At 39.7% G+C, this 71,227-nt stretch overlaps 5 protein-coding genes across 8 annotated transcripts in view; 1 reads left to right on the forward strand and 4 right to left on the reverse strand.

Moving 5' to 3' along the window:
* Window positions 1-3,329: 3,329 nt before the first annotated feature.
* On the reverse strand, window positions 3,330-10,404 carry adrb1 (adrenoceptor beta 1). Its single transcript, XM_040039021.1, has one exon. The coding sequence runs from the start codon at window positions 9,493-9,495 to the stop codon at window positions 8,302-8,304; it is 1,194 nt and encodes a 397-aa protein (XP_039894955.1). The 5' UTR covers window positions 9,496-10,404; the 3' UTR covers window positions 3,330-8,301.
* Window positions 10,405-15,130: 4,726 nt separating this feature from the next.
* Window positions 15,131-36,071, reverse strand: nhlrc2 (NHL repeat containing 2). Its single transcript, XM_040039020.1, has 12 exons — window positions 35,771-36,071; window positions 33,309-33,461; window positions 29,759-29,808; window positions 27,310-27,715; window positions 26,549-26,670; window positions 26,308-26,437; window positions 24,133-24,226; window positions 23,586-23,817; window positions 20,995-21,117; window positions 20,570-20,779; window positions 20,125-20,338; window positions 15,131-17,346 (listed from the first exon to the last, which is right to left on the reverse strand). Exons 1-12 carry the CDS (start codon window positions 35,931-35,933, stop codon window positions 17,084-17,086), a joined length of 2,160 nt encoding a protein of 719 aa, XP_039894954.1. The 5' UTR covers window positions 35,934-36,071; the 3' UTR covers window positions 15,131-17,083.
* A 168-nt stretch (window positions 36,072-36,239) lies between these two features.
* On the forward strand, window positions 36,240-45,375 carry dclre1a (DNA cross-link repair 1A (PSO2 homolog, S. cerevisiae)). The gene is made up of 9 exons (XM_040039019.1): window positions 36,240-36,876; window positions 37,696-39,057; window positions 39,151-39,284; window positions 40,619-40,737; window positions 41,395-41,538; window positions 41,694-41,839; window positions 42,707-42,861; window positions 43,635-43,776; window positions 44,842-45,375. The coding sequence occupies exons 1-9, from the start codon at window positions 36,450-36,452 to the stop codon at window positions 45,006-45,008; spliced, it is 2,796 nt and encodes a 931-aa protein (XP_039894953.1). The 5' UTR covers window positions 36,240-36,449; the 3' UTR covers window positions 45,009-45,375.
* Window positions 45,376-47,313: 1,938 nt separating this feature from the next.
* LOC120738136 (pleckstrin homology domain-containing family S member 1-like) lies at window positions 47,314-56,870 on the reverse strand. Of its 2 annotated transcripts, none has more exons than XM_040039216.1 (17): window positions 56,761-56,870; window positions 56,371-56,393; window positions 55,918-56,015; window positions 55,708-55,823; window positions 55,330-55,464; window positions 54,590-54,665; window positions 54,458-54,487; window positions 53,951-54,004; window positions 53,663-53,734; window positions 53,504-53,554; window positions 53,163-53,218; window positions 53,039-53,089; window positions 52,817-52,945; window positions 51,117-51,218; window positions 50,038-50,130; window positions 49,091-49,226; window positions 47,314-48,969 (listed from the first exon to the last, which is right to left on the reverse strand). In XM_040039216.1, exons 2-17 carry the CDS (start codon window positions 56,378-56,380, stop codon window positions 48,883-48,885), a joined length of 1,296 nt encoding a protein of 431 aa, XP_039895150.1. In that variant the 5' UTR covers window positions 56,381-56,393; window positions 56,761-56,870; the 3' UTR covers window positions 47,314-48,882. The 2 variants fall into 2 exon arrangements, with proteins under 2 accessions (XP_039895150.1, XP_039895149.1); XM_040039215.1 differs by having other exon boundaries at window positions 53,483-53,554.
* Window positions 56,871-64,723: 7,853 nt separating this feature from the next.
* casp7 (caspase 7, apoptosis-related cysteine peptidase) overlaps window positions 64,724-71,227 on the reverse strand; it is a 9,971-nt gene continuing 3,467 nt past the window's right edge. For 2 of the 3 annotated variants that reach the window (XM_040039452.1, XM_040039451.1), the window contains exons 3-7: window positions 70,568-70,719; window positions 70,349-70,477; window positions 68,282-68,457; window positions 67,885-68,023; window positions 64,724-67,733 (exon numbers count right to left, since the gene is read on the reverse strand). In XM_040039452.1, coding sequence (XP_039895386.1) covers window positions 67,507-67,733; window positions 67,885-68,023; window positions 68,282-68,457; window positions 70,349-70,477; window positions 70,568-70,719 — 823 coding nt within the window. In that variant the 3' untranslated portion in view covers window positions 64,724-67,506. The remainder of the gene's footprint in view (window positions 67,734-67,884; window positions 68,024-68,281; window positions 68,458-70,348; window positions 70,478-70,567; window positions 70,720-71,227) is intronic. The other variant, XM_040039453.1, reaches the window with a different exon arrangement.

Here is a 71,227-nt window from a genome sequence, read left to right on the forward strand (position 1 = left end):
GAAAGGTAGCGATAAACCGTGAGTGTGATGAAGGCTTTTTAAACGGCCCGGAGTGTAGTTTCAGTGCTCGGGAGCAGAGAAACCAAGCAGAAACTCTAGCTTTATTAAAGAAACTCTAGCATTAAAGGCAAAGATGCCCTGAGAAAGCCTGAACCCGTGATTCCCACTTGATTTGTGACCCTGCTGGAAAACGCTGGAACTCATCTGTAACAAAACAATACTCTACCATGCACACTTTTCAATGTGGTTAAATAACCATAATTTATTAACAATTTATTAACACTTTAGCTCCGCATGTTTGATCACTCATCTAAATGAGAAGTTCAGATAAACAAGAGACGAGCTGAGTAGGACTGGGAGGAATTGCTGGTGGGACACAGCGACCTTCACTGCGAGGGGTTAAAAACCCCAAAGTCACAAAAGGGCACTTTTCCCCTTTTAGACTCAGCTTGGTCTCTCGGGAGCTTTGAACGCTCTGTGAAGCCACTCATCATGGGAGTGCAAGCCCACCTCTCGAAATACAACGCTGTTGTGAAGGACCAATCCATCTGACCATGAGTGATTCATTATATAAGAAAGGGACTTGGAAGGATTAGAAGGTGCCAAAAAATAAACATCTCCATATAAAATGCCTTGCGGCGCTGACATTTTATATGTGCGGGAAGATGTGGACTCGGTAATAACACTTGCTTCCATCATTGTAGTCGCTGGAAAGAGGAGTTTAAGGTTGGTAACCTAAATATTTTGACACTTTCAGATGACATCACTCCGTTTTATTATGAAACTGGAGCCAGCAGTTCATCACAAGTCTAGAAACAAGGAAAACTGCTAGATTATTTTTGTCCACTACATGCAGTACTGCAAAACTGTTTTGAGTCACACTTGATTTCTTTACATTTTTTGAAGTAAGAAATAGGTACAGCAAGTAATTGAAACATATGCAAACATACATGAGGATGCTATCTACGTATAAGGCAATATCAAGCCTAAAAGTCAATATTTGGTATGACCACTTTCGTTCTTTAGGTAGTCTTCAGGAATAGTTAAAAGACATTTTAAAACTCCCCTTTGGATGTTGTCTGCCTTTTTTTTTTCCTGTTCTCTGTCACGATGATCCCACACGGCTTCAATGATGTGCAGGTCTGGGCTCTAGGGACACCAATCCATGACTGATGGTGTTCCACTGTGTGCTTTTCTATCCAGGTATGTATTTACCTTAATGGCAGTGTGTTTGAGATCACTTTATAGATATTATTGCATAGTAGAGCAAAATATGATGGTACTTTTCTTTATTCTGTTCCCCGTCAACAGCACTTCAGCCCTACTCAGCCCTAAGCTATGACAGAGCTTCCTCCATGTCTAAAGCCATTACAGATGACTATAGATGTTCTTCTGCTCTAGATGGCTTTTCATCCTTCACTTGTCCAGTTTCCTCAGTTTTTTTTAAGGACACACTGCACAGCGGGCTGAGATTTGCTAAATTTCCAACTAATAGCGCTTTTGAAATCTCATTGTTCATGCAAAAAAATCCAATTTAAATCTGCCAAACTGTGTGAACATTCACATTTTTCATAGATTCAACTAAAGAAATGTGAACAAATTATGTGTTTTTGTGAATTCTGCCTAAAGGTATAATTTAAACGTTGTTCTTTGATTAGTCATCTGTTATGTGTAGACACAACGCTGCCTCCTATCTTGAATTAAGAGCCTTTTTTATACTTGAATGTAAGTGTTAATTGGTTTAACAAATGAAAAACAAAAAGAAAACTTTGAAAGGCTTTCGGGAAGAACTATTGCTGAAGATTCCTTTCAAAATTACATGAAAGTCTTGCTTTTGGAAGCAAAATGTTATTGCCTAATAGAGTAAGCCTGCATGGGTGGAGATGGTTTCTGCTACCTTTGAAGAGAGGCACCTGCTTCCCAGTTGCATCTTATCATAATAACATCTTGTGATCTAACCTTAGTGTCCAAATATTCTTTTAATCATGATCTTTGTTGGTACTGAGTCTCATCCTGGACACTAAATCTCAAGCAGTCAGACAATGAATCATCAGCTTCTTGGGATTCGAGTGTAGGATTTAGAAAAAGGTCAAGACTGAGGCTGGCACGGCAAGGAGCGACTTGGGGAGAAAGTCGGAGAAGGCTTTAAAGAGCCGCAGTGCATCGATGCTTGATATGTTACTCATTTCATGAGAGAAAGAATAAAAATGGAGGAAATGAAGATGAGTACTGCACTGATCAGTGTGTTCATCTATGACTGTCAGATGGACTCTTAAAAGAAACATTTATGCTGATGTACCTTATCTACCCCAAGGCTGTTTGGATAGCTTATTAGTGCCAAGTTCTTTGATTTAAAAGCTGCACTGTTCCCGGACTTGTTTGTTTGGTATGTTTGTTTGTTTGGTATCAATCTGCCCTGAGCTTTGTTCTAAAAGGAACAAAATCAGCTTCACTGATTTTAATGTTCGATATGAAGACGAAATGTACCTCAGTCGTTCCTGTTCCTGTTGCAAATGTTCCAAAAAGCAGTTGTGCTTTCATGAATGTACTACGCGTGGCTTATCATTTCCAAAGTAAGTCAGTTTGCATCACTAAAGTTGAGCATAAACACTGACCATCGCTGACCACCTTCACCCAATCTTCATGCAAGCTACAATCGCAGCAAGCCGAAGCCCAGCAGATGGAGACCGCAACGTGCCAAGTTCACACGGGCAATCCAAACAGATGGACACATGAAGTGTAGCACCTGCTTTTGGCAACGCACCTCAACACGTACAGCTTGAGTTAGAGTGGAAAAAAGTCACAGGGGATTTCAATCTTACAGGGTTGAGAGGTTTTGATTAGCCAATAGAAGTCGAATTTTGATCATCAGAGAGACGTGTGCCAGCTACAGGGTCTGTATGAGTTCACTTTGAAATGGTTTACATTCATAAAAAAAGATAGGCTTTTTTTTTTATCTTTGTGGTGCACTTTTTATGATCCTGTTGCATAAATTTAGCATATCTGTTGTTTGGGTTTGATAAGACTGTAATAATCAGCAATCAGCAATAATTATCTCCAGGTGCTGACATTTGTAGCTAGAAATTTGCGCTTTTGTTTTTCTCGCTCAAAGATTGTAACAGCCTCCCCTGGAACACCACCCGCTGAAGAAAATGATTATTTGCATTAGCATTTTACAGAAACTGTGTTTCTAATCATGTTTCTGTTGGATCTATTTATTATTTAGAGGATGCTTAGTGAAAAACATCATGAAGAAAATGTATGTCAGCAGAGACTCATCAAGATTCACAAAGATTGCTCTAATTGTTGCAGGGTTTTTTTTGTTGTTGTTTTTTTAATCTACTTGATGATTTTGATATTTCTCTCGGTCTTTAATCAAGAGCAGAAGGCTGTAGGAGGTGGTTGGCATTGACAATATTCATAATCTGGACAAGAATCCATGCAATAACTGGATGAAGCTTTGCACCTGTTGCCCGAGAGGATCTGAAAGCACTCCAGACACTCCCTTGAAGTTTCAGCGCAGCGTTGATGAAGTGCTTTTGAAGGTCATGAAAAATGTTCTTACAAAATATCACCATATTTCAGAGACTATAAATAAACAAAAGGTTTAAGAACAGTCAAAGGAAATGAAGTTAAGTAAATATTTTCTGCACCTATGAAACAGGAGAAATCCAGCAAAGACCTGACGCAGCACCTGAGATGAGTGTTTGGCCTTTTTACTTAATCCGTCTACTGGTTACTAAAGATTTATCAGAAATGGTCTCACTGGTAGCTGGCTGTGAAGAAGCCATTCTTAAGGAAGGGAAACAAAAAAAAGGCTGAGGTATGTCAAACTGCTCCAGAACTGGGTTGAAAAATAAGTGGAAAATTTGACATTTTGGGGTTAAACTGTTGTCCCTATGTAAGGGGAGGTTCAAATGTTGTACCAAACATTGACTTTCAATCTTGTTACTGCTTTTTTCTCATACACTGTAATTCCATTCCTGTTTACACATCTGTTAATAGATTGTTGCAGCTATTTTACATTTTTCCTACTAAAATATTAAAACGTTTTGAGTGGCTCAAGGCTTTTGCACAGTTCTAAAGGTCTATAACCTGCCCAGTGCACGCATTCTTTTTAATAATGTACCAGACTGTTGATTGTTGATCTCTAATTTGCTTGGACCTTACTATTGACCTCCTCGAATAAGAGCAATTTCAGTATTTGGAAGCAATTTCAGAACTTTTATCAAGCTATCATGAAACAATGGGAGAACAGATCTCGTCTGACCATTAAACTGATTGGCAATCAAGTGTCCAATGACTTTAGAGCATCTAAAAATGTGGGACTGTGTATAAAAATGGCTGTAATTGCTAAACAGTTGATGCAATACTTGTTAAACCCCTCGAATTGAAGCTGAAAATCTGTATTTTAATTGCATATTGATTGTTTGATTTAAAATTCACTGTTTTGATGTACAGAAGCAAAGATGCAAAAAAAAAAAAGTGTGATTGTCCAGAAATGTATGAACCTAACTGTAGTCGCTTTCTAGTCAAAACATGATAGGAGTTATTATTCTTGCTTGGGCTGTGTTAGGTCTGGATCCCGGATGAGCCCCCAAATGTGTTACATCCCCTAAATTAAAAACTCATGGAAACCAAGTTTAACAACACAAAATAATGACTCAAAAAGCAACAAACACAACATAAAATAAAGCAAAAAAAACCCACCATCAACCAAGCATCCAGTGGGCTGCTGGATTAAAGCCCCAAAACTAATTAACAAGTGACAAACTTGAAAACTGAGGCCTATAAGTTAATAGTTGATCATAAAAAAGTGAAAGAAAAAATTCTAGAATTAAGTATGCTGATAAATGGTGGAGGAGAAACAGCTTGTTCCAACATGTACGTGAGCCTCAGCACCTAATCAGGACAATTAGGACAACCAAAACAAATAATTAATTACCAGAGGGAGAATTTACTGAAACATGGGGGTGTACGTAACAGTAAAAGATCTAAACATCTGTTTTTGAAGCTTATCATAAAACCTGGAAACAATGACTATGTCCAAAGGTCAGAAATTGTGGCTGCTGAAGTCTCTGCCATTCCAACAGCCAACAAATGTAACTCCTCCATCTTTTTTTTTTTTTTTTTTAAAGGTTTTTACCCTTATTTTATATGAGGTTTTAACTGTTGCAATGTATTTGCTGCAAAGATGAGTCTTTATTTAACATTATTTAACCTACAGCAAGAAAGAAACTTATTTACTAAAATATTGAGTACTGCCTTCCTTACACCCATCTTCAGCACCCAGTGATCTTGCAGCGGTAACAAAGGAGTGTTTAGGTGTTGTACGGAGGTGTGGATTGTAGGGATATAGGAATTTTATGAGGGACATTATTCAATTCCTTGTAAATGGTCTCAGATTCCACAAATTATGTACAAGATGTAATGAAGCACAATTCAATTAGGAGTGTTTACTAATACAACCCCGTGTTTAACCCTGATCTTTGCCTATCACAGTTAAATATATTACACTCCAGCCTGGACTGTAAAATACCACAGAGACATGTGGGTGAAACACCAAGGGTAAATCACTGGCGAACATATTTCTGAATGTAAACACCATATGGAGTTATAACCTCTGCTCGCACAGAGGTCATGTTGGTATCGCTTTATCTACTTCGACTTGGAGCAGCCAAAATGTCTGCTGATACACATGCAATTTGAAACAATTACTCTTAAAACCACTGATTAGCTCCTCCATATGTGAGCCCACAGCTAATCTGCCCAAACGCAAACTTCCTGCCAAACAAACAAATGCTAAATAATGAAGCAGGTCTTTGCCAGGAGGCCATCACTGACGCTGGCTGCACTGATGTTGTTATTCGTTTTTCTGAAAGCTGGGTCTCATTCACACTCATTAGTTCACCCAATCATATCTAAACATTGTTCATTAGCCAGAACAGCTGAGCTCAGTTCCATTCAGTTTTTCCGGCCTAATTGAAATGTACAGCTCTGGCTTTTTGGGAGAGCATCATTAGCACAACACGTCATGCTAATGCATTTTAAAGACGTCCAGCTTAAGGGCTGATTAATATTCCCCAGAAAGAACTGCAAATCTCTCCTGTAAGAGCCACTTCAGAACACCAGCTGCCGTGGTGTTTACTCAAATATTTTCTATAGGCTTTCAGAGTATCGCTCGAGGAAAATGGAATCATCAAACAGCATGCTGGAGAGGTGGTTAACCTGAGTGAGAGTGGATGCGGGTGAGAGCTTAAAACATTTGGGGACATCAAAGCAAGACATAAAATCCCCCCTACTGTTATTTTTTTTGTAGTAGTAGCTCCAACCTTTACTTATGTTTTAAAGTGTCACCACATAAATTTTACCACTAAAGCTCAGCTTGCCCATCCTGGGGAGAGCTTCTCTGCCTGTGTAATGCCTCTTTTTCTGTAGCTTTTCAAGGTCTGAAAAAAAGGGAACCTTGCTGTTACAGTCATCACTATTTTCTTGGCTTGGCTTTGAAACTCTGCGTTTTTACCAGTTAAGCTGCATATGTTGGATCGCTTTTTTGACCATGTATGCAAACCACAAATGAAGTGAAGACACAAAATGGCAGGGGCGGAAACGCATAAAACTCCCAACATCAAATTGGCATGTTTAGTAGTGCAATTGGATTAGAATATGATGTGGATTAGGAGAAACAGTGGGCTTTTTTTTCACAGACTGGAGCCATCTTTGTATCCCACAGCAGAGAAGGCCCTGGTTAAAAGGTTACACTTGTAAATGTATAAATAATAAAATGAATACAGGTGAAATCCATTTAGATGCTTTGGTTTCAGGATCCTGTTATTGCGCATACAAGCTCAGGGTCACGGATTAGTTGGAAACTTGAATAGAGCAGAGCCACCTTTAAGCACACTAACACCTGTGCTTTTCCAGTTAGTCAGAGCGTGTGCCGTAAAGTGGGCTCACCTCACCCCCGTGCGCAATTGTTTCCTCTGACAGCTGTGAACTGAGCTTACAATATCGATACACCCACGAGTGGACTTTAATGAAGCATGCAAACAAACCCCTATTTATCCCTGCAACATTAAAGCGCACAAGAAGCATTGTTCAAGAGTCGGATTTCGTGGCTCCCTTCTCCACGGAGGCCAATCAGATTCCTCTTCCTCCCAGCAGCACAACAGCATCTGACATCACGCCAATTCACAAATCCTGCAAAGCGCCGTTTACCTCTCGGTGCCACGCTGTTTAATCACAAAATGCTGCTCTTATTAGTCTCTTAGTACATTGTGAACGAACCGAGGTTGCCGAATGTGATTACATTTCAATCACTTCTCCTCTAGCATTTCAGAATTTCTGCAGTTCCCCGTGGAGTCAAACCTTCCCACAGTAATAATAATAATAACAAGACGAAAAATGGGTTAAACAGCAATAAACAGTAAAACTTTCTTTTATTTTCACAGACATTATAACACACCACCTCACAACAGCATGTAAAGCCAAAGACAAAGGGAGAGGCTCAAATTCCTCTTGGGCACTAAACAGCACATTATGTACAACGGGCATTAGAATCAGCCTCACAATTACTCGTTTAGTTGTAAAAGACAGCGCGGAATAAATAGGCTATTTTACACCAATGTTTAATATAAACAAATACCTGTCGTACAAATTGCACTTGCCGATGGCTGTGAGGTAAAATACTTCGTGAGCTCTACATGACTGCGATACAGTCACTCCGACAAATGCCTTGATCTTATCCAGTGCCTTTAAATAACAGTTCATTGTAGTGCGCCTGAGCGGTGATGAGCGAATTTTTACGCACGAACCTGGAGCGAGGATCGGACTCTCACTTCCCCATTATAACGCATAAATGCAGAAATCAACTGTTTATCGAACAAAATCAGAACTGAAAAGTTGATATTTATATCAGGCATAAATCACAGGAGTGCGACTCCGCTCTTTGGCTGATGCACAGATTTACTGGATTTCAAATTCGGCACCTGACAGGTTTTTAATCACAGAAGCTTTACAGCCACTTCATTTTAGGGTTGATGAGCTATAATTTTGGCAAATTTCATTTTCTCTTTTACACTAAACTCTCTCTCTGAGCCAAAGGGAGATATCGGGAAAATATTTATCCTGATGCTTTAAAATGGCTTTCAAACACGTTTCTAGCATTTTCGCCTGTTGTTTGAACTCAAATGATCCTGTTTGTTGTTGAAAAGGTCCCCATTGAAATGATTAAATATGGCTCTTACGCACTCCGTCTCCAAAAAGAAACTGCCTATTTTGTCATTATCCCCCCCTCCCCTATCACAGCTGTGATTCGGAGTGAGACAACTTTCCGGTCCCCAGGCTACTATCACTGTTGTCCAAGCCGGCGCAGTCTGACCACATCCCCAACGTTCCGGGCTCCAGAGAGGAGACGAACCCGCCGGAGCATCGGGACAGGTCGCAGGAGCTAATGTGTAGCCTGCGGTCGGCTTGCCTCGGGCAGCACAGCAGCCTCTTAAAAGCCTTCCTGAAATCTGGGCTTCGGCAGTAAATTATGGGGTTAAACGCAGAGTTCACGTACCCCAGCCAGTTCAGAAACACGAAAAGGTCCTTGTCCACCACCTCTGCGCAAAAAACCCTCACGACGTTCACTATGAAAAAGGGCAGCCAGCACAGAGTGAACGTTCCCATGATGATGCCAAGCGTTTTGAGCGCTTTCTGCTCCCTGAGTGCCAGGATCTTAGACGGCCTCTTCTTGCACTTGGAGGTCAGTCCGGTTAAGGTGTTGTGAAACCTGCCCTCGCACTTGTCGATCTTCCTCAGCTGCTTTTTCGCCTCTCTGTACACGCGGGCGTAAACAAATATCATGACCAGGAGAGGAATGTAAAAAGATATGATGGATGAGGAGATGGCGTATGCTCTGTTTGTGACAAAGTCGCAACATTCGGGGTCCTCGTAACAGTCTGTGTCCACACTGTCCCGAGACCAGTGCATCAGGATGGGCAAGAAGGAGACCAGCGCAGAGATCGCCCACACCACACACACCACCGCTTTGGCCCGGGCTTTGGTTAACAAGCTTTGGTAGCGGAAAGGTGATGTGATAGCCACATACCTGTCTATGGCGATAACGCACAGGGTCTCGATGCTGGCGGTGACGCAGAGAACGTCCACCGAGATCCAGAACTCACAGAAAAAGGTGCCATACAGCCACGAACCGCGCACCGCGAGCGCCGCGCCAAATGGCACAACCAGGAGCCCCATGATGAGGTCCGCGCTCGCCAGCGACACGATGAACACGTTGGTGAGAGTCTGCAGCCTCTGCGTCCTGGCGATGGCCACGATGACCAGGATATTTCCGAACACGATGGACAGGACGATCAAAGCCATAACCACGCTCATGCCCGCCATCCACTGCTCGGACGCGGCTGCAGCGGAGCCCGGTGAGTCGGACGTCTCGCTCCCTGTGCCATTCTGGAAGTTCACTGGCGAGGACGCGCCACCACCGTCCCCCATGACGGGCTGCTGGGCTGTGAGTGGAACCAGGTCGAGATCATCAAGGCAGCACTAACAACGCCTTCACAGTCTATAGCTCTACTCCCACTGCGCGCCAACTCCATCTGGAGCGCCTCTCAAGTCCTCAGCCTGCGTTGGCTGCTGTAGCGGCCGGGACAGCAAAGCGCGCGGTGACATCATTGCTCCTCACGACCAATCAGGCAGCTCAGCGGGCAAACGATCCCAGCGGTGAAGTTGTGGAAGCAAACAAACACCTGAACCTTAAAATTTCAGTCAGTCTCTTTTTGGTGTCTTCACCAGTTAACGCGCATGGACGAATAAACCAAACTTTTATTAAGCAGGAGAAGCAGATGGTCACTCCCCAAACTGTCCATAACTATCATCGGTCCAAAAAATCTTGTCGGTTATGGAAACACGATTAACCAAATATGGAAGTCCAGCAGGACATGAACTACAGGGATTTCGCTGTTTTCATCACTGGCGAACCACAAACAAAATTTGTTTTTCCACTTGTCTGTTTTATATTTTTATCGCTAAGAATACATTCCGTGGGCATGAGGTCAGGCCCAACCACGGATCTGTGGTCCTTCCTTCACAGCAGCTGTATTATGGTAAACTTCTTATCTCCAATCACAAGTACAGAAGGCTATAAAGCAGGGGTTGACTCACAGCTATTCAGTCCACGCATCACTGCAGAGATAAACATTCCAGGTCAGTTCCAGGTCATTAAAAATGATTTTTCTGACCTACACCTGAACCAGGTTTTAAATTATGGCCGAGATGGAAGAAAGACAAGCCTAGTAGTGAGCTTAGTTTAAAAAAACAGAAGGAAAAGAAAGAAAAAGAAAAGAAAAGAAAAGAAGGCGTTCAAGATAAAGAAACAACAACAAAACAATGAAAGGAAGGTAGATTAAAGGATTTTCTTATGTAACGATGCCATTTTTTTTATTCAACAGACTTGGAAAGAAACAATTCATACTTTGGATGAATATTGTTTCATCTTTTAACTCTATTCATAAATTAATCAAAAATCATTTCAGGAACACTGTCAACCTACTGTCAACACGCAAGACTTGCTAAAAAACACTGGACTGATGGGGCTCTCCATTGCCTCTTACTTTATGGCCTGCTCTCTGAGGCCATAAACTGTTTATTTATATGCAAGTGAGTTTCCAGTATGGAGACATTACAACCTAAATAATTTAGGATTTGAGCAAACTGGCAGGAGTAAGGCTGTTCAACTCATTGTTGGTGCCCACTTTCAAATCTGACCACTACTGTAGGCCAACAAAGGTCTATCAGAGGGGCATTAAACAGAATATCAACTGAAAGTTTGGGGCCTAAAAAAGACATTTTATTCACGTTAGTGTGGGAAATAAAATATATAGTTTCTTTATGGTTTTTGGTTAAAATGAATAAATAAATAAACTCCATTTATCTTCTTTCCACCTCTGTGGTGGCAGAAATTTCCAAGAGCTTGAAATCAAACCCTATAAAACATAAACATGTGCATTAACAGGAGTGGGAAGACTTTTTTTTCCTATTAATGCTTTTAAAAAAATCTATGGTCTGTTTTTAAATAGAAGAAATTCCTTTTCTGAAGCTTTCATCACAGGACAATGACTGTTAAAGGCTTAAAACGATTCCCTGACTTTGCTGATGCATCGGCTCCTCTTCTCGGCCGCATTTAAAGCGTTTATACCTCTTCGGCGTAATTCAGATGTTCAGCAGCTCGTTTACTTTCATAAAAACGTGCTCATGGAAATGCTCTTGACCACTCAACAGCAGCTACCTACCACATAATCTTTGTGCAAGCTTTGAATGTCGGAATGAAGAGAAGTGCTGCTGGTTAAGCTTTGGTTGATCTCATATGTTGACACCAGCGCGGAGTCAAAGGTCAAAGTTGATTTCATTATTTGAAGTGATGGTTTTCCCCGTTTATGGATCGAGTTCGAGAGTCTCTGCAGAGGCAGACAAAGCGATGTGTTCGAGTGAAGCTGCAGAGTGTTTTGTTAGCGGTTCTGCTCATCAGAAAACCTGCGTTTCAAGCAAACGTTCCTCACACGCCGCAGCCTGGAAATACGGCAATGATATTTTATCTCTTACAGTGATATGATCTTAATGGAGCCCACTCAGCCACAGTGAATGGTGAATAAATGTTTCTGCAGGAAAAAAAAAAAGAAACTGTGGAGACTCTGAAATTTTCTCCTTCACCTGGCCCCAAAACACCCCGCCAATATTAAATGAGCCATTTTATTTTGAAATCACCTTTTACGAGCAGTTAATTCAATAACAATAAACCAGTGTCAGTTTCACAAATCCTGTGAGTGTCATAAGAGGCACATGGCTCTCAAGCCCCTGAGAAAGCTTTTTAAAAGCCCTTTTTGTGCTGGTGAAAGGAGCTGTGTGCTGGTGAAGCTCTTATCTGATCACTCACATTCAAACTTCTTACTTGGGGGGTGATCTTGCAGTTATATTAAAATTCATTTTAATGTGTTATAGCACCACAAGTGAGAGAAGAGGTGGCAGCTTCGATGACCCGAGCGCCTTACCCGACTGGGTATTTTATCCATGTACTGTGTTGATGTTTTCAGTTTGCCAAATGTTAACTGAGGCTCTGTGTGTGTGTGTGTTTGTGTGTGTGAGTGGTACAGGGTTAATTGTGCTGCCAGAATGACAGTGAGGAAAGCAGCTGAGGGGACAGAGGGATAAAACAGCAGGAAAAGACTCAGAGTGAGTCAGGAGGCCAATAATAGCTCCCCGTCTTAAGCAACCACGTCGTTGTCATGTTTATCTTTGCATATTAAAAGTATCTGGTTAACGACAGATTCATTTGCTTTTATTTCTGATTTATCCTCAGGTCTGAGACGCAAGAGCTCTTTTTTGTGGCGGTTCTAACTTGTGGAGTTTATCTTCGTGTTAAAAAAATACACATAAAAGAATCACAAGATGACCGTCCACATCGCTGCTACCCACAACACATTCCACCTCAAGTCTGGGATTTTGTAAAACACTAATATTACTCCCCTGGGACAGTTCTGAAAAGACCTTTGAAGCTTTCCAGAGAAAGGACCATTTTTAAATAGCATTTTGCAGCTCATCCCATGCCCAGAGTGCATAAAACAAGAAAGTGCTTTCACAAAGCCCTGAGTGCACCCCGGGGACAAAAGAATTTTCAAGTTGTAGATCTGGAGCTAGGCTCCTGGCATGATAGGATAAAAGGATGGAGATAAAAGCGGGCAGCTTACCTATCAATGTCTTTTTCAATAAACTGTAATTTTTGCTCCTCTGGCAGAGCGAGCAGCAGCCTAAAGATTCCTTTAAAATGCAACGGAGCTCCCAATAATGTCACATATTCCAGTAAATGCAATAAAGTTTTCACCTGGTTTGATAAAAACATGTAATAATCTGACAAAAAGGGGAAGAAAAATCAAATGGCTCTTTGTTTTCAAACTGATTGAAAAGAAAAAAGTAATTTCAAAACTAATTCTGACAGATGATGGAACAAACCTGTTAAAATAAATGTGCTCATTTTGAATTTGTTGCCAGAAACACCTTTGAAAATAGTTGAGTTTTGATCTTCCTTGCAACTGTGTTGCATCACATCTTATTTTCTTACCAACAATCTGTACTCTGGACTTCAGACAGGCCAGTTTGGTACAAAGAATTTTTTTTTACTACCACGCCATTTATTGGAATATGTGCAGAACGTGGTGTGACATTGTCCTGCTGAAATTGGCATCCAAGCATCCAATGGCTGGATTCATATGTTGCTCCAACACCTAGATTTTGATTCAGCATTAATGGTGCCTTCATAGATTTGGATTTCAGTCACTAGTGCAGGAACTGAAAACTATTTTAAATTCTGTGTTTCGCACCAGTCCACCTTATAGGCCTGGAAAAGAAGAAGTGTTTCTGGATCTTGGCACAGTATTGTGCAAAAGAAAAGAACCAACTATGTCCAGAAGAACAGAATCAGCGTTCTGGGATTTCCTTTCCTGGATGATTATATGTTGCTAGGAAAATGGGGGGGGGAAAAGGGAAATAGGTGCAACGATTTATTGAAACATGTGCAAACATAAATGGACAATACAGTAAAATTGTAATTAGAGTTACATATCATAGATAAGAAAACGTAGAATCTGCCCTTTACATTAAATAAGTACATTAGGTCAATTGCTGTCAATAGGAAATGAGCACACCCATATATCCATGATGAGTGGTTATTGTGGGCGTATCAACCATTATACCAGAATAGATTTTAGATTAGACACCAGCAGAAGATGATAAGCACTGCAGAACATGGCCAATGTTAGAGGCAAAAAAGCAAACGGTTCATTCAATTGCCATCAAATTTTCTTTCTCAGGAAATTAGAAAGTAGAAACCTCGCCCAGATATTATCTGAGCTGCAGCAATGAGCTGCAGCAATGAGCTGCAGGAAATTTTGCTATATTTGTATTTTTAAATGGAGAGATATTTGTATTTATTACAGGTATTTTGTTACATTTTGAGTCTGTAATAACTGGCAATGAGTGTTGCATTTAAATCTAGACTTTGACCAGTCAGCAGTGGTTTTAACCTTGGAACTGTCCCGTGGACGCCATTTCTGCCTCTTTCTTATTGTTGAATCATGAACTCTGACCTTAACTGAAGCAAGTGAGGCCTGTATCTCTTTAGATGTTGTTCTGGGTTCTCTTGTGACCTGGATGAGTCGTCGATGCGCTCTACGAGTAGGTTCACCTCTGTTCCAGGTTTTCTCCATGTGTGGATAACGGCTCTCACTGTGGTTCACCGGAGTCCCAAAGTGTTAGAAATGGCTTCATAACCCTTTCCAGACTGATAGAAGTCACTGACTTTGTTTCTCCGCTGTTGCTTTTTGAGATCTTTCATGCTTTCACAAGGGAAGACGATTTAGTTTTCACTAGCTTTCAATAGCTTTTATTTCTTAAATAAATGAAATTATCATGTAAAAGCTGTATTTTGTATTTACTCTGGTTATCTTAGTCTTACATTAAACTTAAAAAACATGTGACAAATATGCAAAAAAGAGAGACAGAAAGTAGGAAGGGGCAAATACCTTTTTTCACAGCACTCAGGGTTCAAAGTTATCAAGATTGACTCCAAGCCCATATATTTTACTGCATTCAGTTACTGCAGTTGCATTTTTGTTGCATGCGAAAGCATTTACACAAAATTAAACTGAGCTTGAACCACTCCAATAATTCTTGTTCCAGGACTCGTTAATTGACTAGGAAATACACACAAAACTGTTTTTCTGTAACTTCATTGTAAACACGAGAGACTGCTTCTGTAAGCTGTCTGTTTATAACTATGTTAATGACCAAAACTAGAGTAAAAAAAAAAAAAAAAAGATGGCTCTTTCTTTGTAACAGGAATGAGAAGAATGAAAGATATTAACCATGCGTCAAACAGGAGGTCTGCGTATGAGGCCAGCTCAGAAATAAACTGGCATTTTTACATTTTTATGTAACGAGTGTGCTCATTAGTGATGCTTTTGATAGCATCTCATATAAAAGAGCTCCAGGACTTCAGCTTATTAATGTATTGGTTGGAATTACGCAAAACAAACTGATTCTCAAATACCAGGAAATGAAAAGAACGGCACACAAACCAGACTAGATAAAATAAGTTTTATTAGTTTTTCCTCACTGTGCTGCATATTGAAGTCCAACACGGAGAAGCTAAAGTATTAACAAGGTGCCCCTGAAGACAAAAGCATGCCAAAATGTGTCTGAGAAGTCAGAAATGAAGAAAAAAACAAAATCAAGTGAGAGTTACAAAACAATATCAGGAGCTTAATGCCCACCGACAGCCACCCAAAGGTTATTAGTGCTCATTAAAAAGTGCCAGAGGGATAAGAGAGCCGAGAAAGTACAACAACTGCAGTTCGCTGGAAATAAATAACTTGTGGGAGTTGAAAAAAAGAGAAAGGAAAAACAAAACAATATTGCTTCTAATACGGTTAAAGTGCCATGAATGTACACCATCCATGCAATCCTTTCCAAGGCACTTGGGCTGAGTGAGCCAAACCAAATAACAGCAGGCTGACGAGCACAATTAGGTTATGAGACATGATGACAGCAACGATAATCAAAACGCTCTCACAACAACTCATAACTTAGTAAACCAATAAAGGCAAAATGGCAAAACAACTTCCACATTATCATATCGCATTACACAACGTGATCGAGCGGATCATTATTAGCATTCCTTTCATATAATGTTCCCTTTGTGAAGCTGAGATGAAGTGTATAAATGCTTGATGGAGAGAATTTAATGAGACTTTGGTTTCAGCGTGCGGGAACAGGCGGCAGTCATGTCGGTGTCCTCGGCTGCTTCCCCCTCCTCGCAAACAGGCACTTTACTCATTACTCAAAATAACAGGTGGTTCGGAATCAAAACAGCTTCTGGTGCGCTGTGAATAATCGCAATCGGAAAGCTTTCGGGCTACGAGAGAACAGTGTAAACGGCTTAAGAAGAATCAGTCTGCTGCCACACGTGTAAACAAATGCACGCGGGGTGGGAGCTCGATCGGCGGGCACCTTTCCAAGCTGATGTGACCAAACCAACCCCGCGCTGATCTGCGGTAATACGACATTTAAAGGAGGAAAGTGAAAACGTTTATACCGCGGCGCTGCACAACTTTAACATTATAATGATAACGAGAAATGAGTCTCTGCATGGACACGTTCAATAAACCCCCAACTGCATAAAGACTTAAGCGTCACACATCTGTCCTCTCCTGCTAACTACCTCCTCTGCTGGGCTGAGATTAAATGAAAGATATAGATTTTTATCCTAACCTAATAATCCCTATGAAAGCCTTACATAATTCAAATATCCTTTTTTTATGAAGACACTGGCTGGAACTCGATATTAGCATTGAAAAGCTGATTCATATAAAGTCTCCATTTAAAGAAATTCTACTTATTTTATTACTTATCGGCTTATAATAATAATATTCATAATAATAATCACTTCAAATCCTCCTTCCTCAATTAAAGTGAAACTATAAAGCTGAAGTTTTAGTTTTTACTTTGTTTTTAACACCTGAAAGAACTTTAGATTTTCCAGAAGATAAGAGAACGGATGAAAATCTCTTTATTTATCTGCCCATCAATCACACCAGCAGTGCTACGATAAATTAGATATTCATAGTTTCTCATTAAATAACTTTAATAAGTTTCCTTATTCTTTTAGTTTTGATAAACAACTTGGCAAAAACCCCACATATTAGCAATGCAACCTGTCGTCATGAGAGCTCACTACATAAATATAATATATAGTATATCTGCGGGTGTCTATCTGCACTCCTTTAATAGCCGTCGCACACAGTCGAGAACATTACCGAGCTAATGTGTTATATGTGAAGAGACATCCGAGTATCTAAGAAAATCAAGTTCACTCAAATCGCCTTTTTTCATCACAGTGAGAGCTCTGTCAGAAACAATCGTTCCTTCCTGCTTTCAGAAGTATGAGCAGGCCACAAGAGCGATTAAGCTGAGGTCTCAACGCAATACAAAGTGTGGACTCGAAGGCTATTTTAACTAAGACATGTAGGCGGCTTCAGAAGGCATGAGTCAACTCCACGATGACCTCTCCCTCTCCAGAACTGGCGTTTATTTGAAGAGGCTGGGAGAATGAAGCCGCTTTCATCATGCAGGCTTTACCTGCTTCCGTACAGTAGTACGCCCATACGGCCAACGTGAGGCTTGGACTGCCGTTTGTTTCCTTCATAACGACTGGAAGTTTGGCTGAGATGCAGAGGGGCTGTGAGAGATCCTTGATGGAACCAGTAAGCACCTGATGGTCTAGCAGCCACTCGTTACCTTTAAAAAAAAACAAAAAACAAAACAGGAAGTGATGTCAAAGGACGTCCAACTTTTATGTACAGTGTACATGCCTTGCTGGTAAACTGGTAAACTCAGGCCAGGCATTAACCTCAATGTTACTTTGAGATGAAGCACCCAGTTAAGCATTGTTGCAGCACTCTGCACATTCTCCCCTAGCGGCTTAGCGCACCCTAGCACTGCTCAGGAACCTTTCCAGATACCAGTCTGATTGGTAGTTCTATCTCAACTCTGTAAGGATATGCTTCCAAAGTCTAGGACACTCTCAGAATTCCAGTATTGTGTCCAGAATTGGCCTGGCAAGGACTAATCTGGACTTTGCTTTGGGAAATATGAAGGAGGCCATAAATTTTGGACTTTTCATCATCAGCGTTTCTTTATCATGTCAAAAAGAAAAACAAGAATTTTTTATACTCTCATACAATCTTTTTCCGGTATAAAGACATATTCAGGATTAAAAGTGTGGTTAAACTCCTGTATAGTGACAGACAGTGAAGTTTACTTGTCAGGCACACTGAATATCGTGGGCTGTCCACGATGAACCCACAGATCCACTTCGAGAATGACATAAACTAAGCTCAATCCCCGGTTTGGTCACGTGTCCGCCTTAGTTCATCCATGTTTTGAAAGAACAGATGGCTTTGAATGAGAATAGCTGGCTGGCATCTCGATTTATTGCTGAACGTAGTGGGGTGCAGCCAGAGTGCTAGGGCTGACTCAAGCCTGCACAGTAAAACAGTCCCTCTGAAATATTAGGCCAAACTCACATACCCTTACTAAATCAAATAAAGAGTGGTTGAAGACATTCATTTTCTGAAACACAGGGAATATTTTTAGACACAAGTACACATCTGAAGCGACACGACCACTGAAAGATAAATGAAAGTCGAAAAGAATCACCGGAGCGTCAGCGGTGAGAAAATATCACGCCACAGAGACCACAGAACCCAAGCCAGCCGAGATTAATGAAGCTGATGTCTAACGCTGGGTCCCAGGGAAGCCATTTCTAAAAAGCCACTAAAAAACAATTTAGATCTGGCGTGCACTTCTAACTTGATCCATTAAAATCCCTGCCTCTGCTCTGATCTGATCAGCATAAGTCTAGACTGGGTATAATGGGACAGCGGGGGATCACGTAACATAGCCTGGTAGCTAATTATGTGAACCAAGGCATGTCGTCTTATCGAAATGCTCTAAAAATAGCCTGCCGTTATCGAGGATTGCATGCTGCAGCGCTCAGGATGATGGAAACACTTTTGGTGCAAACGTAATGAACAGACCACAACTGTCACTAACATCACCTCACATAAAAAAAAAATAAAAAAAATCACGTATCAATTGATCCTATGGTCAAAACTACAATCTGAGAGAATTAGACTAAACCTCTTTAGAATATAAAATCATAAATTAAGCCATCCACGCCTCGTACCTCCTCGCTGGTGGTTTAAAAGAGCTTCTGAGTGATTTAAGTATTTGTCTTTGTTTTAGCTGCGAACTATAAATTCCAGGTGTGGGCTGGCAGAGTGAGAATCTGCTTGTTGAACGGTGAAAACGACGTGCAGGCAGGTTAAGCATCCTTCACTTTTTGACAGATCAGAGACCAAAATAAAGTTTTGTAGGAGAGAATTAGAGGCTTCACTCCACAACATGCTCATTCTAAGCACAGAGAGGACGTTTATGCTGCAGCCCTGACTCTGGTTGGTTACCCTGACGAACAGAGAAATAACTTGAGGAAAAGCATGCATTTTTTTTTTTTCAAACAAGCTGTTATACAAAGCAGCTGCTGTAAGCTGCCTCCTCACTGTTCTGCCACCTAAATCCTTCCACTTCTGGTTCCCAGCAGATATTTGTGAAGTCTTTGCCAAACACTGCTGGGGTTTTAGAATTCAATTAACCTCTCACCTGAACGGGAAAAAAAAGTCCAATCAAAGCTTAGACGCAGCAGATCTGTCAGTCCTCGGGTTTACACACATTACAGTGACGTCTGTAGGCTGCTGCTTTAGTGCTTTTCTTCAGCCAACACGCAACAAAATAATTAACTTGCATTAGTCTGGCCCAGCAACACAATGGAAATACAGCATGTCTGACTAACTAGCTTAGAAATTACAGTAATAATAACAAAAAAAAGCCTAATTTCTGTGTCACAGCATCATGTAATTTTACCAAATAGCTAATACAGTCAATCAGCTTCGAGAGGTTTTTGCTTTAAAGTGAGCTGAAGGTTCTCAATCAAGTCACAGAAGAATTACTAATTTTTTATATGCAGTGGTTAGCACTTTTCCCGCACAGCAAGAAGCTTCCTGGTTCAAATCTCCAGTGATGCTGGGGCCTTTGGTGCTTGGAGTTCGCATGTTTTCCCGGAGCCTGCCTGCATTTCTCCAGCTTTTTCCCCACAGTCCAAAAACATGCACAACAGGTTAACTGGTGATTCTAAACTGACTGTGGATGTACAGTACTTACTAAAGAAGCATTATATAAATGAGTGTTTATAAGTGCTCTTTAGTTGAAACTGAGAAGTCGAATTTTGTCAACATTATCTCAAAATCAAAAACTTTTCGTGCAAAACTTTGCTTAAAATTCCAAGTGTGTCCCTGTGAACATGTGCAGCTGTGTGGCAGAAGCTCATGGATGTAACATCAGTGACAGGATGAGGTGTCAATGATGGTCAAGACACCTTTCATGGGCATGAAGGCTAAACATGCTCAGAACATTTACATGCATGATACTTCATGTAACAGTGACTGAACTTTGTCTCACCCTCTGCTGAGAGTGCCCAGCAGCTGGGCGCCTCTTCAGTGAGTTTGGTCCCTTCTGGAAGTGACAGTGTGACAGACATGATGACAGTCTGGCCCGCAGTCACCGCTACTGGCGGCATTTCTTTCTTGGCAGCTGATTTAGGCAGCGTGGGGGCTTTGGTCGGACCCGAGGGCTTTGTAGGTACCGAGTCTGTGCACTCGTGGGAGATGGGGAGCTGGATAAAAGAGAGATTTGGGTGTTTGGATTAAACAAAAGCAAGGAGAAAGCTACCCTAACTTACAGTGTCCTGTCTTTGTCACCTTTAATTCAATCTCTTCTAGCGCAGAAGCTTTTAGGACAGATTAATTACACAAACGTGTACAAAATGTAAAGCACTTTCTCAAGGTTGGAACCACACTTTTCCTAAATACACACACGCACACACACACACAGGCAACGCACTCACCAGCGAGACAGTCTTGGAGGCCAGGTCCAGCACTTTAACTTGGTGGTTGTTGGTATCGGCCACGTAAAGCAGTTTTCCGCCGTCACCGACACAGATTCCTCCGGGTTCATTGAAGCAGGATTTGTTAAACTCTGGACCCAGAGTATCTCCAGCATCTCCTGTTCCTGCTAATGTGCTACACTGCTTTGTTTTTGGATCCACCACCTTGATCTGAGGAGAATCACAGGCACACACACACATACACACAAAAACAAACAAGCAAGATGTTGGTTATCAAAAAAGAAAAATTTCCTTCCTGGAATTCAAAAGGAGTTTTAACCACTTTGGCATGAACTCAGTCACTTCAAGGAACTCATTACAGAACATAAGTGTTAAATTTGCACAGTACAGCTTTAAAATGCAGCCTTGTGACAATCATCTGTTACCTTGTGGTTGTAGGAGTCGGCTACATAGAGCAAGTTTTGTTCGGAAGCCCAGGCAACATCTAGAGGATGCTGGAGTTTGGCATCCACCCCTTTCCCGTCCATATCCCCAAAAGCAAAAAGGTTCTGTTTTGAACAATACAAAACACTGGTTAGAGAAAAAAAACATATTATCGACTAAAATTACAAAACACCCTTAACTGCATTGAAAACGAGACAGGAAACTGAAGAAAGCCGAAGCCTTTTCTATCTTATGAATGATGAATTTTATACATCTCACAAGACTGTGAGATAAATCATTTTAGTTTTTTGTGTGTGCCATGATTCATTTGAAACTAGCATGACCAAACAGATAATCCCATCAACAACCAATTTGTAAGAAGCTGTGATAACATTTCGATAAATTGGTTATAATTTTGTATCAGCTCTGTAAATAACAACAGCAACAGAAAAGGTTCATGATAACAATCCTCAAAGTCTCATGATTCTCCTGGCTCGCTGACTAAACAGCTACAAGGTGTTTACAACAACAAATCCTTGGAAATGTAAAATCCACTGAGTGAAAGCCAATAGGTTTAAATCCATTATCTAACTGCACAAGTGTGAGCTTGAAACATCTCAGCAACCCAGACCAGACTTCAGCTGAAGAACGAGGTAAACAGAATTTGGTCGAGTTCAAAAAGGAGCTGGAGGACCTGGAGCATGCTCGTAGATGTTCTCAACATTAAAGGGGTTGTGCACCATGAATTCACCTCCCAGACTTGAGAATTTGCAATGCAGACAACCCAGACTGAAATGGGAAAAAACGCAACCTTCAGTCACTGGTAATTAAACTAGCTAGATCCAGCTACGTGCAGCTTCATCCTCTACCCCCTGAAAATGGAAATCAGTATTTTGTTGCTTGTGGCAAGACGACAGTAATCAGAAGAATGGTTGCCAAGGATGCAGAATTATCCTCGAGTGTGAATAAAGTGCTTTAAATGCTCAACTATAGTAGAAAAGTGTTACATAAGAAACAGTCAAAGACTGTCATATGACATCAAAGACATGAAGTCAGCCGCCACATCAGAAGCAGTGCAAAAAAGATGCTGATTCTAAAATCATTTTTTTGATTTTCACAGATGGAAAATAAAAGTCTAGCTTTTATTTTTATTTTAGTTAACTAAAATGTTTTTTCATCTCTACTTTCAGTTTAGTGTTAGCTAACTGTAATAACCTTACACTGGACTGCTTTGGGAAATGTCAAGGTGGGCATATATTTTGGACTTTTAACCATTTTTTCACCCGTTTTACAGCTTTTTCTACTGATAAACACCCCTCCCATGGCCATTCATACTACACCAAAGTAATAAAATAATAGAAAAACAGTTACAAATAACAGAATTGTTCCCGTTCTCCCACCATCTACTGTAGAAATTTATTTTTTCACAACAGATCCACAGTAAAAAAAAAAAAGAAAATTTAAGAGTTGCACTGACAGATTTCTTTCACATACTACATCAGTATTTCTCTCTCATGTAAAAAAACAAAAAAACAACAACACTGTTTTTTGTCATACTGTCTGTTATTATATTAAGATATCTCCAGGATTAAAGGTGCAGTTAAATCTCTGCACGGTGACTTACTCTTTATGTGTCCACAGTGTAAAATGAGTCTGACATCTCTGCTTTAGCTCAATTTGACAACTGATATTACTGTAAAAGTGCAAACATGAGAGGACGCCACCTCAGCTTCAATACTGTTTGGCCGTTCTAGATCAACTCCTTAAACATCTGTGGGCAGCTAATAGTTTCCCCCGGCTCTTCACCATGTTAAATAAACTGTATATGACTCTCTAGTTAATTACTTCCTGCTCTCATGGGGACTTACAAGCTTGTGACTTTCCAAAAATACACCAGTGCGGCAAGACAAAGAAACTACAGCAGAGCTGCTGTACGGGCATGAAGGTATGCACAAACATTGTTTTTCAGGCTTTCCTTTAGCAACAAACAAGAGGGTCTGTGTTTACTTGTTTCTCTTTAAAGGAAAAAAACCCCATATTTTTATGCATACAAAAATAGCCCTAAACTCTGCGTGAGTGCCTAACAATGATTTATATTTGTGCAACATTTTTCTTCATAATTGTCCAAATGTTTTGTGTGGCTGGAAATGTGGCAGACTAATGTGTAGGTTTTACACTGTGTGTTTTGCGTTGATGTATGGTGACAGAGCCAAGCACAGGACACATCATCATTGAAAGTGCCGCACAAGGTTATTCCGCTCCTACAGTCTGCTTCGGAAATGGACTTTTAATTTGTCTCCACTAGTTCATCTGCACTGGCTTTTTCTTTCTATAAGAAGTTCACCTTTTAGAGTAGCAATAAAAATGGACAATATGGCAAACAACAAGTTGATAAATTATGTGCACTATATCATGCTGGTCTGTGAAACTTCATTAAGAGATGCTGTAACTGTTTGTTTCAAACCACATGAGCATTATAACTGGAAATAAGGATACTTGAAAGGTATCTAGCAGAGGGAAGATGATGATGAATGGTAAATAAAGCTTTTTTTACACTATTAATTCATTCTTCCCCCATTTACTGTACACCCACCAGTGGGTCTCTCTCTCCTCCGACGAGCAACTTGACGGCTCCATCCTTCAGCGCCAGCGTTCGGATGGTGCTGCTTTCGCTATCGGCCACATACATGCAGCTCCAGGGCTCCTCTGGGGCTAAAGCCAGGCCTGAAGGCTGGGCAAAGCCTGCCTTGTGAGGGTAGGCGTTGTTCCGGTTCTCTTCGTTGCCGCTGCCCGCCCATCGCACACAAATCCCTGCCTTGGACTCACTGTTCAAATGACAAGACAATGTCATTAAATACTAGAATGCACTTCCTGATGCACAGAGTTCCAAAATGGAGAAAATCTGTTTGTTTTTTTGTTTTTTTTAATAAAAACAAGATTGAGATTTTATCTCCTGTTTATTTGCAGTAATTAAAAAAAGATTATTACATAATGTGACCTCCTGTGAAACTGCCGACCACAGAAGACACACAAGAAGAGGAAGCCATTTTCACAGTTTTAAAAGGAGAATTACAACCATGTCATTATATTATCAGAATATGTTTCGAAGCGGCCATGGCGGTCATGTACTGGTCTCTCACCTTCCTTTGGGCAGTTTTCCATCAGCTAGGAACAAAGCCCAGATCTGGTGAGTCCCTGCCATGGCTATCCACAGCACGTTGTCTTCATCGCCGCCTACACATGAAAATAAAACGCAAAAAAACCCCACAGGATAAATATGGGAGCAGGAACTGGTGTCAGTGCTCTTGGCCATCTACCAGTCAGCCTCAGTATCATTCAACAACTACTGTGATATTTGTCCTTCGTTGTTGAGCTATGTTCTTGAGGTGTGTTTGGGACTACAGTCTGCTCAAGCACAAGGACAAAATGTGTTTTTTTTCCAAAGTAAAAGTAAGAAATAGATTTTTTTTTTTTTCAGGCAGCAAAATTATTTTTGCAAACTCCCCCTCTCCCGATCTGCTGATTGCTCAGCGTCAGAACTGAGTCAAAATATGGAGCCGTGCAGGTTTAAGACACACAGCAGCCTCTCTGACAAAGGCCATATGCACTCAGCAGATACAATACTGCCACTGTGATGAACGCACAGGCCTTACAGACATGCACGATCTCTGTTGTATTTTTAATGCGGGGCAAAGTTCAGCCTTTCTTGATCAAAACGGGTGGACTGTCAGGGATACATACTTGACTCAAAGCCAGTCTAGCACTTTATAGTTCAAAAGGTGTGGGATCCTCTTGATTTGGTTGAATAATTTATTCATCCACATCTTGAATAAATCATGAATATGTGAATGTGTGTTTGGATGTTCTCTCAGAAGACAATGTCAGGGTACATCCATACTAATAGAGTTTTTTTTTTTTTTTTTAAACATTTACTGTTTAAACCATACGGGTGGTGTTTAAGGAGAGATTTAGTCAGAACAGGCAGAACCTGAAAACATCTTTGCTTTCTGACTGGGTCAATGAAGCCAAAATATTAAACAAACACATTTACTTAATTTCATCTTTTGAATATGCCTCTCCCATGTAATTGATAACGCTTTTCATATCACTCTGGGTTGAAACATTTGCTTTTCCCTGAGTCCCAATCTGTTTTCTGCTGCCATGAACACCTTCTGTGTGTTGCTTTGAGTAACAGTTCCCCATCTTTCTAGGTCCAAGCAAAGAAATCTTTGTTTTATTTTTGCTTCCTTCATAGTATTTTCTTCGAGCACCCAGCCCTCCACTTCCTGTTTACCATGGTAAATGCATACCTTTCCCAGAGATGTTAGCACAGACAGAGAGTACTTCCAAAATTGAGCCATTTGGTACTTACAGAAGTGCCGAATGGCTCATTTGTATGGAAATTATTTTAATATTAAAAGACTGCTTTAAATTTTAAATGTATTAGTCAGGGTGTACTGAAGTTAAAGGTTCTGAGACCAGCTTAAAACCAGCTGGCTGTGGCGTAAATCAACCTGAGGCAAAAAATTAACTGCGGTAGCCCTGAAATCTTCTATGCTTAACACTTTAAATTAAGAAGATTTGTATAAATCACACAAACACATACCTCTACATAATGAATCGTTGAGAACTGCGCTTGCCAGAGGCAAAATAAACACCTCTGTCCAGACATACAGTTTCATTCTTTGTTTCTTTTACTTAAGGACACAATTTATGGGGACAGTTTCCTTCAAATGCAACCGCAAGATCTTACAAGAGGTGTTTAATGTTCAAGAAAAAAATAATTAATTAAATCAGTCCGCTGGTAACAAAGTAACAAACAAAGTAACAAATTTAGTTTGTCACATTTTTAAATCACAAGGAGAGCAAATAGATAAACAAACTGACTTGTATTTTGCTCCTAGGGTGAAGAAAAATAGATAATCAATGTGGAATAAAAAGTGTATATGAGAGTCTGAGCTGACTGATTATAAATCTAAATTCCACATTAATGACGCTTCATGACAACAAGATATTCACCAAAAAGAGTTTAAAAGAAAAAAGATTCCAACTTGAATTTAAAAATAAAAGTATTGTATGAAATTAATAAGCTATTAATAATCGAGTGTATAAATAAATGCTCAAGAGAAAATAATTAAAAGGCAGGGATAAGGAGGATTTGATGTTTTAAGGAGAAATAGAAGTTTTATATTACATTGTATAAGTGTAAACGAATGTGTCAGCTAGTGTATTTGTGCCCTGAATACTAAAAGCTTGTTTTGAAGGTGAATCTTCTAAGACTCATACAAGGCAGAAAGGAAATTTAAGTTCCTCACTGGCAGTGCCAAGCATCACATCCCAAGGAGAGCTGATTGGCTGCTGTGGTCCCATAGCCCCGCCCTCTTTGTCTGTCCCTTGAGTGCCTACTCCAGCCAGAGTGCTGACTTTTCCCTCTAACAGGTCGATCTATAAACAGATACAGACACAGATGGTTTATTATTATTATTTATTATGGTTGATAAATATCAACAAAGACTTGAAAAAAATACTTTTTAAAAATAAAATTATTAAGACAACCTTTCGAATCAAGTGGTTTTCCGTGTCAGCCACGTATACAGTGTCCCCTTTAACGGCCACACCCTGAGGGGAGTTAAAGGAAGCTTCAGACACGTCGCCATCTTTTCTCCCGCTTTCAGGCCCTGTGACAAAAGGAAAAACCCAGCACTGATAAAGCTTTCGATCACTTAAAGGTAATAATAAGCTCCAAATATTTATTTTTCATAATAAAATTCAGACATGTCAATATTAAATTTTTTAAAAATGAATCAGAGTGGAATAATTATTTTTATTCATGACTATTCGTATGACAATTATTGCTATTTAGTCTCAGCAAAGAAGGAAGTTTCTTCTTTGGTGAAACTAAATAGGAGAAAACTTCAGAATCACGTCACGCTCTGCAGCTCGGCAAACCTTTCATATGCGTGCACAGAGCTGATGTCAACAACACAAAAATAAAACCAATCCTCAATTTTCTCTCCTCATTTGTCCACTCTAGGTCAGTGCCAGTTCCCAGCATGTACAAGTCCCTGCTGCTGCCAACCTCTCTGCTGGTCTGGGGACATCAGCCTAACTGCCATGTGGCTCCTCTGAGGGTTGTTGAGGCAGTTGCATAATGCTAAAATGTCATCATTGGCTAAATATTGCTGTTGAACTTTTACAGATCTCACTTATTACAACAGAATAGTTTTTGTATTTAATGGCCATTTAAACTGGAGCTCGTTACATCATGCCCATTTGTTGTTGTTGTTTTAAAAATGCATTGGTGTGAAGTCTCTTACCTCCTATGACATGTAGCAGGTCTCCAGTAGAAGACACCACCAGTATTCTGTGATGTCCTGTGTCTGCTATGACAAGCCTTTTAGTACTGTTGTCTATAGCCACCTTTCCAGGAAAAGAAAGGATGCTGGGTGGCAGCGCGTCTTTGTACAGCTTGATTCCCACTGTGTGAGCCTTGAGCAGACCACGCACCCCATAATAACGCAGAGCGCAGTCAGTGAAAAGCATCAGCCTGTCACGGTGGCCCTCACCCACCAGGGAGAAGAGCAAGTTGCCACGTGGTCCAAGTAGGACCAGCGTGGGCCAGCAGGAGATCTCCAGTTCATGCCAGAGACTTGCCTCGCTGTCGTTTACCACGGGGTGGCAGATGTCGTAGCGGAGCACAGCGCTTCGGATGTTGTCCAGGACCTTGAGAACATGTGCAAAAATGGTGATGAGTTCAAGTGTTGTCCTTCAATAAGGCTCCGCCTGAATTTATCAAAAAGTTCAGAAACTTTTCCAAGTCTTTTAGAAAAGTCTGCATGTAGCAAAAACGTTACAAAGCTCTTACTTAGTGATTTAACTATCCCCCCAAATTACAGGAGCACAAAATACTGGTATTCAGGACAGCCCTTTTATAAGTAAAGCTTTTGCTTTTGCTGTTAAGTTGAAAGTCATCTTTTAAAAGACTAACTGCCCTTTACAATGATTTTAAACAACACACAGGTTGACACATTTTGTATCAAAACACCCAGATTTTTAAACGACTGAAATGCTGAAACATGACGTACATCATTTTTTGAAGATTAAAGGTTTAATTGTAAAGAAGCTCTGGATTTCCACTTTTAGTTTAAGCTTTGGATTTCATCTACATTTTTAGTTAAGCAGGGTAGACCAACATAAAGATCTATTCATGAAAAGCACATAATTTCAAAGATTAGAAAAGTGGGAAAATCTGCAAGAGACATTTCAAAAACATCGGGCACATCCAGTGGAGCAATATGGAATGTCCTGAAAGAGACGGAAACCACCGAAGTACTGACCAACAGGCATTTAAACAGGCATCCAAGGAAAACAGGGGGAAACTGATGACAGAGACAAATGGTGAGAACAGTAAAGAAAAAAATAAATAAAATAAAAGTGCATAACATTATGAACAACCGCCAAAGAAAAGTGGCGAAGATCAACAATATAGAGGTCTTACTGCAAAAACACAAACTGCTTATTAGCTGTAATGAAACTGGCAAAAAAGTGCAGAGAAGAGTCAGTTGGAGACAGTTTGGGACCAAAGGCTTCTGGACTTACGAAACAGCGATTTCAACTGTGAAAGTGCTTGAAAGTATGAAGAAAGAAGGCATCTGTTCATGATCCTAAACAATAAAAGCTCATCTGTGCAGCATGGTTGAGGTTGTTTCATGCCTTGGGTTTACATGGCCGCTAATGGAACAAGCTAACACATTTTTATCGAGAATCTCCTGATGATCACGATGGTAGTAACAGAGTAAATGCCTACATCTACAGAAACACTTTGTCTTCTGACTTACGAAGAAATGCATCCATACATTTGGCCACATTATCGACGGGAGATTATTTAGGGTTTTGGAGTCAAAAATCCAAATTTGAATCCATATGAAAATACATTTTACCTCCTGAAGAGAAGACTGAAGAAGCAAAACCCCACAGACCAATAAAGAAACAAGAAATATGATGCAATTGCATATTGATGCAGTTATTGCAAACATGGATGCAGTAATCAAATATGAAATATTTTGGCTTTAAGTTACTTGCAAAGATTGCAACACTTTAACTTGCTTGAAAAACTGGGAGGTTTAATACAATGATACCATTATACCATTACCAACTTATTACTGTGATATTACCCATTTATTACAAACTATAACAGGGTACAGAGCCCATCTATGTAGAGCAAATTACATATACAGTTTTTCTGCATCAGAACGCTACAAATGACTCTCCACGAGTTTAGATATCATTGTAAACCATATAATATCCAGATATTTTGTTGTTTTAATTTGTAAAACTTTGCCTGCCTGTTTGTTTTTGATAAAAAAGTAGGGTAAGTACTATGCATATGAAGCATAATTTATTTCCTCACAGTTGGAGAGTACAGATTATTCCCCTGCCAAGCTGGCAAAAGGTTTCATTAAAAAAAAACCAAAAGGGAGCCAATAGCAGAATATTAAGAGGAATATCTGAAGAACAGAGTTTCTGGTCCAGGATTGATAAAGAAAGTAAGTTCTTGCAATTTTTATATGCTGCCAAAATCTTATTCTCCTGTTTGTATACAGGTATAAAACTTCAAATTAACACCCTGGCTCCTACAGCCCTCTTTTTACTTGGAGTAATTTAAACAAAGTAAAAATTCATCGGTATACATGTAGATACTTTTGAAGTATTAAAGAAAAAAAAGCAAAAGTTTCCCTAAAAGTTTCCAAAAGACCCAAAACATACCTTTTCATTGGGGAATTTGGCAGAGTGCACACCAACAATAACCAACCCATCTGAAAAAGAGATTAAACAGCGAACAGTGAGCGTTTAGGCAGAAAGGTGTTGCATAAGACACACATGTCACAAACGTACATGCAAAGATGCACTAAGCACAATGATTTTTCCACTGTAAAATTTAAGAGACCTTCTATGTAAACCAACCAACCCTCAAGCATAACACATTGCAGGTTTAAGTGAGGTTTCTGGAAAAGCCGTTTCTCAGTAATCATCAAAGATAAGTAAACACTATGCTTATTATACAGCTAAAGACAGAAAGTGGTTATAATTTGTGACTTTGTACAAGGGCTGCAGACTTTCAAATGTTATGCAACTGAATTGCCTAGAACTATGAATGTAACAGGCTGGTGATGTTATTTTAAACACATGCTTTTGTGGCACTAAAACTCTCCAAAGAGTCCACAGATAGCAGATATCTTGATTAGTTTCCTTCCTTCCTTACAATCATTGTAAAACTCTCTATCGAAACAGTCACTTTTGTACTTCTGTCATTCCTTAAATCAAAAACTCGACAATAAGCTGGGTAAACAGAGCCCGAGCGGAGCGGCAGAAATGTCAAAGCTACCTCGTCGCTCTGAAAATGCTTTATTCACAGGGAATCGAGCGTGATCACAGATTTTAAAAAATAAAAAAAGATTTCTACGTAATAACAAGTTTGATTTTGTGCAGTTTCTACTATTTACAATTTGATTGCATGCAACTGTACACAGAGCAAAACAACTTTCTAAATGGAAAAAAAGACTTGTTTTCATTAATAGAGTTACACAAGAAACAGCAAAAGAGCAACTTTCAGTGACAAGGCACTTTCAAAACACTACACGCTATTTATTTAAAAAGGCGTGAATCCCATGTTTAATTTCATTATAAGGCACTGATTTGAGGGAACTAAAAGCTACAGCAAGTTTTCTGATATCTTGTTCCAGATATATGGAGCATAAAACTCTATGTGGCTTTTTCACTTTAGATTTGAATTCCAGGGACAGCCCTGACCTGTTCAGGGCTTTAATAACCAACAAATTACAAAGCATCTAAAAACTATACAGTTGCATTAGTTCATATTTTTTAACACACACACAAAAAAAAAAAATGCATTTCATAAATGAACCCCACCAGAAGTGAAAACCGCACAGTTCCAAACGCTCAAACTCGACACGGTCTGCAGCGGATTTCGTCACCCGCGGTCTCTGCCAAGCAGCGTAGCGCCGGCACAGATTGCAGTGACGATGGGTGGGTCGGGGTGGACTGTGGAGTGACTGGACAGGGTGGCTCCCACACCTCAGTGACAACAGCAGCAAACAGAATGTACCCATAGCGGTGCCAGAGATAAGGCAAGTACGATAATGTGTGGTGGCACTGCAGTCTGCGTGTGTGTGTCTTTTATGTAATGTTCAACTCACAAATGAATTTCAAGTGGCACATCTTCCTCAGATGATAAAACATTTGAATGTAAATAAATGTAATGCCTGTTTGTCATCATACAAGTTTGATTATATTTTCAGTGATATCTTTTATGCACTTTCTCAATAGGTCCATGAATCCATTATTTATTGTATGCAGCACTTTGTCTGCACTCCCCTGCAGTTTGTACCTATAACAAGAAAAAAAGAGCTAATTTAATCCTTTTTAAGACCTCTCAAGACTTATAGATAGCCTGTTTGAAGGGCCATTAGAATGCCAGAGATTATGCTTTACATGGAGTTGCTATATATAACTGTTCTCATACATTACTGCAGCCCTGAACATTTCTAGATATTACTTCAGAGCTGCATGTGAGAATGTAAGGCCATCAGTCATGGTTTTAATGCATTTGGGAATTGTGAATGCATAAGTACAAAACAATAAACTACAGAGGGGCAGATGTATGCTGTACCTATGCTTACTTAAACTGAGTCTTGAAAGTATTTTTAGCTACTGTCGCTTCACAGCTGAGATAAGGGTCTACATGCCTAAGGAAAAGAAGCAGTTTCCCTGCTCCAACGAATATGGCCCTGAGATGCTGCTCCACAACACATGACCACAGGACCAATTTAAATCGTGTACCTCCACTGAGGCCCAGTGCAGCTGAAGTGTGACTTTAAGAATACACTATAAATTCCTGCAGTGCTTTACTTGATCTTCCACCCATTCAACAGTAACCAAATAACGAGCAAATTCTATACTTTAAACTGTCCTGTAGCAAGTCAAAACTAATGGTATAAGCATTTTTTAACCATATTGTTTTTACACACTAAAGACAATGAAACTGAATTATCCTGTATGATGCTGAGCACCATGTGATCTGCCAGTGCCCAATGAGAAACTCACTGCAATGAAAAAATGCAGTTTCTCCAGCATCTATGAGATAATGTCAAGAAATTATACTGTAAGTGACAACATCCATCAAAGAAGTGTGTTATGAAAACACACCCAGGTCATCACCTGCTTACACCTTTGCCTTTGGGGGAAGAGATACCGCACCATCAAAACCTGCATAAAGAGACTAAAAAGCAGCTTCTTCCCCGAGGCTGTGGCATCCATTATATGTCGCAGCCATTAGACGATATTGTTATTGTTGATAAATCTCAACCCTAAACCAGTGTAAGTTTTCTAATCTGAGCTTAATAATAAGCTACTGCAAACTCTGAATACACATAACTGAGTCATTGGACTTCATGCAGGAGGGCAGTGGTTAGCACTGTTGCCTGACAGGGTGTTTCCTGGCTTTAGCCCAATACCAAGTGGGATCGCCTCTAGCCTCAATGACCCTAAGCTGGATAAGCAGTTAAGAAAATAAATGGATGGGTGGATGAGTGAATTATTGACCCACACAGGGCACATCATTAATAGACATTCCCATAATTATTTTCAAAAAAAAAAAAGATGTTTAATAATGTTTGGCAACAGGCCCCCGACAAAAGCACAATCTTTTCTTGTTTGAGAACAGTGCTAAAAACCAGCCCCAAATATTTTTGATTTAAATCTTCACTGGGTATGACAGAGCTTGTGGTTGAGTGCCACTGGAGGGAACCACTCATTGTTGCTTTCATTCTTGACGTTTATCATTTCGTGTCAATCTGCCATCGCCTGTCACAGATACAAGCCATTTCACTCACAGACATGATGTTCTTGATAAGGCAGGTTAGGGTTGAAATTCACACGAACTATCTGACTTTAGCCTTTTTTTTTTTTAGCAATGTGGTGAAATAGATTTACTTGGGAACATCATGCACAAGAACGCACGTCAGATATATTTCCTATCAAACAGGCAAAAGACAAACACGTGAATGGGGAAAGATTGATAAAACATGCTTTTCCAGGATGGCAGATGGATAGATGGAAAAAAATGAATGAATATCAAGCAAAGCATTACGTTATATTTAATGTGGACAGCAAGGAAAGCGATGAGCAGGGTTTTTTTTTTTTTAAACAATACAGTTTTTCTACTTTAGGATTTTCCTGGAGCTGATTAAATTAGCTGTATGGAAACTACCTCGTAGTTAGTAGAGTATGTACAAACCTTTTACAGAGTGTCTCTTCTCTAGTTGATGCAGGTCAGGAAGGATGTGGATGCAGTTGATGCAGCAGTAAGTGAAGAAATCCAGCAGCACCACTTTACCAGCCAGCTCCTTGTTTAAAGAGAGAGGCCCCTCCGTGTTCAGCCACTCTAAGCCTGGAGCAAATCACAGAGTGGAAAATGATGTTGTCATCTTTTTAATCATGTTTAGTCACGGTGTAGGCAAATGCTTTACACTACCATCCTAGAAGGGCTATGGATATAGTAACAAAACACCTAAAAGGCATATCTGTGTTGGGCCTGACACAGCGTTTGTGTCACATGGGAGAAAAAGTTGGATAGTTTGATCGATCAAAGCAGTGACTTGAAAGTTCTCGTGGCCCAAGTGTTATGTTAAATACCATAAAAAGTGTTTTTGTTGTAGATTTAGATCAGCTTGTTTCACACTTCTTTCATGTGCACTCTAAATTGTGCCAGATAGCATTTGTCACACTTAACTCGCGCACATTTGATAAGTTTACTGTCACACTTTACAGCATGGTGACTATCAAAATCCAGTACAGAGTGAAAGAGTAATACCCCCACCTAAATTTTCCATTGATAATCTTCTCAAGACTTAACCTTTCAAAGAAATGTACGAAAGAAGAAGAACAAAACAAATCACATTGATTTATAATCATATCAGCCAATGGGGTACCTATGTATAGATGTGTGCTTTTTTAGTGATGAATCTAGTTAACATTTATTATCTTTCAGTGTTTAGCCCCAAAGGGTTTTTTTGGCTACACAAATCTCCACTTCATCCCCTTTTTTAGATCTCTTAAGTGCACTTCCACACGGTGTTTTGCAAAAAAGCTGCATGACACCTTGTTCTTGTTGATGAGATAACTCTTTAGAACTCCAACAGTATGTTTGAATCGTTGCTGCAGAATGAATTTGGGACCGATCATATGCCTCGCTGTTGGTATGCTGCAGCAGATAAGAATCTACCCCCCCCGCCCCAAAAAAAACAAACAAAACAAACAACAACAAAAAAACAACAACAAAAAAAAAAAATCACATGCATAAAAGATTAGCACAGTACAGAGCAGCTTAAAGGCTCCTTTTATTCTTTATCTCTGACTGTGCAGAACAGAGTCCAATTAGATAAATTTAGATGAATTCTGAATTAAGAAAAAAAAACAAGAAGCACAGGTTGTGGGGACCTTGTATGTTCACATTGAGCCTTGTGTGACTCTAGCATTTGATGTTCTAACAGTAGATCACCACCTACTGGTGTGGTGAAATATTGTCAATATGCTGCATCCCTCAGCAGCAGACCTATGTTTCCCACAACTAAACTTTAATTACATTAGCAATTAATTGGGGGGCAATATATACAATATTTAGTTAAATGCATTTGTTTTATTTTTTGTTTAGAATAGAATAGAATAGGATTTGATTGTTTTTATATTCTTATGCATATAAAAGACAAGTGGATGCTGTTCCGACTATTAAAACCAAGGAACCCTGCATGTTCAGTGGCTAACAAGTTATGCCCAACAACTTATCCACTTATGTAAACTAGGGCTAATCAGATTGCAGAACATTGACTCAATATGTGAGATGGTGGTAAAGCTCAAAAAGATTTTTAGCTTTCTGACCATTCAAGTACAGAAAAGATCAGATGCACTCCATCTTGTGGATCTAGAGAAAGCATATGACAGGTTGCCAACACAGGAACTATGGTGCCACATGAGAAAGTGAAGAGTGACAGAGAAGTTTGTGAGAGTGGCGCAGGGCACGTCTAAGAACAGTGTGCAGCAGTTGAGATATATAGGTTAAAGTTTCATCAGGGATTGGCTCGGAGCCCCTTCTTGTTTACAGTGGTGATGGATAGGTTAACAGATGAGGTCAGGCATGGACTATGATACTTGCAGACGACACTGTAATCTGTAAGGTGTCGAGATAGTGAAGGTGGATGAGTTTAAATACTTTGGGACAACCATCCAAAACAGCGGACAGTGCACAAGAGTGGTAAAGAAGATAGGGTGGAGTGGGTGGAGACGAGTGACTCGGGTGATTTGTGACAGAAGGATAATAGCAAGAATGAAAAGGAAGGTTTACAAGATATTAGTGAGCCCTACTGTGAAGTACTGCATTGACAAATTGACATATTTTACATATTATTAAATTACATGAATGCCTGTAATTTTTCTTCCTCTTCCGGAATAAGATAGATAAGGTAGCTAGCTAATTAATTGACAGACTATGAAGAACTTGTGTTTAAGGGTTACAAGGCGTGTGGTACTGTAACATTAGCTTTTAAAAGGAAAGAGAGCTCTTCCTAAGTAGACTGCAATTGTCCAACATTCTTAATGTATATATGAATGAACATGCCGAGTCCTGTAGTGACGAGCAGAGTTGGCAAACTCAAGTCAAACTGCTACGAAAGAGAGGCGAAGTGTTTAAGCTAAAGCTCTAACCTGTCTGGAAATCGGGTATCTTCAGGTCCTCTCTCTCGTCTAACTTTTTTAGATATTGTTGAACGAGATCTTCTTTTTCTTGCTGTGTTGTAGCGTCATCTAAGACGTTATCCAGCTGACTTTGGACAGGAAACAATGTAGAGACGCTGCACCGGGACGCCATGTTTCAAGCAACAACCAGCTAGCTCGGTAAAGCAGCGAGGAGATTCATACCGCGGATTTCGACACAATAGCAAAAAATGTTATCGACTATAAGGGTTCTAAAAGAGTTTCAGTTTCAATTATCCGAATTAAATACCCTCTAAAATAGGGTTCTTATTTTTTTCAGCCTTCAAATCAAACAATTGGCTAAATTAATCGTTTAAAACGTGTAGAAAGTGTTGTTGTCCCTTCCTAGTTGTTTTTACTCCATTCATTGTAGCATAGTGGCGGTAAGTCCTGCTGTTGACATGTTATTAAACGGTGTGTCAAGAAGGAAAATTTCTCCATTTCGTTGTTAAATAATGAGGTTCAACTGTTTATCAGTAACAAATATCCGCAGTGTATTATATAATATATAAGGAAGTTGTCAGTAGCCGTTAACTTGCTGTGATCGCGGAATGTTACCAAACACCAGTCCTTGTGTAATAACAATGGTTCCGAGGTAACGTCGGGCACGTTACGCTTTATTTTGCTCCAAATGTCACAGAAGGAAAATGAAAATGACATCTGGGACTATAAACCTCTTGGCAAGAAAAAGAAGAGGCACGAATCGCCACCTAAAAACACTAAAAGAAAATGCACTTTCAGGAAATCCTCCAAGAAAGACGCATCTTCTCTCTCAATCAAGCCACAAGACAGGAACGCAAAAGCCAAAGCGGCAGAAAGTGAAGTCAGTGCTACAGCTGGAATAACAGACGACTGTAACTTAAGCTTAAATGCACAGGAGCTTAACGCAAAGAGATCTCCCACAAAAGAAACAAATCAAAGTGACAATGCTGCAGCCGAGGGCCCATCCCCTGAAGACTTCTGCCCCATCTGTCAGATGCCATTCTTCATTTTGGTTGTGCAGTCCCAAAGATGGCACGTTGCTGAATGTATTGACACTCCCAGGGATACGTGCACAGGTACAGACGTCCATACTCATCACACATCTTAAAGTTACACTTTACCATCTCAGCTTTTCCTCGATCCCAGTGAATGAATGTTCACAGGTGACGCTGTGATCTGCAGTGAGAATAGACAGCAGCCTGGAGAGGCAGAAAGGAAATGGAAGCAGGTTGGAGACAAAGATAGAGAGGCAAGGCTGAGATGTTTTGGGCATAGTGGGATAGGGATAATTGATATAATGGACAAAGAATTCTGTGCAATGTATCCATTGCCAGGGAAAATGAAAAGTGCAAGATCATAGAGAAGATAAATGGATGTAGTCAAGGAGGACATGCAGAGTAGTGTGACAAAAGGGGAAGCTCGGGATAGGGATGGAGGTTGATCTCCTGTGGCGACTCCCACAAGGAACAGCTGGAAGAAGATATGGCATACAGACATATCTATGATAATTCAAACTTTTGAGAGAAAAAAATTAAATAAGAGGACCAGAAGTCCACAGGATAAACAAGTCTCCTCTAACAAAAGGTCCTTCATTTCCCATAATGCATTGTGATGGTATCCTTCATGCTTGTTGGATGGTAGAAAGGAAGCTTCTACATAGCCTAACAGCTCAGGATTAAGGATTAAAAGAAATGTGCACTGACAGTGTAGCACTGATTCTATGCACTTAGCTCAGTTGTGTTCATCTCAAACAGCAGGCTGATAAGATACCTTTATAGTATATATCATCAGTTTAGTTTAGAGTAGAGTAGCGCAGTTGGTAAAGTGCTAAATATTATCCTCTTGTAACCCTACTCTAACGAGTGCAGGCACTGTTCATTTATCTGTTCATACAGAATGTCCAGATGGTCTTCGGTGCTCCTCCACCATTCCGAACCATTACAAGAAATTCAACCACACACTTCTGGCCCACAGTCGAGCCAGCAGCGGCACAGCCCTCCTCAGTCTGTCCCAACAGGCTGAGACCAGCCTGGATTGTTTTCCAGGGCTGATAAAAAATCAGGGGTCTATTTTAGAGACTTCACAGCAAGGGGCTCTAACTCCTCCTGCATTATCCAGTCCTAGCTCCTCACCTCACCAACGTCACACCGGAACACTTCAGTCAAAACTTACAAATGGCCTTCTGCTCCTGCGTTCTCCTGGACCAGAGGATTTTAAGAAAAAGAAAGGCTGGTCATCATCTACTAAAAGCCAAAACTCTGTCACTGCTTCTCAAGAAAGTAATAAAGGGGATTTATCTATCCCTGTCATGGAAAATGGTGGACAGCAGGATAGTGAAGATTTACACAGAAGTGAGGATTCTTTGGAAAATGATAACATGATATCCTACTCTCCTCTTTCTGAGTTCCCTGCAGAGACTGAAATCAATACTACAGAGTGTAGAAAATCTCTTTTTAATGACAGTGCAATTCAAAATGAGCATGAAGACTCGATGATGCTGTTCAGTGACGGCTTCTCCAGTGAAGATGAGCTCCTCACTGACTTTATAAACAGCAATTCAGAAGCCAGCAATGTGCAAGGAAAGAAACTGCCTTCTACAAACACCCAGCTGGGTGCAGTTTCCTCATTAACACCCACTAATCAGTTAACTGCTGAGAACAGAGCTGCTTCCCCAGGTGGAAAAGAAGCTTCTGAAATCAGTAAGACTAGTATTCAGTCTCCACAGAGTATTGTCTTAGAGCGTCTGAGAGACACTCTTCTGAGCTCAGATAACTCACACTCCCAAAACTCAAACAGCATTATTCAAACAGAGCAACCAGCTTCTCTTCAAGTGCCTTCATCTCAAACTTCCATTGTCCAACGATCTCAAGCCATGCCCCCTCAGAAGGGCCACAGCAAAGCCGGTCAGATCTCCGGTCTCAAACAAACTGACATCGGGGTGTTTTTTGGCCTCAAACCACTGAGGGAGAAGGAGAAAGAAGCAGAGAGTGCACCAAATGACCTCAACGCTTCGTCTACTCCAACGACTGGGAAGAGCTCGGGACAGAGACGGCAAAGAAGAGACCGGCAGAGAAAAAATAAAGCTGACACACCTGCAGATACGCCACAGGCCACAGAAACCATTAACCCATCAGTAGATGGACAGGGAGAAGTCTGGGGGAGGAGTGGGACCACAGGGAGGAGGAGGTGGAGGAACAGAGTCAATGCTGATGGAGAAGTACAGCTGCCCCGTTGCCCTTTCTATAAGAAAATCCCAGGTTAGTAAGCAAATGTACATTTCTTAATTGCTGTGTAAATATAAACATTAATTATTATTTAATTTATAATCTTATGCAAAAAACTTTCCCCAGGCACAAAGTTTGCCATTGATGCCTTTAGATATGGACAGATCGAGGGCATCGCAGCCTACTTCCTTACTCACTTCCACTCAGACCACTATGGAGGCTTGACCAAGACTTCCACTGTTCCCATCTACTGCAACAGAGTAAGTCAATCTGTAGTTTTGATGAAATAATTTACTTAGTTTTGTTTTTATTTGGTACTGGATCACCGAGTGCCAGGGACAGTTCACCCTTAAATCACATTTACATGTTCTCTCACCACCCTGATTGTCCGCAAGGTACCCAGCTATGAAAATATTGGATGTAGAGATGTCTGTCTTCTCATGAATATATCCTTGCTTATGTTGTGCAGGATTTAGATGACACAATCTGTGTTTTGAAATCAGAATCTGATTTATTATATGCATTGATTTGCATAAAACAGTTGCTGTTTTTCTATGATACTAAACAGTCAGGGTGATGGATGTTATCCCTGCTTTGAGTCCACTGTTGAAACTATATCCAACACCATCTCAGCAAAAGGCTGACATTTTGTCCGTTTATGTATTTCTCCTTCAGTGGTGTGGAAGCGATTCACTTATTTGAAAATGATATAACACCACCACCACCACCCCTCTCTGCCGCCAGAAATCCTATTTACTTTCAACTCATTAAAAAGCTTCCTCACTTCCACAGAATTCATAGAGGAAGTACTTGATCCATTTGTTATCTCTCTGCACTGCTTGTACTCACATTAATGGAAAAAGCGGCTTGCGTTTGGCAGCTATGAATACCAAAATTCAAATGGCTCTGATCACAGTTGAGTCAATTAAAATTCGAAGACCTTTGTGGGAGGTTTTTCTTCTTCTTTTGGACACAGTAATACAACATTTGATGTGCAGTAAAATAAGTTTAGCTGGGGCCCAGTTGTTTGCCATCCCCTTTGTTGTTACTGTGAAAAAGCTACATCAGTGAAGGTGTGTTAAATGTAGAGAATTATCTAAATAAACTGAAGTTTGCAGTTAAACAAGTGTAAAATCTTTAGCTCAGACTTTATTGCTTATTTTTGGTTCAAATAGCTACGACTTAACAATATATAATATCAGGTATGATATGAGGTATGAACTTGAAATGATATAAAAGTCAAGAGACTAGAGATGTTGGGAGTTCTTCTATCAAGTGGGTCAGGTTTATCACAGTGGTGTGTGTGTATGTGTTTTCTGGGGATTAGGCTAAAAACAGACTTATAAGTACTTGTTGGGACTCCGTTTGCTAGGCCACAGACTTTGAGCGTGGGCGCCAGGTGGATCACAGCCCAGAAAAGTTTGATCATAATCACAGAGGGTAATTAGAAAGTAGATTGGGGAAAATAAGATTTCAAGGCCAGGGTTTGGGAGGCGGGGGGGTGAATTACTCCGCATATCTGAGATTGTTTGAAACCTGATCATCACTGTAAACTGCAAAGATTTGTTCACTCTCAGCTGTGTCTCCTGATTAGATTACAGGGAACTTGGTGAAGAGCAAACTGAGGGTGGCCGAGCAGTACGTCCACATCCTCCCCATGAATACTGAAGTCACTGTGGAGGGGGTCCGGGTCATCCTCCTAGACGCTAACCAGTGAGTCATCTGTGACATCAGCAGGATCTGTACTGGTGACGCTGTTTTGTGACACATGAGAGCTTCTTTATCACGCTGCTGATTTCATGCTGATCAGATTCAGCTGGTTTATTACCAGAAGGTTGATTTTCTGTCTTTGAGATTTAAATACTGTTTCAGAATTGCAGCTGAGGTTAATGGGCTCTTCACCAGCATGCATTAAAACTTGACCTGGTATTTTCCCATATGATCTTTCTGAAACCCAGAGAAATGGCTCTGAAAACACTGTGGGCAGAGGAGAAGGACACAATGAGTCACTTATAACATATGCACCGCTATTAGCAGACTACAAAAACATGCATTCATGCATTCGGGAGCAGATACAAAAGTTTCTACCGTAGCCACTTTCTTTATATTAAAATTGTCATAAAAGGATAAATTGAGGCACTTTGAAGTATATTCAGACACAACCAAGCTAATAGCCTATTCATTATGTCACTGGGAATACATTCTTTTGAATGTAGAACACATCTTTTACAGTTGTGCTACATAGTTTCTACTTAATGACTCTATTTACTCCTCGTAATATTTCCCTGGAGAGTTAAATGAATTTCTCACAATGAAAACTGGCTAAATTTGATTAAAACCTCTCTTTTGTATCCTTATCTGTTCTTTCAGTTGTCCAGGTGCTGCAATGCTGTTGTTCTTCTTGCCCGATGGACAGACGGTTCTTCACACCGGAGACTTCAGAGCTGACCCCTCAATGGAAACCTACCCTGAGCTACTCAGCTGCAGGATACAGACACTCTATTTGGATACCACGTAAGTACCCCTCAGTTTCATCATTTTCACTTGTTGCTGTAAGTAACAACTCCCGGTAATGACGACCGCTTTCTTTCTCTCTGATTTTGGTAAACTGAGCACAACTCCAGCAGTGAAACTCAGATTTTTCAGTGTGACCTCTTATATCTCTCTAGCTACTGCAGCCCTGAGTACACCTTCCCCAGGCAGCAAGAAGTCATCAACTTTGCAGCCAGCACTGCATTTGAATTGGTGACACTCAACCCACGTACACTTGTGGTGTGCGGGTCGTACTCGGTGGGGAAAGAGAAGGTCTTTTTGGGTATGTGCTTTGCAGGAGAGTCTATGCTCATACTTTCTTTTGATGTTTTTTTTGTTTGTTTGTTTTTGAGCTGTATGGTGCATTTTCTACTCCTTTAAAAATCAGAAAGTCAGTTATAATCGGATATCTCGGCATGAGAGACATGGCTGACCCAAATGTATAAATACAGAAAGAAATATGTTTTCTATCCACCTCTTAGTAACAGTAGTTATACTTAAAATAAATATGAAGATGGGTTTTCTAAATACTGCTTGATTTCATTCTGAGAATACACAAAGCAAAATGGTTTCTAAACCTAATAGTAGAATAGTTTTCCCCTTGTAGTTTTCTGTGTGGCTGACCTGTCCTATTATAAGTTCATCTGATATTTCTTCTATATTGAAATAGGAGCATCGTTGTTTAAAAAATGGAGCCCCTCACAGTGCATTGTCTTCAAGTGGAGGCAAAGTGTTCCCTTGTGATACATGGACGATAGTTTGAAGCACTTTAGTACAATGAAAAACTGAAAAAACAGTGTTTAACTGACAGAAGGGGAAACTGCATGCATTCATTCTTTAATCACAGCTGCTTCAACAAGCGCTGCATGAAGTGGAGACAAAAGCAGACGGCTAGTTTAATTGACTGTAGCACTTTACTCATCCTTTTTGTCCTTCTGTTATTCCACAAAAGCATTTGTACACGTACAGCAAACACTTTACAGGCCAGGGAGTGCCATATTTAGTCAGTCAGTTGTTTTCTGTTTTTTTTTTTTTAATAAAGGCCTGTTGAGTTTGAAGAGTTTGTTTCAGTAATGTTGGCGAAAACTAAAATCCACTGTTTTCCTGCAGTTTTCATTCTCACACAGACCTCGTTCTGCTTCATTTGCAGCACTGGCAGAGGTTCTGGGGTCTCAAGTTTGCCTCTCTAGAGACAAGTACAACACCATGTGCTGTCTGGAGTCGGAGCAAATCAAAGGACGTCTAACCACCGACTGGAAGGCAGCCCAGGTCCACGTGCTGCCCATGATGCAGCTGTCCTTCAGAGTAGGTGCATTTTTCATGACTTGTTTTCCCAAAGTCCCACCATTCTTAATATTTTAAGTTCATATTTATACAACAAAGAGCAGATTTACAATGCACGTTTTAATTATGGCATGTGAGCCATGTTAGCAACACACATTAAGTCCAGATGTGAACACCAGCAGCAACAAAATGGTCAGAAAATCGTCGTCATGTTTTTGTAAAAAACATATCTTTCTTGGAGAACTGGTGTTTAAATATTACCACAGGTAGGTCACAGAGGTGAGAATAGATGTAGCTTTTCATATCTGCTTTATTCTCCTTAATGATCAATGTTCGGAGGAGCTCACATCACGAGGTAAAGAGACACTAAAATACATGTGTGAGATTAAACTACAGCATTATGAGTTTATACAAAGACTGGTGGGAAACAACTTCTTTTTGGTGACTTTTAGAGAAGAAAACAAAGAAGCAAAGTGGTTGCGATAGATAAAGCATTGAGAGAACTTGATAGCGTCTTCATATGACTGGTTTTGCAGAAATTAGCAACACTAATCAAATTATTATATTTATAAATGTTGCTTATTTGAGTTAAAAATACTCGAGCGCAATACACAGTTTATTCATGAAATGATCGGGAATGACGAGAAAATGCACAGATTTCTTCTAGATAAGCTAACACAGTCACGCATATGGTTCTTACTCCACCAGGTCCACGCTGAGGCAGGAAAACCCCCGACAATGCAGCTCTTTTAAGATGTCCTTTTTCCCCCTCCCTTTTTCCCTTCTCTTTCCAGAAACTGCAGGATCACCTGGCACGCTTTTCTCGTCAGTATGATCAGCTGGTGGCCTTCAAACCTACCGGCTGGACCTTCAGTCAGCAGATAGAATCAGTGGAAGACATTCAGCCTCAGAAAAGCGGCAACATCACCATATATGGTACGCACAAAGCCTTTTTTCTTCTTCTAGTTTTTGGAGAGGAAAAAGAAGTGTCATATATAAGAGTATTATCCCACAACAAAATTTGAGTGTTGTTAATATTGTTGTATTTAGCCTACAGCTCCCTCTTTTGGTAAAGCCTGAAACAAGTCTTATAGAATCACAATAGAGCATGGCTTGGTTTCAGACTGCTCTGGCTTGGTGGCAACAGGATACATAACGTCAGTGCCCTGGGGTCGTGGATCTCCTCTGTGGACGACACTTCCTAGTCTAGCATTAAACCCCAGTTCTAAATTTGGGCCATGACTTGATTTTTCAATTGCAGATTTAGCCAGTTTTTCTTCCTAACCCCCGTTTCATGTTCTGAATAGATCCATCAGAAGCATCAGCCATCTGGCTCGTAACCTCCAATCACCAGCTAGAGGCTTCTGGGGTGCACACTCACATATATTTTCTTCCTTCTCAGCAGTTTGTGTGTCACTCAGGCGGAAGCCAATTTGCACTCTCCCTCTCTCTCTCTCTGCCTTGTTTATCTCCTCCTTCTCGCTCTTCCCTGCCATATGCCGCCATTTGCTGCAAATGTTCTCTGCATGTGGAAACGGACTGACTTTATCCATGAATAGGCTTTTTTTTTTTTTCCCCCCCCCTTTTTCTAGCTAGACCTGTTTAAAGCAGAGGAGCACATAAAATTTGTCCAGGGCTAAAATGTGGATAAACACAAGGCATCTGCTTTCTGCATTGGTTCCAAGCTAGGTTTTTATTTTGTGTATTAACTGAAAACTGAATAATTCTGCCTTGTCCCTTAGAGGGGAACAGTCTGAGCCTGTGGACGTCTTCATTGAGCACCTGGTCCGGCTTTTAAAGCTTTGCCCTTTTGCTTGCCTGATGGATTTCCCTGTGTGTTTAACATCTGTCTCCAGTGTTGTTTACTGCAAGCCAGTTTCCCTCTGAATTGACTAAACTCTAAAAATTTCCCAAAGGAGAAGTAAAACTTTCAAATTAGCTAATTGCTTTTTAAAGAGCTGTCGGTTTATGATGATATCAACCCATCTGTTTGTCTGACAGGTATCCCCTATAGTGAACACAGCAGCTTTCTTGAGTTGAAGCGGTTTGTCCAGTGGCTCCAGCCCCTCAAGATCATCCCTACAGTTAACAATGGCAGCTGGGCCAACAGGAAGGCGATGGAGAAGTGTTTCAGTGAGTGGCTCATGGACGTTAAGAATAAACAGTGACTTATTTTCCAGCTGCCTGTCGGTGCTAAAGGAACACCCTAATAGTATGCGATACTTGAAGCATTGTATGGACTGGTTTATTTTAACGCTATTTGTTTGATTAACTTTACATTTAAATTTAGAGGAAGCGGTTGTGATTTTTAGACCTGAATTAGAAAAACTCTAGAAATTGTGTTATATGAACCTGACATGATTCATGTATTAAACTTACAATTGGACCAGGGTCATCCAGACTCTTTTACCATTTCATTCATTTGATATGCTGCAGGTGCTGCTCTGAAACGGTGCAATTTTCTTTTTTTTCTTTTTTTTTTTTTTTTGTACATGATCAAAGTTTTATGCTGAAGAAATAAATATTTTAAAATAACATTGCTACAGTGTTTTTATCTCTTTGCAACAATACCACTTTATAAACTTTTCTCTCTAATTGCTCTATATTTAATAATATTTGATATTTCTATTGCCTTCTTTAAACAATCAGTTTTATTCCCTAATCTACATAAAAGCACCTAGAAGAGCCCATCAAAGCTTTTAGGTTTATAAGATGTATTATGACTCCAAGTATTATATTGATAATAGTTGTTTTGGCTAATTTGCTAACTTTACATGGTCAGTTTGGAAGGTTGCAGTCAACATGTGGATATTCACTGCTGAATCTTATGTTGTGATTCATACTGATGAACCTCTGCAGCCCCTTACAGTGTGTTAGGAGGGAATGCCAGGCGAGTGTAAGCCTTTTTTTTTTTTTTTTTTTTTTTTTTTTTTTTTTTTTTTTTTTTTTTGTAAGATGTCTTCGGTCTTGTCTTTCAGGAGTTTATCTCTGGGTCAGCAGACATACAGTACAGAGATGGTTTTTGATTTCGTTCGTCCTTAAGTTAAACCATCTGTCTTATCATGTGTTAAGGTGTTTCAGGGTGCATGTGTATTTTGAGCATCAGATACCAGAGTAGGAGGAGAGAAAAGGAAAAAAAAAACAATAAAAGCTGAATTCTGCACTTAAGAAATGTGTCCTGTAGATTCCACCATGTGAGAAACACCGTGTAGCACACTGCAGGGTGCAAGTTATTTATACAATTTTAACCTCCTAGGATCTGGCGTCCACACATGTGGACATCACATTTTGGGTTGTCTAGACCAAAATACTAAATTTTGCTCTACAAGGGCCTGATATCCACTTACAAGGACATTATACTGCCACTGTTCCATCAAAATTTATAACTAATATCCTCATACGTGGCTCTCATTTTTGTTAGGAACAGAAATCAGGTAAAAAAAAAACAAATCTGCTGATTCTTTGTTTTTACATTCATTGGGTCCCAATATGCCCAAATATCAGAGAGAAATTAAAAAATGCATGCTGTGGAAGAGTTCGGGTTTTAGGAGGTTAATCTAGGAATTTGGTTTCCACATCACCTCTTTGCATAAAAGCACTCAGAAGAGCTGCTTGGAATATTAATTCACAGCTTTTAAATTTAACCACTTATGTTAGTTTTTGGCAAAAAAAAAATAGATGGATGTCTATATATATATATATATATATATATATATACACATTAGGCATTTCATTCCCTGTCCCTCTTCCCTCTCATTTTATTTTATGTGTTATGCTATGGAAATATCAAATCATACAGTTACATGGCAGTAACACCATTCATTTAGACCGTGTAGACATGGAGATGACCTGCTGAAGTTCAAACTGAGAAGAAAGGTGATTTAAGTAACATTCAAACCTCGAGGCAGATGGGCTACAGCAGCAGAAGACCTCACCAGGGACGTCTCCTGTTAGTTAACAGGAAACTGAAGAAACAGTTTAACCATGCTCACCAAAACTGGACAACCAGAGATTAGAAAAATATTACCTGGTCTGATGAGTCTCAATTTCTGCTGCCACATTCAAACAGTATTTTGCGTAAAAAAATGAAAGAATGAATCGATTCTGAACAAACTGGTTTGCAGCAGTTCAAAGGACCAGGCCTTGCAGATAAAGTCCATTTAATGCTGGACCTTCACCTGGAACGGCGCTGGTTATTTGGCACAATACAAAAAAGATTACAACCAAGTACAAAGTACAGATCCTACAAAGTAAAGTGTGCAAGTGTCCTCAGTTATTTGAATCACTACTACATGTCTCAAAACAGCACAAATAGGTGAAGCAACATGATTCTGTCTACATATTAATGTTCCCCGAGGTGCTGAGGACATCAGCTAATGGTCTCTTCATTGTTCATCTCCTACTTGCTTTGACTTACTATCAAGGAATCCTTGCGTATAAAAAAAAAAAAAAAAAAAAGCCAAACAGAAAAAATTAATGTATGCCAGCATTTTATTAGTGCACTCATGTAATCACTGCATACATACAAAGAATCTCTGTGTCATGGTCCGGGTGTGTGGCTGTAAAGTTCTGCTGAAGGTCTGGACCTCCCTGGTATCCACCCATGGGCAGGGCCTACAGCTTCCCTCACCTGGAGCTGATTGAGGCAATCAGGTTGGAGATTTAAGCTGCTTGCTGACACTGTTTCCTTGACAGTTCCTCAACAACCCCATGTTGGTAACCAGGCCTCACGCTTCATGTCTATGATTCTCAAGTGCTTTAATAACCTTGCAATCTTGTGTTCTAGTTGCTCCTGGGAATTCCATCACACTGAATAACTTATCCTTAAATCTGGTTAACCCGCCTGCTTTCAGAATCATCTCCTTGCCTCACCTGCCCACCCTCCTCCCCTTACACTACCACGGGACCTTCACCGCTCAGGACAGCTGACACACACCACCAAACCCACCCGGACTACACCACCTCTCCTTCAATGTTTCCATCTCCCACCTGCACAGTTTCCATAGCTTCCACCCTCTCCAGAACTCCTCATTGGCTACTGCTTTAACACTGCTCTCCTCTCTTCCAGTGCGTACCTAATCACCAGCCAGCTGCTGTTGCTTTCTTGGACCTGTCCCCTTACTTTATCCCTCTCTCCTAGCCAAGACCCCCACGCCCCATGTGTCAAGCTTTAAGTCAAGTGCCATTGTAAACATCATCCTTGTGCTAGCTAATAAAACTTTGTTAAACCCTTTCCTCTGCCTCCACTTTGGGTTCTCTGCACGTGGGTTTGATTTTGGTACTCGGCTCTCAATCACCAGACTTCAGTGGTTACAAGGTAAACCAGAGATTTATCAGCATGGTGATAGCATTCACATTAGATATCTGGCTTTCCTAAGCCACAGGAATATAATAAAATGGGATTTTAATACTTTAAATGCACACGTGTATATTTTCAAAATATATAACTTTGTCAAAAAGAATTCAGCCGTAACTTTTTAGGTTAAATCTCTTAGCTGGTGCTTCTGGTGATCTTACAATCGAAAACACACAATTGGGTAGGTGATGTTAGGAAAAAGTACTTGACATCGTACTTGAAGACATTCGAATAGGCTCAATATTTACTTTCATCGACATATTTACACCATTTCTTCACAACATGTCATGTACAATTTAATATCTTGCAGACACTGACATCAGTCTGGGAAAAGGCACCGTTAATGCAGCACGAGGAACTATTTTTCTGCCTAATGTCTGCCTTTTGTTTCCTTCTTTGGTAACTTTTGACAGTTTCCTCTTATCTGCAGTTAATTAAACAAGCACTGAAACATACACTGAGTACTTGTCCAAAAGAAGATCACATCTATCTGGTCACAAATATGGTTTATGCAATGTGCAAAATCATTTTCATCCTTCATTTGTTGAGTAAACTGGTGACAGATTTAAAAACAAAACAAAAAACAAAAAAAGCAAGGGAAGGGAAAATACTGTCAGCTATCATAAGTGGTCAGCACAGGTCATAGAAACACATGCTGGCTTGTAGAAGAATGAAATTTCTCATTTCTAATTAGCATTTTGCCAATCAGTGCAGGTGAAGTTTGGCAGGTGCAGCTGCTGGTTTCTAGGTTGACGCAGGAGGGTCACTTTCACCTGAAAGCAGATTTGCTTTTCAGATAGACTGAATGCATGCATGAATTAACACATCTATATCATGGACTCTTATAATCTGTTAGTGCGTTGTCATTTGGTTGATTGCAAGTTATGAGCATACCTCATTCTTGAGTGACTTGCTGATAAACGTGGTGAACTCCTCCACAGTGCTGACCTGCAGGTCATTAACTGCCAGAATCTGGTCGCCTTTGTGGAACAGACACACGGTCTGTGGCTGTCCCGTCCACCCAGACACACTGACACACATACACAAAGAGAGGTTTGAGTTTTCCAAGCACTCTGTAGCTTCTGGCTCTTCTATTTAGCATACCGCAGAAAAAGAAGGTTTTCACAGGACTGTATACAGTCCTTTAAAAATTTAAGTGCAGCTTACTGCTTCCATGGGCATTTCATTTCATTTCATTAGAGGCCAGGTGCTTATAATCGTATGCACTTGATCATCAGCAAGTCTGAGCACGTTATGAAAGCAGCTTTGGCAGTTTTCATGAGCATTTGTGTGTTAACGCAATGCCTCAGTCTTCTAAGGAGTGGATGTCCAAGCAAATTCACTCCAAGAAATGACAAAAAACACAAGATCTACATCTGAGATTCTACAGGTCTCAGTTAGCATGTTAAATGTTGGATGAACAGATGAGACCGCTATTCAGTGGCACGCAAAATATCAGCACAAACATATCAGAGAAAAGCAATTAAACTGACACAAGAAATAGCCTAATAAATTCAAACATGCCACGAATAAACAATATTAAGCCTCGTCAGCTGTAAAAGCGCAAGTAAGGACAAACAGTCCAACTGTGGCCAGCTTTGCCAGTGATACACAGGATTAAACGAAACCTGATCAACAGACCTGAGTAAATATGACACAAATGTCTGAGATTTTTGTGTTTCCATAAATATTAACAAGTTGGAAAGCATTTAGTCAAACATTTGACACTACATTTTCCAGTTAGACCAGGCTTCTCAGTTATCTGACTCAAAGCAGTCCTATGTGAATACATTTTCAGTTTGAGGATTGTTGGATTTCATCCTGATTTTTGATAAACCCACCTGGGCTTCCTATCCACCTCTGTTAGGGTCAGGTAGTTTTTAAGGTCTGCCTGTTTCACCATAATATCCCGCTCTTCTGTTCTGTGGTCAGAGCTTGAAAGAAAGACAAAAGACAACAACATCCACTGTTCTATCAAATCTTTAAAGGTATGACTCAAATCAGTTCAAACTGGGTGATCTTTCATTCTTTAATATCACGTTTATAACTTGATTGTCCATTTACTTCAGTTAGTGTGCACTGCCTTCTGAAATACATGTCTTTCACATCAATCTCTCTGTCAATACTTGAAAGAAAATTAAAAGACAACAAAAGCTTTATTAGGGAGTGTTATATCTTGTATCCGTAAGAGAAGTACATCTAAAGCTAAAGCTAAATCTAACCATCCAGCTACCTTTCCTCACAACTTGAATCGTATTTATATTATTGTACTCATTAATTGTACTAATTTTCCCCAAAAAAACATTATGAAAAATACACAGTTTTAATCAAATTAGTTAACAATAAGTGAAATGAGGGGAAGATCGCAACCTGTGAACAACAAAAGCAAAGGGGAAGCACACAGACTAAATATAGGCCAGGAAGAGAAGGGTAATAAGTAAGACAAAGGCAATAAAAGGTCCCATATTAGAAAAAAAGCATTCAGCATAGACCATGATGTCACTGAAATGGAGACATGGGACATGCATAGACATGAAGACACAAAAGAAAACGATAACAGGCAGGACTCTTACACATAACCTATTTAAATTCTTGGCTAAAACTTCAATGACTTGTTGTTGTTTTGTTTTGAAAGGCTGCTTATCACCAGCTGTCATCGCCTTCTTGTAGAAATCTCCAGAAACCACGCCAACCAGTCTAACATGTCAGCATTCAATTCTGGTTAAGTCAGACTGTGGTAACAACTTTTTTATTTTTATATAACAGACATTGCTATAGTTGGGTTTTAAAATGCTACCATGTCCATGTGTCATGTAAAGCAACTTATCCCTAATACAGGTTAACACCTACTGGCACATTGTGTTTGCTTATTATGAAACTGAATTAAAAAAAAAAAAAACAACTTCCTGTCTAATCTCACCTCTCATTGGAGTCATTTTTTTCAGATGCATCCAATAGTTCAACAGGGGACATGGCACCACGGTCACTAGAGCTGCTGCTTAAATCTGTAGACCAGCGTTTACTGTATAGCATAAGGAAATAAAACACCAGATATTAGTAAATGTGTAGTCTGGCTGCATACACTTTGCATGCATACAACAACAGTCATTGGCACTGTATTGCAAGTCTGGAATGGACAGACATCCACATTTACCCCCATGATAGTGTCTTTTGCAGTTACTCAAAAAAGAGGACCAAATGTGTCATAAATGCAGCATGGACGAGGCAAAACATTCAAAAAGGCGAAATGTAGAAGCAGTGGAGGAGTGGAGTTTTTATGCCACACTGTAGAGAGAGGGAGTACAGAAGCAATCTTTCAGTGTTGCAGCACACCAGTTAGCCACATTGGTGTGAAATGGAAGAATTACTACACAGGTCAGTATCACAGAAATTTTAGTAAGGCAAACAGCAGATAATGGCTAAAAACTGGAATAGGCAAGAAACACCGGTCTGTTGCGCTGGTGATCAGCGTGGGGAGATCAAACTGACTGGTTTAAACTTGCTCTGCACAGGAAAAACAAAATCTAAGACTCCACCTCTGACTGACGCACTTAAAATTGTTAGTTCCTTCTAGCCTCGCTGCACAAAGAACATCATTGTTAAACAGAAAGGCCTGAATGCAAGAAAGAAACAGTTTGTCGTCAGTGCTTTAAATATAGGATGATGATGAAACCTTGTATTGTTTGATGGGATTCCTTTTTATTTATTAAGAAAGACATCATGACGAGTGAGTGATTTGCAGTATAGGAACCCAATCCTCTGCAAAAAGCATAAAATATTTGTAAAGGACAAAATTCAGTTTAATTGAATTCTGTCTGTAGAGTGCAAAATAACAATAAGAGTCACCTCAAGGCGCTTTATACTGTAAGGTAAAGACTGTAAAATAATACAAAGACGTGCCTATAAGCAAGCACTGGGCGACAGTGGGAAGAAAAAACTCCTTTTTAACAGAAAAAATCTGTTGCGATTGCGACCCGAGTTGACCTTTTCACAATGTTTTTATTGTACGCAAGCCAAGAGGCTTTTACATAAGAAGCAAAAGGACTTAAAAAAATTAATTTGTGTAAATAATCTGTAACAGACATCAACAGTAGACAATGCACACAAGTAAGTGTAGTTTAAAAGCGCCTTTGGATTCACGTACAGATAACACAGATTATGTTAAACTGTTTCACCCAATCTGAGAGATATATAATTGATATGTTTAGCTTATATATAGGCCTTTTTCAGTTGTGCCATAACACACATTCACAGCCTAACTGTAAATGAATCAGTAAAGATGTTCAGTCCAAGTGTAGAGGCAGAGTGCGAGTTGAGACACAACTTCTTTCCCAAGATAAGAAGATATGTTTCATGTTGTCAAGCACATTTGTTGCTAAACTGGCTCTGAAACTCTGCCTTTTATAAATTCTTGCCTCTTCCTGGAGTGTAAACAGTTCCGTGCGCTAAAAATAAGTCTGGTTGTTGTCAAGGTGTTTGTGCCCATGGCACCACAGTTACCCGTGATTATTATTTTTGTAGGGTGCTCACAACACATGTCACGAACGGCTCCAGGGCACTGATATAGAAGACTGAAGTAAAGCCAAACAGAGATAGGACCACTAACTGCGTGAGAGCTACCTGTTGTTGTCATCATCTGGCTCCTCAGCAAACGGTGGCAGCGGGGACACCTGTGTCTTCATTTTGTCAAAGGTCTGAATGACGGTCCTCATCAGCGTGCTTTTGTTAACGTCCTCAACTTCATGGTCCCTAGAGGCATTTGGTACAGTTACCTTTTCAGCAACCATAAGCAGTTACCTATCATTATTATTGTCATTATCTTAAAAAATTCTGTATGCTTACTCTGGCTGAGCTGATTCTTCAATATATTTGAAGCCACTCATTGTTTCATATCTAAATGAGAACAAACATTATGACAAGTTTTAAAGAAGTCTGTATGACAATGGAAACATTAATTAATACTTACAATGCTTCCACACTGTTGCGTTGTTTCCCACTTGTTGGTCCATCTTTATTCACATTCTGTGCATAATTAAAAAAAGAAAAAAGAAATTGGTTTTACTAAAAGTCTTAGTCACTGTACTTTTGATCAAAGATGTGATTCATCATTTGTCACATATGCTATGAAACTGTTTATCTTTAGGTTTTGTGCTGCTTTTTTTTTTCAAACCTGGACTTTGGAAAACTCTAACATGAACATATTCTATTTGTCATTTTATAGAGAAAACACATGATTGATCAGGCCAAAGAATTAGCAATGAAAATAATTTTTAATCCCAGTTGTACTTTTTGTGGTCTTGGAATTACATAGATTGGTTCCTCAGGCTCAGATGCGCGTCTTTTAGGATCCGCTTGCTCCTGTTGAGTAAGATGCAAAGCAATAATGCATACAGTCAAGTCTAATTCTCAAATGGAGAGAGGTAATTTTGTTTACTATCTACGAAAAGTCAAGTGAAGATGTTGCACCTCGGGTTTTTCAGTGACATTCTCCAAAGTGTTTGAGGACGGATCGGACATTGACCGGAATTTTAGGAATCCCTGACAAGTAAAATCACACACGCACACATTCAAACATTTGCATTGTCCTGATAAGACAAACCCCATAAAAAATATTTTATACAATTGAGAAGCGTGGATTGGAAGAACAAAGATAATTGCAGAAAGAAAAATAAAATTAGGATATAATTTAGCGTTTGGATGCTTTCTGGTTGAGAAAGCATGAGCCAAATTAACACAGAGCTTTTGGTGACTAACCTTTTCAGCCTCTGCGAAAGAATTCGTCTTTCTGATGCGTGGTTTTGAAATTACCTGTAAAAAAGAGATTTTTGTTGTTGTTATTTTTGTCATAGAAGGAGGCACTGTATATTTATATCAAGGTTATCCGCTTCCTTTTCTAGAGATCAAACATAGAAGTAGTATAGCTTGTTTATCTCAACACAAAGACTGGAAACAAAGGAGTTTGCAGGGGATTAACTTGTTGAACGTACAGCTTATTATCTTTCTGTAAACCCGAAATACTCTGACAGATAATAAAAACGTGACTTTTTATTTTTTATACAGATTTCGAATAAGATATACGTCGGATAGCTGCTGGTAGCTGGATTTTGTTAGCTGGCAAGCTGTTTACAGTCTTAACTAAGCTGAGGTAACCAGCTACTGACTCCATGTGAAGTGAATGTATATTTTATTAAATGTCAAAGCTTTCCTCAGATGCTGTGCATGTGTTGAGTAGATGTCGCCAAGTAGATTTTGAGTATTTACCTCAATCGTTGCCTGCTTATAAGGGAACTCCTGTAGGAGCAGGATGGTCCAAGTCAGTGACAAAAGAAGCAAACACTGCATATAATTAAATTGTATTTATTATTTTTATGAAAAAAAAAAGGTTAAATGTACCCCTGAAGAGGAGAGTTGATGAGGTCGGCTTTTCATTGCATCAAACAGGTCAGAGAACCAGCCATCCACATCGTCGCTGGAAGAATAAAGGATACCAATGAAGGTCTTTTTAGGCTCCACAAATGACAACTACTGGGTTTAATTTAAAATTCAATACCAAAACTAAACGCAGAGTGGAAATAATAACAATTTAGTAAAAAGAGGCAATTTAGTTTGAGCAAAGCCGTCACCAGATGATAAATGTTACTAAACCAGAAAGCAGCATTATGGTGTCTTTTTGATTGTTCAAACCTCCTAAAATAGTAATAGGGTGTGAAGGGCAGGGGGGAGGTGAGAACGTGTAATTGAAAGCCTGTTGTCTTGGTTTTGCCATTGCTGACTTTCAAATTAATGCAGTTTACTCTTACAGGAACATATTATGAAAGTTGCAGGAACCCCCCCCCCCCCCCCCTCAAAGAAAACAATATAAACCAATCTCTTTTGAAAAAGTTACACCCATTAAAGTTGGCTGCTTTTATCCACACTTCAGATGAGTCAGACATTGTCATAACAAAATGACTGTAGTTTATTTTGAAAAGAGTCCATACACACAACAGCAGTCAGTACTTGGGCACAACAGACAAAAGAAACAGAAAAACGCCACATGACAATCTGCACTGCGGTTTGCCTGGAACTTTTACAGGACAGTGTAATAAAATGCATGCCAGCTTTATGTAGCCTATAAAGCCCTGCTGACTGACCTGTTCTCCCCGACAAGGAAGTAGTCCCGTTCCGTAGCCTTGATGAAGAGCACACAGGAAGGGGAACATTTAAAGCTTTTCTGGATCCAGTTCCATTTTGGATGATGCTGCGGACTCACATGCAACACTGAGACCCTGATGGGGGATTGAAAAAAGTTAAACCCTCAAAAGCAGAGCTGCCCTATTTGCATCGTGCCACTTCAAATTCTAACATGTATGTACATGAAATTGTATTTTTAGATTTGGTATTTTAAAAGTTCAACACACATTTGTGTTGGTGAAAGAATATGCTGGAAAACAAAGGAGAGATGCTGGTTTACATTCTCAAAGACCTTAATGGCTTAAGGTGAGCTTTTAAAGTGTTATGCAAGAACTTACTGTGACAAGTCTATTTCTCCAGCTGCCTTGTCCTTTTCCTCTCTTCTGAAGTACTTGAGCTGATATTCTGTGTCACTGAGCTTGAACAGGATAAAGAAACGTTTCTTCCATGCTTTCTGCAAAAAAAAAAGGTTAAACAATGTTTTGTACTTTTCACAAAGAACTGCAAATATAAGTACAATTACTGGATCACTGAGTGGGTTATATTACCTCTGTTGTCATCAGTTTTGGAGGAGGAGACTTATGCAGGTATCCAGCTCTTACTTCTGTCACTGCTTTGGGAGGTCCATAGAACAAACTGCCTCTAACTGAGGGCAACAAAAAGGCTGTTTAGTAGTTTTTTGCTTAAAGGTGACCTTAAAGATTCGCCTTATTAACAAAAATCTGTATTTCCAGTTCTATGTTTGTATGTTCTTACATATTTTGCTGAATACCAGCAAAATATGTAAGAACTGAAAAGTTTTAATTCCTGCAAGTTGACGAAATCAGCTGTTAATAAACGTGTCAGATTTGTACATTAGATTCTGTCTTTGTCAGATTATCCTTCTGTGCTCATCTGCAAAAACAGGTTTTCTAATACACCGTAAGCGCTGAAAAACACCAGGAAATACCAGCACCAAAAACAAAAACCACCCATCAAGTTTCCCAGATCTCATACAATACCTGGCTTCATTTTTACACCAAACCTTTGAAAAGATGAAGATGATAACATGAGAATGTATCACTCTCTGAAACTCAACCTTTCAAAAAAAAATTAAAAAACTATCCTTATTATGCCCATTCCTCTATAAATGCACTACATAAAGGCAAAATCTATTCAAACACAAAGCTTATGTCAAGAAAAACGTCGTTGAATTTAAACACTGAGGAAAAAAATGCCCATGTGCAAGCACACGAGGGAGGAAAGTGAGTCGTTTACAATCAGCGAATTCAAAGTATGAACTCATAAAGAGCATTAACCTATCTCACTAACTTGCTGTTGAATGGACTTTAAACTATACAAAGACAGAAAAACTACTAATTGCAACACAAGTACAGCATAAGTATTCTTACCTGTGGAACAGCTGTTCACCTCGCACTCTCTCTGGCAAGCTGCGCAACTGCTTAAGAAGCCAGGTTGTTTTTTTTATCTCTTACAGTGACCGGAAAAATCTAATATGAACTGGAATTTCTGGTTACTGGAGTGACAACTTCAAGTGCACCTTCTCGGAAGAGGCGATTCCAAGAAGATATGCTCAAAGCATTACAGCTATTGCCAGTCTTGGCAGTGGCAAGCGGCAGAAATGAGCTTCCTCCGAAGGGTGGCTGGCTTCTCCCTTGGAGATAGGGTGAGAAGTTCGGCCATCCGGGAGGGGCTCAGAGTAGCCCTGCTATGTGGCTGATGCTCCACATCGAAAGGAGCCAGCTGAGGTGGTTCGGGCATCTGACAAGGATGCCTCCTGGGCGCCTCCTGGGTGAGGTGTTCCGGGCATGTCCCACCGGGAGGAGTCCCCGGGGCAGACCCAGGACACGCAGGAGAGATTATATCTCTCGGCTGGCCTGGGAACGCCTTGGGGTTCCCCCGGATAAGCTGGAGGAGGTGGCTGGGGAGAGGGAGGTCTGGGCCTCTCTGCTTAGGCTGCTGCCCCCGCGACCCGGCCTGGAATAAAGCGGATGAAGATGGATGGATGGATGGCATTACAGCTATCTAAACAATGAGAGCTGCTGATTTTTCATATATGTTCAGCTCAGCATTTCAGATGTAAATGGTCTTTTTTTTCTATTTTGCCAATACCCACAAATCTTTTTTTCCCAGTGAATCCAGTTATCTTAAACATGATGCAAAATGCATAAAAGCCCTAACAGGTCACATTGATTAAGATTGATTAAGTCTTTATTGAAATAGGCCCCCTTCTGACCATACACACATGCAGAGCAACTTAACCCCTAACCCTAACCCTTTACCTGTTATTGGATCAATAACAAAATTTGTAGTGTGGCACAGCACTACTGTGAATGAGGGAAAGTGTGAATGTTGAATGTTTTTGTTGAAACTTCAGGTTATTTATTTCTGTATGATACTTCTTTATAATTACACAACAAGAACAAGTAGTCTGATGTCCTGTAATCATTAAGCTATCCGATTGTTAAGTGATGACGTGACGAATCCTACTTCCGGGCCTAAAGTAGTCTGTGTTTAATATGGCTTTTGTGTTGTTAACATGTTTAATGTTATGTAGCTTAGCAGGGCCAGATGTGTGTTGCAGACGTTGCAGATGTTTCCTATGATGTCTCATGTTAATTGCTGGAGTGAGGTTCATTTAGGTCAAGGGGGCTGCATCTGTTAAATAGCAAAGCTGGAAGGCACAGACCAGTGCCAATATGTGTGCACGCATGTGTGTGTGACAGACTAATCTGATGCCCCTTTGTTTAATCCGTCTCTACTATATCTATTCACAAAACTGTACTAAACAGTCCTGGGTTAAATATTTAAAAATAATGTGAAAATTTATTACAGATGCATTCTTAAAGGAACAGTCTGACATTTTAGAGATTATATTTACTCGCAATTCTGCTGAGAGTTGGCCACCGATATTGAAAACCAAGTCATGTCTGCAGTGCAATTAGCTGATTATCTTAGCATAGATTATTTTAACACCAGCATCATGATGATTGATTATATGTATGTCTGCATGTTTGTTCCCAAACTCCACCTGGACAACTGGTTTAATATTGATTAAACTTAACCGATAAACTACCTAAGGTACCAAGGCTCGTAACAGCTACATGATGACTAATTATAATATTTCAAATAAAAAGTACTGTTTCATTTTCTGTGGATTTAAATATAGAAACTGTGTGATCGAGGTCGGTGTGTGAACATACATAGTTTTTACATATAAATTGCATAAATTTGCCACTTGCGCATACGTTTTCACGGTCACAATTCTTAAAACGACTCACGTTTTAAGAATTGGCAAAGCACACCTTCACCATTGTGCACCATGAAATGGTCAAATTCTGTCCTGACACACACACACACACACACACACACACACGTGCACACACCAAATTGCCTACTTACTGTTGTGTATTCAAAGTAATAGAGGCAGTTGTCAGTCAGAATAAACCACCTCCTCTTCCACGTCTTCACTCGGCCACCTGCGAGGGAGAAACAAACAGCTTATGAGGGTAAACTGAAGAGGTGAATCTGTTTGTGTATGTGGAAGCTAACCTGCTTTGTTCCACGTTCCACATCTGGTTCTAATCAACATTTCCCAGCATTATAAGACCGAATCAGACCCTTATCCCTTAATCCCTTGAGACCGATGCCTGCAAGGGCAATGGTCTGGACGGGAATGAAGGTGTTTCTCCTCCAGGAGGAATCACAGACACATACGAACACATACATGCGACAGCTAAGAGAAGCAGCGCCCTGACCCGATTTGAGAAAAGCCTGACACTTTTTAAATAGAAAGCAGCAGAAAAAAATAAATAATGGCCTGTGATTGTTGCAGTGACAGTCTTGGAAACATTTTAATGCATCCATCCATCCATCCATCTGCTCCCGCTTGTCCTTTTCAGGGTCGCGGGGGAGCGCTGGAGCCTATCCCAGCTGTCATATATTTTGCATTTTAATGCATTAATGCAAAATATAAGGAATTCCCCACAATCTGTCCATCTAGCTCTGTCATTGAATAAAAAAAATTGATTATTGGGATTATTGGATTTCCTGATAATTACCCCATCAACAACATGATAAACAATTTATCTATGTAATCAAAAAATGAAAACTTAATGGGACTTATGTCAACATATAATCTTCATAATAACTTGTTTGCTGACTGGATGAAATGTGCACAAAGCAGCTGTCACTATGTAATCAATAACATAATGCTTATGTGACTCAGATTATCCAGTATGATTTATTGGACTAGTTAACGAAATAGAAGTTTTACTCTGCTGCAGTCCAGGGAACCACATGTACACTTAATATACAGAGCCATCATCAGTTTGTTTTGTTTACAGAAAGCTCAAATAAATGTAGTTTTTATGAAAATTTGTTGCTATGATTAAACAATAAGAGTTTGAGTTGGTGGATGAATGGATGGGCTGGAGCCAATCCCAGCTGCCATAGGGCACGAGCCATTTGTACCTGGCATGAAGGTCCTGGGTCATGGCAAGAATTTTTTAAACAGGTATTAACAGGATGAATTGAATTTTTTCTGGCAGCAGGCACTCATCTGTGCACTTGATATATAAATAATTAGGCACTGTCCATGTTTCAAAAACTTCACAAACTACTTCAAATGTGCATGTGGGTCACAAGTACTCTCACACATGCATCAAGGCCAGTGTCAGGCTGGTATTAATAGAGCTCCTAGGGGCTTCATGTTTAGTAGGACATGGAATAACTCTTCAGAAAATCTGACAGTTTAGCTGTCTTTTTGACCATCTTTGCCAGAAAACTTCTTGTGTTCAAAGTTTTTAAGGCACTAGTACAGTAGAGGCAGTAGGTGACATATATTAACCCAAGCCTCCCCTTCTTTAACAAGAAAGCATTTACATCAGTTGGGGGGGGGGCAATAACAGCCCTTGTGGTTGTGCTGCCTCTGGTTAGTGAGGTTTTAGTAGCACTTCTGTAAGTACTGTACTTCTGTATTAGCAAAGTTGGTGGGAAGGGCACAGCTGACGTAGGGCGCGTCCACTTTTCAAGAAGACTTTTCAATGACTTTGATTCATTTCATGGTGTTTGGACTTCTTTTACCTGGAGTTCTTGAACTCTTTCTTTTAATTTTCTTCATATTTTCTGCCTGTATGTATTTCAGAAAATGCTTTTGAAACATCAGCAGCACCTGCAGTGGCAAAGAGAGGCATAGCGGCCAGTAACTGGCAGCCATGCAGGTGGAAATAACAGTATGTCTATTGTTCTCTTTAACTTTTAAGTGTTTGGGTCTCAGTAAAAAGAATACAATACAAATACTGATTGACATCTGGGATTAGTTTATAATTTTGTTTGCATTTGTTGCTATTTATCTGCACTAGTGGACTGCTTTCATATGCTGAACCCACCTGAACTTGGTCAGTAGTGTAGTTTAAAAAAATTAAAATAGGAAGAATTTGATTTTGTATATATAATCGAAAAACAGCAATTTTCATCCAAACCATTTGTATCATCATGCCAAATACCAAACAACAACCTAACAACTTCTGAACAGAAGTCTTGACAAAGGACAACTCTGGAGGAGATTAACAGCCACCATGGATCATTACTTGCAATGCTTTCACAAAGGCTGTACAGTGATCACCTCTAATACTCATAACCCACATACAGACTGGCCGGGCAAACTTCCAAGTTCCCTCCCAGAGACCTTTCCACAGAGGCTTGGAAAGTTCATCTACTCGAAGTTGGAAAGCATTATCAAATCTCCCTTCTTTAGGAAAAATAAACAAAGAATACATACGCAACAGTCAGACCCCCAACCACCCCTCTCAGCCAAAACAGGAAGCTGATCCAAAAAGCTGTGCTGTAAAGTTTGATGGACCAGTCTATATTAATTTCTCAAGCTATACACAATATCCTTAAAGCTAATTTTAATAGTTAGGAATCAGCCTACCAAGGCCTCTGACTTTGAGTGTCATCTCATCTAAAAAGCACTCAACGACTCAGCAGCTCCCTCTGCAAGTAATGGGCTTACAAGAGAGTCAGCCCAGGCAGGCACCAGAGACTCACCAAAGGCCACTTCTTCCAGGTATTGTTCCAGGGCAGGGACCTGGTGTCCCTATTAATGGCAAGGTTTCTGGGTTGTTTATGTATTTATAGAGCTGTTATGAATCATTCTTGCTTTTGGCTCGTCACACAGGACAAGATTGCCTTGGGAGACCCTTCCCGAGGCGAGGTGCCCCTGCTAGCTAACCTCCTGCTGTCAACTGGGGAAGCAAATGGTGCAATTCATGGAGAGGTGCACTTAGATTAGAAATTTAGAATTAAAAATAATTTTAAAAATATTAGATTAGGTATTTGATTAATACATTGACAGTTTAGTTTTCAGCACAAAAATATTTGCAAGTGAATAATTTTAACAATGTTTTGTTTAATAATGTTTTTCTTCTTCACACCAAAAATAAATAAACAACTAAATAAATCCTTATTCTAGTGTCTTTTCTTTACTGTTACACTATGTTATGAACTTTTGAACTGGCCTCCTTTTCTTGCACAAACATTTATCACTGTGACCGATTTGGTGCCTGGCATGCCTGAAAACAAAGCTCTGCCTACAGTTTGATTTCTATCCAAGACATTTCACTACACTTGTTCTTTAAATTGTAATCTGCTCAGGTGTTAAATCCTTGGCCACTTTAACTTCAGATAAAGACTAGAACAGGAAAGGATCAAATAAACAAGAGACAGGATGACGCAAAGTGAATTGTAGATGGCCCGAGGCCACAGAGGAGCTAGAAACTGGTCAACATCACTGCTGAGGAAAGTAATATTCAAGTAGACATAAAGTAAAGAGCCCAGCTTGTGCCATTGAATGTCAATGCATATCTCTCTCACTGGCATTAAATAGCATTATCATATGTTCTATAATCTACTGTATCTTTAACAGGATCTAGAAACAGTCACATTTTCTGAGGTAACAGCTTGCTTCAAAACCTCTTTGAGTGAGGTATATATTACTCACATGTGACACAATAGGTACCTACAGTACAATATTTTAACAGAGCAGAGTGCCCAGACATACCAAACATATTTTGGGGGAAATGCCGAAAGGGGAGAATACCCTGAAAATCAAGTTGTGGCGTTTACCAGTACCTTGAGCCACTTTATTTACTGCACAGCCTGTTTTTCCTTACTGAAAACAAATGGAGCATTTCCTGGTGCAGTGGAATGACAAATCGATTCTTAGTTGACTAACAAGATCCAGTGTTTAGATTAAACCTCAAAGCAGAAACCTCTGGTTAGAACTTTGATTGACAGATATTAAAAACACCTCTTTAGCTTTTCATTACTTCTTTAATCTCTTTCTTTTGTGTGAAATTGGAATTTCTAAGCCACTGAAACTGGCTGATCCAGACCTGACTGAAATGGATGACTTCAAGATTAAACAGCTTCTAAGTCTTACATCAGTCTATTGTTGTTCATCAGATCCTACGATCCTGTCACTGAAAAGATGTTGCAAGCTATGAGTTTACCCAGAAATAAGAAAAGATAAGATAAACCTTTATTAGTCCCACACGTGGGAAATTTTTGGTCACGGCAGAAAGTACAAGAACAGTGAAAAATTAAGAGAAAGAAGAGAAAAACAATAGAATAGAATAAGATAAACATGTGCCATTGCACATCAAGGAGAAAGGGAGGCAGTTACAAATGTGTATGGGATGTGTGTGTGTGTGTGTCTGTCTGCACATCTGTGGGCCTCTGCAGAGACCATGTTGTAGAGTCTGACAGCAGTGGGGAGGAAAGGCCTGCGAAATCTCTCCGTCCCACATCGTGGGTGCTGCAGCCTGCCACTGAAAGAGCTGCTCAGTGCTGTCACAGTCTCCTGGACGGGGTGGGAGATGTTCTCCAGCAGGGATGACAGCTTAGTCACCATTCTCCTGTCACTCCCCACCTCCACTGGGTCCAGAGGGCATCCTAGAACAGAGCTGGCCCATCGGATCAGCCTGTTCAATCTCTTTCTGTCCCCTGCAGAGATGCTGCCGCCCCAGCAGACCACACTGTAAAAAATGTCAGAGGCCACCACAGAGTCATAGAAGGTCTTTAGGAGTGGGCTGTTCACTCCAAACGACCTGAGCCTCCGCAGCAGGTACAGCCTGCTCTGTCCTTTCCTGTCCCCAACCCCCGGGCTATGGACTAGTACCGGACCGTGAGTCGTTTGCTTTGTTTACTTTGTTGATACAGCACCGCAGCCCTGATTACAAGCAAGTCTATGTTAGTATGAAGTAATTTTTAAAGCATTTCTGTTTTAGATTTACTGCACATGTTGTTTACCATCATTCACGTGTATGCATACCAGAGCTTACATATCTTTAGAGTTAAATAAGCTTTGGTATGTATAACCAGTATGTGATGTAATAGGATTATTGAAACAACAATTAAACAATTAGTGCAACAATTTATCGAAACATGCAAACATACATGGTAAAATTAAGTAGGCAAAGGAAAAGTGGAAGTTTGTTCAACTCTAATAAGTTTGAAAGTCAATATTTGAAACACCTTGATTTTTCAATAAAGCCTCAACTTTCTTAAGCAAGCTTTCTTATGCTCTCATTATTTCTTTAGCTGCTCTTAAGGAATCATTATCCAGGTTTCCTGAAGGATGTTCAGAGGTCTTCTTAGGGTCTTAGCTGTCTTTTTTTCCGTTCTCTATCAAGATGATCCCACATTGGTTCAATAACTTTCACATCCAGGCTCTGGGGAGGCCAATCCATGACTGATAGTGTTCCATTGTGTGTTTTTCTATCCAGGTATGGTTTTACTGCATTTACAGTTTAAATGGTTTTTATTTTATTTTTAGGTTTGAATGATTAATACATCAGTGTTAAGAGTTTATTTTCATTTTTATTGCAGATTTTAGTTCATGGACTAAACACACACATGCAAACCTGAAAATAGTAGAAAAAAAATCACCCGAGTTGTCTTACAGAAAATATGATATTAGTAGTTCATCCGCTTTTTAACCAACTGTTTTCATTATTCAAAGAGATGTGCCAGCATAGATTGAGTTACGGTAAAAATCTCATTATAGGATGCCACAGGCATGATGTTATCAGTAAGGTGATTCAGATCTTTGGCTTGGTTGAAATGAGCAAAGTGAACAACTATTATCACAACATAAGTCATGCTTCCTAGCGGGAAATACAAAAGCTCCAAAAATGAGCCCCTCCTTCTCTGTGCTTTCCACAGCTTATAAACCCATTCAGTGAGCCAGATTAGACTTTGCTAGGGCACTGCTGGTCTGCAGGTCTTATGGTTTGACATTCACGATCTAAAAAAAAAAAATTAATGTTTTTAAGATGACAATGAGAGAAATGTTTTTAAAAGCTTTAATATCCATTCTGATCCTGGAATGTTTTTACCAATACAAGTACAAATTTTAAGTGAGCACTGAGTGAAACACATGGAAACATTTAAAAATACCCAGTGACTTCATAATGTGTTTGTATGTATGTAAGCACCATCCTACCAAAAAACAATGTTTTCAATGGGGTCTGTTTACAAATGTGCAAGACAAATGATACAGACTTCACTACATTATAAAGTGTGTAAGTTTAATACAATGAACTGTTTACATGAGCATTTCTTTATTTTGAAGTTGTTTAAATAATGTATTGCCCCAAATAAAAAAGAAATAAATCAAGAATTCAGTCATTCATTTTCCCAAATCTTTTCAAATATATTCCTGAGGACAACAGCATTTAAAACCTGAAAGCATTTAAAATTTTACCCCTAAACACATTTTCCCCCTTTTTCAACTCCATTCCACAATAAGTGGAGCAAAAACTCCTTTTGGCACAGGTTAGGCACTACATCGCTCATCACAGATCCATGTGTTGAGAAGATTTAACACTTGTGGGTACAATGGACACGGATGGGGAATACCATCCTGATTAAAAAAAATAATAATAATAAAATATATTTATTTAATTAAAAAAGCATAAAAAAGCTATAAAAAAAAAATGAAACCAACTGCTGAACTTCCCCCTCTAAGGTACTGAGACATGCAGTTATATGAATTATGGTAAAAACCTTTTAGAAAAAGCGAGATTGTGGACATGTGGAGTGTGTATGTTCAGAATGTCAGTAATAGCTGCCTTTGTAATTAAAAACACTCAATAACACATTATCTGCAGAAACAAACTTTGTTTAAGTTGAAATAAATAAATAAATTCATTAAATTGTTTAGAAATTTGTCTGTACCATCCATCCATTCTCTGCCGCCTATCAGAGTTCAGATTGCAGGGGTAGCACTCTAAGCAGAGAACCCAGGCTTCCCTCATCCCACCACCTCTTCCAGCTCATCTGGGAGACACGAAGTTGTTCCCAAACCAGCCAAGAGATGTAATCTCCCCAGAGTCCTGGGTTTGCCCCGGGCAACTGGTTCCTTGCTATATGAAGAGGTAGTGGCTCTACTCCACCTATCTTTAAGGGCAGGAATGCAGAGCGACCCGTAGAGCGACCCATCACTTCACACTCGACCCCTCAAGTGTGAAGTGATGGGAATGAGAATCAGTCCCTCTAAGTCAGAGGCCATGCTTTTAAATGGTACAGAGCCCACTTCAGGTCTGGGACAAGTTAATACCCTAACTGGGGGAGTTTAGGGTCTTTGGTGTCTTGGTCATGAGCTCTTGTGGTGGTTATATGTCCTAATTGCATAAGGAAAGCATAGCAACAGTTTAAAAAAATGAATAAAAGAGATTTGGTATGAGACTGATAGTTTACTAGCGTGTAGTGTATAAGCAGAGAACATAAATGTATTCAGTAAAATGATTTGGCATTTGTGCTTAAGGCACATAGTCTTAACCTGAGTTCAAGTTAAGACTATGATATTTACAAATTTACAACACAGCTTTGGACATTCTTTTGTCTATCTAGTGTTATAATCATACAGCATTTATTTCATTATTTAGTAAAAATATTGAAGAAGAACTCTAAAGATAACAAGCAGAATCCATTACAGTTTTTTGACTGCATAATGGTGCATAGATTAACTTATTTGAGTTTAAAGAAGTGAAGCCTTCAACATTACATTGAGAACAGTGGTAAAATGGTCCTTGTTTTTAATAGGGCGGACTCTATGCTATGCACTTGACCCAAAACCTCACTGAACTAATCATTACACAGCAAACAATCACATCTTCCTAACCACTATGGATATGAAATTAACATGACATTTACCCACTTCATGGACATTAAAGAACCTGAGGATACCAGCTTTCTGCTACAAACTAAAACTTGCTAGGAAGGCTGAGACAAGAAGCCTTTGGCAAGAGGGTTGACATGTTTCTGATCTGTTTATCTTTTCTTTTGTCTCTTTTTCTGACAATTGACAGTAGAAACTTTAAAATACAGGTAGCTGAAAATGATCTAAGTCATTTTAAAAGGCATTTTTCTCTTTAACAATTCATTGCACAGGGTCTGTAATGAAGGCAGGTCCCTCAACACTCCTACAGCAATCAAAGTTCTAGTAATCACTCATTTCAGTTTCCTACTGAAGATTTCTATAAACTGCCTAATGAATCTTAAAAGGGGCTTAATTTAGTTTTTCAAATCATATTAGATCAGTCAAAATGACAAGATGTCTTTCCACTGGGAGTCGTATAATACCAAAAGCCAACTTTTGCCCATCCTTGCTTGCCCATGTTCATAGGGTTCAGTCCCTTCAAACATCTACTGCAAATGCTGGAAATGGTGTGACGTATAGACGATTCTATAAACCCACAAAACCTGGCAGCAAATTTTCTGGGCTGGTAGAATAACATGGATATTTCACAACGCCTGTCAACGAAGATCAGATCAAATGTGACACCATTATTCTGAAGAAGTGGAAGAATGTGAAGAAGAGGAAGAAGTTTCACTATCAACACATGAACGCCGTGTGCCACTGTAATGTTTTTGTTTCTCATGTAGTGCTTTTCGGCCCCAAGTCCACATGCAAAATGTCATATGTGCATGAAATATGAAGCGTCCTGCCAGGCCTGAATCATCCCTGAATGCTTTGACTGCTTAATCAGTACCTGAAACAGTCTAGTCAGTCTAGTTAGTCAGTCGGTCAGTCTGTGGCACCATTACAGTACAGTCAGGTGGATCGGCAGTCAGTTGAAATACAGTTCTTTTGTCAGCATAGAGACCACACAGGGAATCTGCTTCTTCTCACTGAAGCGGGGGTCTTCAGACCAGGACTCAAAGCTGGTGGCCACCATGTAATTGACCCGTGTCAGGATCTGCATTATCTCCAGCTGTTTTCCAAACTCGTTCAGGACGTTGCAGAGCGCCTGTACAAACCAGGAGCCACGCCCAGGATTCCTCCATGAGTAATATCCTGGAAAATAAGCATCATTAGTGAGCAATGAAACTAGAAACTAGAAATCAGTCAAACTAAACTCTTCAGGAAATGCTTCTCCACTTATATATACCAATGGTATTTTACTGTAAGGAAAAATATGTTGTTTAAACTGGGATTTCAGGTTTACCAGGCACAGTGGAGTAGGCAAAGAGGAAATCAGCCTCTACGGGGATCTTATGTCTTGGATTTGCATCTGTCTCCAGGGCATCATTTGGTGGACCTGAATCTGTCTGTATACCATCATCAAATTCTGAACCCCTACAAGCCTGGTGAAGTAAATGAAATGACATTTCATTGTGATCCTGAGTAGCTTTCTCATCGATGACCTGGTGAAGCAATTCAAAATTAACTGTTTTTAAAAGCTGAGATAAGCCAAATTCACCTATTTCCACAGCAAAGAACTGTTCAAACTGCCCATTTGGGTGAAAAGTAGCAAATAGAAGTTCACACAAATCTGTAACTTAACACTGCTATTGTTACAATAAAAGACTTTAGTCACACAATCAAGTATGAACCATGCACACCTGGATGAAGAAGAGTTTTGGCTTTCCCACTAAGCTTTTGCACTTGTCCCCCCTGAACAGCGAGGTCATCGTTTTGATGGGCATGGCTCCGTCTGTGCCGTAGATCATGCCTTCCTCGCCGTGGCTCAGCAGGATGCAGGCGAAACACGAGCTGTCACTGTGGTCTTCTTCCGAGGCTGAACCACACACACAAACAAACAAACACTGAACTCCTAGCTCGACTCAGGCCTTGTTAAACCTGTCTAGATCAATGAGTAAAGTCAGTCCCTAATAGTTACGTCTGAAGTTTATTTAGCGTGAATTTGAGATTTCAGCTAAGTTATATATTTAACTGATAAAGAATGATTTATAATGCAGCCCATCAAAATATTTAATATGCCAGTGAGCCCTTTGTTATAAGAAGAAATTTATCAGCATCACTGACATGACAGGTTCATATAGTCTTATGATCATAAAACCTGGTTATTGGACTTCCAGTTACTTTGATTAGAGACACATCTGGCTAAATTTAGTAGTAGGATGTGTTACTTTTATACCAGTGGTGGTTGTTAAGAAACAAGAATTATTAATTTAAACTTGCACATCTTGGTCATTTTACAACAGGGATGTCTAACATAAGGCAGAATCAGGCCAAGGAAGACTTTAATCCAGGCCACTGGATGGTAGGACTGTGCGATATGACCAAAAATCTCATATCCCAATATAAGACATTTATCGTCCTGACAACGATATATATCAGAAAAATGTTACATTTTCTGTAAATTATGTGAATCTCAGGCAACTCAGCTTACGTGAAGTGTTTTCAGCTGGGTGTCGTGTAACTGGAGTCGAGTGTTTTGACCAATGCATGAAACTATACATTTTTAGGCATTTTCTTTATGAGTATTTATTACACGGCGTGCTGCTGGGAAAAGCCTGTTTTAACGTTTAAGTCCAAGGTTTATTTTGAGCACCTGACATAAACGTTCTCCATACTCTTTCACATGATTCTAGCATAGGAGGTAGAAGAGCCTTGTTTGAGTGTGAGGTGGGGGCTGGTTTCCTGTATAATTTGCATAGTACAGTTTTCTGGTCCGTGTCAGACTTTTCATAACCAAACCATGTCCATGCAACAGAGGTGGCCCCTCGTTTAAAAATAAGTTCCTCACTTTGTTTTGACAGGTCCTTTAGTTTGTCATCATTTCAGTTTATTTTGAAAAATCTCAACAGGATCTTCAGCTTTATTGTGAAAGGTTTATGTGGAAAATAAACAAAGGACGGTGGCGCCACACGTTGCTAACGACAACGCGTAAAAATAGTGGCTTGTCTGTCCGTAGTGTGGTTATTTTAAATATAAGAGAAAGTGAGAACTTTAAGAAATTAATAAAACCACTACAGTGACCATCAAAACGATGAAAAAATATTGCCGTAAACGGTTTATTTTGCGACACCACAAAACAAACGATAGCGTAAAATGAAACGATAGACATTTTCATATCGTCATCAGATATCATTATATTGGAGAGCACAAGTTTTGTACTTTTTACAGGTTTTCCTACTGATAGAGATCTCCCTATCACCATTCATATTTCACTTAAGTAAGTAAATAATAGATTTCTGTAATTTTACACATTTGCTTCTTACAATTTAAGACTCATACTGACACATTTCTTTCATCTACTAAAGCAGCATTTCTTTGTCATGTTGAAAAACATACACGCAATGTTGAACTTGTGCTCATTTTTCTAATATAAAAATATCTAAGTGACTAAATGTGTAGTTAAATATCTGTACAATGACAGAGAAGGAAGTTTCATTTCGCGGGCCCACAAAAGATCAAAGAGGGTGTATATGACCAAAGGCCTCCCTGTTTTACACATTAGAAGGCACCAGATTACTAGTATGTAACTATATGCATATCAGAAATAATCCCCTTTGTGCTGCTAACCCTTCCGTCAACTACAGTGGCTTACAAAAGAAAATATGTGCCTACATTTGGATCTAAATATTAAATATGAAACACCATCACAACAAAAAGAAAAATGTAAAAAAAAAAAAAAGTCTCGTTATCTACATGACATGACTTACCCTCTCGGAGAAGACGCTCCATCTTCTCACATGTCTGATCGTTGTAAAGAATGACATCAAAGCCCAGGTTCTTGAAGCACTTGTAAAGCTCGCCTGCGTCTCGATCCGTGCCATTGCGTACATTCATCCCTGTCAAAAAAGAACGCTTACATTACAAACTCAATATGCAATAACACTGAGCCAAACTGAATTTATACGTTTGAGTAAGGCTTGCTATACCCGTCTTTTCATCAAAGTTTTTGTTATTGATGATGATGCACTTTCCCACTCGCCGGTGGCTCATCTTATACTGGAATGTTGGTGAAACAATTCTGTAATGGCTTTCAGAAGAGTAGTCCTGCTCCCGTGTCTGGCCATCCTTATTCTTCCTGCTTTTATACAATGACAATAAAAAAACAGTTATATTATATTGCACGGCTAAAACAGTTTGTCAAATTTCTCTCATTTAAAATTTCCTGCAGCTGAGATGTCTATTTAAATACAAAAAAAAATACTACAAATGAATGATCCTTAAGTAAAAATTTCAAAACAAGTACCGGTAACACACATTAAACTGAAAACAACACGAACCACTTACTTAGAAACCAAAGGGTACATACATTTCCAAATAAGGCATTAAAGTCACGGCCAAAGTTGGTTGCAGAAATCCAAAGGAAGATTTAAGGAGAAACTAGAACATTTTTGCTTAGCGCGGATAATTGGAAAAAAAAAAATCATAAAAACAGCAATCTATACTGAGCAAGAAGAAATCCTCCACGAGTGGTAATTCTCACACACCTGTCATATTTCCATTCTTTACAATATCCATCCAGATAGCTTAGCCAACAGTGACCCATTAGGGACTCACAAAATCAAGGCTTTTTCCAGAAGAGCCTAGTC

Source organism: Simochromis diagramma, unplaced genomic scaffold (assembly GCF_900408965.1).
Source record: "Simochromis diagramma unplaced genomic scaffold, fSimDia1.1 OVJJ01000402.1, whole genome shotgun sequence".
Classification (NCBI taxonomy): Eukaryota; Metazoa; Chordata; class Actinopteri; order Cichliformes; family Cichlidae; genus Simochromis; species Simochromis diagramma.

Bases quoted from the DNA above. Each gene is read 5' to 3' on its own strand.
- adrb1 (XM_040039021.1), bottom strand. From the start codon at position 9,495: ATGGGGGACGGTGGTGGCGCGTCCTCGCCAGTGAACTTCCAGAATGGC.
- nhlrc2 (XM_040039020.1), bottom strand. From the start codon at position 35,933: ATGGCGTCCCGGTGCAGCGTCTCTACATTGTTTCCTGTCCAAAGTCAG. The intron at 24,227-26,307 runs GTGAGGAACTTA...TTTCATGTGTAG, and splicing joins TGTGATGCTTGGCACTGCCA to GCGGCGATGAAGACAACGTG. The intron at 23,818-24,132 runs GTGAGAGACCAG...TCATTTGAACAG, and splicing joins GGAAAACTGCCCAAAGGAAG to TGAGTCCAAGGCAGGGATTT.
- LOC120738136 (XM_040039215.1), bottom strand. The intron at 54,666-55,329 runs GTCAGTCAGCAG...TTATTCTTCCAG, and splicing joins TTCCTTGTCGGGGAGAACAG to CGACGATGTGGATGGCTGGT. The intron at 54,005-54,457 runs GTAAATACTCAA...TCTTTTTTACAG, and splicing joins ATAAGCAGGCAACGATTGAG to GTAATTTCAAAACCACGCAT.
- dclre1a (XM_040039019.1), top strand. From the start codon at position 36,450: ATGTCACAGAAGGAAAATGAAAATGACATCTGGGACTATAAACCTCTT. The intron at 39,058-39,150 runs GTTAGTAAGCAA...AACTTTCCCCAG, and splicing joins TTTCTATAAGAAAATCCCAG to GCACAAAGTTTGCCATTGAT. The intron at 41,840-42,706 runs GTATGTGCTTTG...CTTCATTTGCAG, and splicing joins GAAAGAGAAGGTCTTTTTGG to CACTGGCAGAGGTTCTGGGG.